At 53.4% G+C, this 55376-nt stretch overlaps 1 protein-coding gene across 1 annotated transcript; it reads right to left on the bottom strand.

Annotated features, from left to right (window-relative positions):
* Window positions 1-17268: 17268 nt before the first annotated feature.
* Window positions 17269-51307, bottom strand: LOC145340295 (receptor-type tyrosine-protein phosphatase alpha-like; the record flags this gene model as incomplete). The annotated part of the gene is made up of 8 exons (XM_080184737.1): window positions 17269-17822; window positions 21718-21853; window positions 28613-28764; window positions 32275-32400; window positions 38137-38379; window positions 43755-43834; window positions 47782-47881; window positions 51170-51307. Coding segments are annotated over 8 exons (1044 nt in total), but the record flags the coding sequence as incomplete, so codon positions are not given.
* Window positions 51308-55376: the final 4069 nt, after the last annotated feature.

Here is a 55376-nt window from a genome sequence, read left to right as displayed (position 1 = left end):
ACCCCTCTCCCCCCCCTCCCCTCCCCCCCCACCCCCCTCCCCCTCCCCTCCCCCCCCTCACCCCCCTCACCCTCACCCTCCCTCACCCCCCTCACCCTCACCCTCCTCCCCCCCCCTCACCCTCACCCTCCTCCCCCCCCCCTCACCCTCACCCTCACCCTCGCTCCCCCCCCCTCACCCTCGCTCCCCCCCCCCTCACCCTCGCTCCCCCCCCCCTCACCCTCGCTCCCCCCCCCCCCTCACCCTCGCTCCCCCCCCCCCTCACCCTCGCTCCCTCACCCTCTCCTCCAGTCTCTCGGACTCTCTCCCCTCTCTCTCTCCGCTCCGCTCTGTCTCGAACTCCAGGCGGGGTGGTTTTACTCAGCACCGCCACCCGGTTGGGTTGGAAAGGGGCGGGAGGGCGGGACAGCGCCCGCCGGTTCCCCCGGGACAGCAGCGCGGCCGCGGGGCCCCAGCGGAGCCGAGTCAGCGCCATGGGCCCGGGGCCGCGGGCGGAGCCTCACCAACCAAACCCGGGGCCTGAGCTAGGCCGCAGGCCGACAGCGCGCATGCGCGCACCCCCCCCTTAAAGGGACAGTCCCCTCACTGGTCTCTTAAAGGGACAGGCCTCCACAGTGAAGTGTCAGATGTGTTATTCCCCATTCCCTTCCCGGGACAATTCCTGTTGACCAACCAGTGAGGTTTGTCCAATCTTTCCATTTGATGGGTCACTTTTCCATACCTTCTCCCCAAGTGAGAGCACAGTACGACATGGGAACAGGCCCTTCAGCCCACTGTGGTGAAGAAAGCGTACGGCATGCTCGCCTTTACTGGGCGGGACATTAAGTATAAAAGTTGACAAATTATGTTACACTTATACAAACATTGGTTAGGCCACATTTGAAATAATGTGGACAATTTCAAATTGGACTCAGTATCAAAAGAACGTGGAGGCTTTAGAGAGGGAACAGAAAAGGTTTACCGGGATGTTGCCTGGTATGGAGAGTATTATCTATGAGGAGAGATTGAATAAACTGGGATTATTCTCCTTGGAAAGACAGAGGCTGAGGGACGACCTGATAGAAGTTTATAAAATTATGAGGGGTATGGATAGGGTGAACAGTTGGAAGCTTTCTCCCAAGGCAGAAATGACAATCACAAAGGGACACAAGTTCAAGATAAGGGGGAAAGGATCAGTGGAGATGTGCGAGGGAAGTTTTTGTTTTTACACAGAGGGTGGTGGGGACCTAGAATGCACTGCCAAGTGAGGTTGTTGAGCGACATTTAAGACTTATCTGGTTAGACACATGAACAGATGGGGAATAGAGGGATGTAAGAGCAATTGGTCTAAATAGGACAACGACTGGTTCAGGCTTGGAGGGCCAAAAGGCCTGTTCCTGTGCTGTACTGTTCTTTGTTCAAGTTCACAATTACAAGATAATGGTTGGAATGTGAGTCTTTTCAGTGGCCGACAATGTGTGTGGAAGGAGCACTGATCACAGGTTAAAGAGATGTGTATTGTCTCCAGACAGTACAGTAAGTGAGGTTTTGCAAACTCAGGCAAGTCACGGGGGTTACAGATAGTGCGACATGAACCCAAGATCCCTGTTGAGACCGTCCTCATGTGTGCGGAACTTGGCTATCAGTCTCTGCTCAGTGACTCTGCGCTGTCGTGTGTCGTGAAGGCCGCCTTGGAGAACGCTTACCCAAAGGTCAGAGGCTGAATGCCCGTGACCACTGAAGTGTTCGCCAACAGGAAGGGAACAGTCTTGCCTGGTGATTGTCGAGCGATGTTCATTCATCCGTTGTCGTAGCGTCTGCATGGTCTCCCCAATGTACCATGCTTCGGGACATCCTTTCTTGCAACGTATCAGGTAGACAATGTTGGCCGAGTTGCAAGAGTATTTACCATGTACCTGGTGGATGGTATTCTCACGTGTGATGATGGTATCCGTGTCGATGATCCGGCATGTCTTGCAGAGGCTGCTGTGGCAGGGTTGTGATTGTGGCAGGGTTGTGGCAGGGTCAGAATTTGATTTGTAGACGTGGTGGAGGCTGCCTCGCTAAATATTTTTAAGACGCAGGTTGAGAGGTTTTTGATAGGCAAGGGGATTAAGGGTTATGGGGAGAGGGCGGGAATGTGGGAACTGAGCCACTTCAGATCAGCCATGATCTTATTGAATGGCGGGGCAGGCTCGAAGGGCCAGATGGCCGACTCCTGCTCCTATTTCTTATGTGTGGAATTGTGGTCACTGTTCTCCTGAAGACTGGGTAGTTTGCTGCGAACAATGGTCTGTTTGAGGTTGTGTGGTTGTCTGAAGGCAAGAAGTGGGGGTGTGGGGATGGCCCTGGCGAGATGTTCGTCTTCATCAATATGTTGAAGACTCCGGAGAAGATGTCGTAGCTTCTCCGCTCCGGGGAAGTACTGGACGACGAAGGGTACTCTGTCCACTGTGCCCCGTGTTTGTCTTCTGAGGAGATCGGTGCGGTTTTTTGCTGTGGTGCATCGGAACTGTCGATCTATGAGTCGAGCACCATATCCTGTTCTTATGAGGGCATCTTTCAGGGTCTGGAGGTGTCTGTCACGATCCTCCTCATCTGAGCAAATCCTGTGTATACGGAGGGCTTGTCCATAGGGAATGGCTTCTTTGACATGTTTACCAACACCTTTACTTTCTCAGAAGGCTAAGGAAATTTGGCATGTCCGCTACGACTCTCACCAACTTTTACAGATGCCCCATAGAAAGCATTCTTTCTGGTTGGATCACAGCTCAGTCTGGGCTCCTGCTCTGCCTAAGACCACAAGGAACTACAAAAGGTGGTGAAAGTAGCCCAATCCATCACACAAACCAGCCTCCCATCCACTGATTCCGTCTACACTTCCCGCTGCCTCGGGGAAAAGCAGCCGGGATAATCAAGGACCCGATGCACCCCGGACATTCTCTCTTCCACCTTCTTCCTTTGGGATAAAGATACAAAAGTCTGAGGTCATGTACCAACTGACTCAAGAACAGCTTCTTCCCTGCTGCTGTCAGACATTTGAATGGATCTACCTCACATTAAGTTGCTCTTTCTCTACACCGTAGCTATGACTGTAACACTACATTCTGCACTCTCTCCTTTCCTTCTCTATGAATGGTATGCTTTGTCTGTATAGTGTGCAAGAAACAATACTTTTCACTGTATGTTAGTACATGTGACTATAATCAAATCAAATCAAATGTGTTTAGGGTAGAAGCTGGAGAAGTGGAGCATTGTGAGATTGTCTGTGGGCTTGCGGTACAGTGAGGTGCTGAGGTGACCGTCCTTAATGGAGATGCGCGTGTCCAAGAATGCAACTGATTCTGGGGAATAGTCCATGGTGAGTCTGATGGTGGGGTGGAATTTGTTGATATCATCATATAGTTGTTTCAGTGATTGTTCACCATGAGGCCAAAGGAAGAAAATGTCATCGATGTATCTAGTGTATAGCATCGGTTATTATTTTATAGACCTCTATAAGATCCCCCCTCAGCCTCCTACGCTCCAGGGAAAAAAGTCCCAGTCTATCCAGCCTCTCCGTATAACTCAATCCATTAAGTCCCGGTAGCATCCGAGTAAATCTTTTCTGTACTCTTTCTAGTTTAATAATATTGTTTCTGTAATAGGGTGACCAGAACTGTACACAGTGGGGCCCGATTTTACCAATTGGAGGCTAAGGGCCGGATCCGGATGTAAAATGGATCCGAGCCTGGAATCCCCGTTCCAGCGCGCCCATACACTTTTTGCCAGCTCCGGTCCAGTCCACGCTGTGGGCGGGGCTTAGCGCTGCCGGAATGATCAGAGCTCTGAACTGCGCATGTGCAGTTCGAAGTAAATCTGAAACAGCGCGCCCGGGCGCGAGAAACAAAACAGAGAAAGAGCCGGGGCGGGGGGGAGGAGGATGAACCACAATCAGACCCCCCTGGGAGGCAGGCCCCTCCAGCAGATCATCCACCCCCATGGTCAGACCCCCCTGGGAGGCAGACCTGCCCCCCCCGCTCCGTGATCAGACCCCCCCGGGAAGGCAGGCTCCCCACCCCCCACCCCTGGTGGAGAACACCCCCAATCTACCTGGATTGCTGCTCTCCTTCCACCATCCTTCTGACCTGCACTAGTTGATGTGGAGATGCCGGTGTTGGACTGGGGTAAACACAGTAAGAAGTCTCACAACACCAGGTTAAAGTACCTGTTGGAAAGTCCTGTTGGAGTTTAACCTGGTGTTGTGAGATTTCTTACTGCACTCGTTGGACAGCCTGCAGCACCTTCCTGGCCTTCCGCTGGAGTCTGCCGGAGGAGGAGGGGGGCTCAGATGGATCTCTGGTTGGGGGGGGAGAGTGGAGATTCTCCCAAGTCCATTCCCACCCCCGCCCCCCCAACCATCAAGAGTATAGAAACACAGAGGGATCTGGGTGTGCAAGTCCACAAATCCCTGAAGGTGGCAGCACAGGTGGAGAAGGTGGTGAAGAAGGTATATGGCATGATTGCCTTTATAGGACAGGGTATGGAGTACAAAAGCTGGAGTCTGATGTTACAGCTATATAGAACGCTGGTTAGGCCACATTTGGAGTACTGTGTCCAGTTCTGGTCGCCACACTACCAGAAGGACGTGGAGGCTTTAGAGAGAGTACAGAAAAGGTTTACCAGGATGTTGCCTGGTATGGAGGGTCTTAGCTATGAGGAGAGATTGGGTAAACTGGGGTTGTTCTCCCTGGAAAGATGGAGAATGAGGGGAGACCGAATAGAGGTGTATAAAATTATGAAGGGTATAGATAGGGTGGACAGTGGGAAGCTTTTTCCCAGGAGGGAGGTGACGATCATGAGGGGTCACAGGTTCAAGGTGAGGGGGGCGAGGTATAACTCTGATATCAGAGGGATGTTTTTTACGCAGAGGGTGGTGGGGGCCTGGAATGCGCTGCCAAGTAGGGTGGTGGAGGCAAACACGCTGGCATCGTTTAAGAATTACCTGGATAGACACATAAGCAGCCTGGGAATGGAGGGATACAAACAAATGATCTAGTTGGACCAATGCACAGCATAGGCTTGGAGGGCCGAAGGGCCTGTTCCTGTGCTGTACTGTTCTTTGAATTAAGGGTTATGATGAGCGGGTGGGTAAGTGGAGCTGAGTCCATGAAAAGATCAACCATGATCTTATTGAATGGGGGAGCAGGATCGAGGGGCCGAATGGCCAACTCCTGCTCCTAGTTCTTATATTTAATACTACTTGTGGTTTGATGCTGACTCCTGCACATTCCAGAAACATTGAATGAAATCACAAACCAGATAAACCATGAGAAATATTTCAATACATTTATTTACAGACATTTATTCTCATTGACATTCTGTGGAGAGAGGTTGGTTTTGAAAGATTCACTGGGAAATGTGCAGTAAAGAGATCAGTGTGTACTGGGGCCAATGGCTCAGAATCCATGGACTGGGCCCAATGTACATTTCACTATCTGAACACTTTAAATTACACAGTGATTACAATTCAAAATTACATCATTAACTGTGAACCTCTTTCGCAATCCTGAAGCTATGAAAGGTGCTATATAAATGCAAGGCTTCCTTTTTCTGTTCTCCAACAATAATGGACAGGCTACTTTCGAAAAGGACCTGTAAGAACTTCACTATTTCTACAGGGTCTCTGGTTCGAGACTGATGGGGGCTGACCTTGAACCCTGCCGTCCCAGGGACAGTCAGTGGGGCTGATGATGAACAAGTCGTGAATCTGGTCACTGATAACAATGATTTTAACAACAACAACATGAGCTTTGGAAAGCAATGGTGTAACTGAGAGAAGCATGCTGGGAGTTTTGGTCAGGATGTAATTAGAAACAAGTGGAGCCCCTGTAAGGTTGCTGCGACCTGTGACCTGGCCTGTGAATGGTGACCTGTGACCTGGCCTGTGAACGGTGACCTGTGACCTGGCCTGTGAACGGTGACCTGTGACCTGGCCTGTGAACGGTGACCTGTGACCTGGCCTGTGAACGGTGACCTGTGACCTGGCCTGTGAACGGTGACCTGTGACCTGGCCTGTGAACGGTGACCTGTGACCTGGCCTGTGAACGGTGACCTGTGACCTGGCCTGTGAACGGTGACCTGTGACCTGGCCTGTGAACGGTGACCTGTGACCTGGCCTGTGAACGGTGACCTGTGACCTGGCCTGTGAACGGTGACCTGTGACCTGGCCTGTGAACGGTGACCTGTGACCTGGCCTGTGAACGGTGACCTGTGACCTGGCCTGTGAACGGTGACCTGTGACCTGGCCTGTGAACGGTGACCTGTGACCTGGCCTGTGAATGGTGACCTGTGACCTGGCCTGTGAACGGTGACCTGTGACCTGGCCTGTGAACGGTGACCTGTGACCTGTGACCTGGTCTGTGACCCAATGCTTCCAAATCTGGGAAGTTGTTTACTTTGAGTTTGGCCCAATGGCAGCGGAGAGAGAGAGTGGGGGTAAAACAGTGTGAGCTCCTGGATTACAGGATCATTTACCAGTAACTCCATTGGCTGTTCAAGCAATGTGAATGGTCTCCGGTTACCAGTGAACCTTCCAAAAAACTGAAATCATTTATGGATAAAAGAGGTGTTCCAGTCTTTTATCTCCAGGAATAATTACAGAGATCAACCGTCGCACGAAAAGTGCCCTGAAGAACATCAGAAACTCTGAGGATAGATTCGAAATCAGAAACAAACCTGGTATTTCATTCTGAACCAGGCAGTAGCTATTTTCAGTTAAAGAATTAACGAGCAGTTCAGAGTCAAAGTTCAGTGAAAGAGTTAAACTGTTAGGATTGCTGTAAGTTTGAGTTCGGTAAATAAAGTGTTAAATCGAGGAAAGATTGTTAAGAGAATGAAGAATCCATTTGGGATATTAGTTATCACGTTAAATTCTGGAAGGGGTGTGAATGAACTAAACAATAGCAGAGTGTAACCCACACCTATACCGGGTATCTCCCGAGGGTGTAACTCCAGGGGAAAGGGACATGGGGATTGTCCCCTGGCACAGATTAATACCATCACCATACCACCCTGTACTGGAGGAACAGGTCCCAATGGGAACCTCATGAAGGCTGGCTGGGGGGGGGGGGTGGGGGGGAGTTATTTAGATTACGCTGTGGGTCGGAGGAACAGAGATACCGGCCGCTGTGGGAATGGGGAGGTGGGGGATTTAGTACCCCCCTGACTATCGATGATTGGGGTGGGGGGGATGGAGGGGGGAGGGACAGCTCCCAGCTGGGCTGGGGCACAGTTCATTCCTGTTCTATCTGTAACAGGCGTCCGGGTGCTGCAATCCCATTCCCTGGATAACAATCTGACACTCCGATTATTCTCCAGCTGCATGGCAAGAAACAGAGAGAAGATGGATCGGATTCTCCGGAGAGAATCATGCCGGTTTCCTCAGTGGAAACACTTCCCATTCTTTGGTAACATTTCGCCCAATTGAAGAAAAGGAGGGGAACTTGTAGAGGGTTTGTCCTTTATCTGACTGAGAGAAACTGGCTCGCTCGCACATCCCCCTCCGACAGGATCTGTCACCATCACTAACAAACCCTGTAACAAGGTCCCGCATGGTAGGTTGTTGCGTAAGGTTAAATCTCCCAGGATCCAGGGTGAGGGATCTAAATGGAGACAAAATTGATTTCTTGACAGAAGCCAGAGGGTGGTTGTAGAGAGTTGTTTTTCAAACTCCCCTCTGCAGTGCAGGCAACAAACAGCAATTGGGGAAGTTCAGAACTGTTCCGGTACAGTCACCGTGTGTGTGTGTGTGTCAGCTCCTGTACGGTCCGTGTGTGTCTCACTGTCAGCTCCTGTACGGTCCGTGTGTGTCAGTGTCAGCTCCTGTACGGTCCGTGTGTGTCTCAGTGTCAGCTCCTGTACGGTCCGTGTGTGTCTCAGTGTCAGCTCCTGTACGGTCCGTGTGTGTCTCAGTGTCAGTTCCTGTACGGTCCGTGTGTGTGTCTCAGTGTCAGCTCCTGTACAGTCCGTGTGTGTGTGTCAGTGTCAGCTCCTGTACGGTCCGTGTGTGTGTCTCAGTGTCAGCTCCTGTACGGTCCGTGTGTGTGTGTCAGTGTCAGCTCCTGTACGGTCCGTGTGTGTGTCTCAGTGTCAGCTCCTGTACGGTCCGTGTGTGTGTCTCAGTGTCAGCTCCTGTACGGTCCGTGTGTGTGTGTCAGTGTCAGCTCCTGTACGGTCCGTGTGTGTGTCTCAGTGTCAGCTCCTGTACGGTCCGTGTGTGTGTGTCAGTGTCAGCTCCTGTACGGTCCGTGTGTGTCTCAGTGTCAGCTCCTGTACGGTCCGTGTGTGTGTCAGTGTCAGCTCCTGTACGGTCCGTGTGTGTGTCAGTGTCAGCTCCTGTACGGTCCGTGTGTGTGTCTCAGTGTCAGCTCCTGTACGGTCCGTGTGTGTCTCAGTGTCAGCTCCTGTACGGTCCGTGTGTGTCTCAGTGTCAGCTCCTGTACGGTCCGTGTGTGTGTCAGTGTCAGCTCCTGTACGGTCCGTGTGTGTGTCTCAGTGTCAGCTCCTGTACAGTCCGTGTGTGTGTCTCAGTGTCAGCTCCTGTATGGTCCGTGTGTGTGTCTCAGTGTCAGCTCCTGTACGGTCCGTGTGTGTGTCTCAGTGTCAGCTCCTGTACGGTCCGTGTGTGTCAGTGTCAGCTCCTGTACGGTCCGTGTGTGTCTCAGTGTCAGCTCCTGTATGGTCCGTGTGTGTGTCAGTGTCAGCTCCTGTACGGTCCGTGTGTGTGTCTCAGTGTCAGCTCCTGTACGGTCCGTGTGTGTCTCAGTGTCAGCTCCTGTACGGTCCGTGTGTGTCTCAGTGTCAGCTCCTGTACGGTCCGTGTGTGTCTCAGTGTCAGCTCCTGTACGGTCCGTGTGTGTGTGTCAGTGTCAGCTCCTGTACGGTCTGTGTGTGTCTCAGTGTCAGCTCCTGTACGGTCCGTGTGTGTCTCAGTGTCAGCTCCTGTACGGTCCGTGTGTGTGTGTCAGTGTCAGCTCCTGTACGGTCCGTGTGTGTCTCAGTGTCAGCTCCTGTACGGTCCGTGTGTGTGTGTCAGTGTCAGCTCCTGTACGGTCTGTGTGTGTCTCAGTGTCAGCTCCTGTACGGTCCGTGTGTGTGTGTCAGTGTCAGCTCCTGTACGGTCCGTGTGTGTGTGTCTCAGTGTCAGCTCCTGTATGGTCCGTGTGTGTCTCAGTGTCAGCTCCTGTACGGTCCGTGTGTGTGTCTCAGTGTCAGCTCCTGTACGGTCCGTGTGTGTGTCAGTGTCAGCTCCTGTACGGTCCGTGTGTGTGTCTCAGTGTCAGCTCCTGTACGGTCCGTGTGTGTGTCTCAGTGTCAGCTCCTGTACGGTCCGTGTGTGTGTCAGTGTCAGCTCCTGTACGGTCCGTGTGTGTGTCAGTGTCAGCTCCTGTACGGTCCGTGTGTGTGTCTCAGTGTCAGTTCCTGTACGGTCCGTGTGTGTGTGTCTCAGTGTCAGCTCCTGTACGGTCCGTGTGTGTGTGTCAGCGTCAGCTCCTGTACGGTCCGTGTGTGTCTCAGTGTCAGCTCCTGTACGGTCTGTGTGTGTGTGTCAGTGTCAGCTCCTGTACGGTCCGTGTGTGTCAGTGTCAGCTCCTGTACGGTCCGTGTGTGTCTCAGTGTCAGCTCCTGTACGGTCCGTGTGTGTGTCTCAGTGTCAGCTCCTGTACGGTCCGTGTGTGTCAGTGTCAGCTCCTGTACGGTCCGTGTGTGTCTCAGTGTCAGCTCCTGTACAGTCCGTGTGTGTCTCAGTGTCAGCTCCTGTACGGTCCGTGTGTGTGTGTCAGTGTCAGCTCCTGTACGGTCCGTGTGTGTGTCTCAGTGTCAGCTCCTGTACAGTCCGTGTGTGTGTCTCAGTGTCAGCTCCTGTACAGTCCGTGTGTGTCTCAGTGTCAGCTCCTGTACGGTCCGTGTGTGTGTCAGTGTCAGCTCCTGTACGGTCCGTGTGTGTCAGTGTCAGCTCCTGTACGGTCCGTGTGTGTGTCTCAGTGTCAGCTCCTGTACGGTCCGTGTGTCTCAGTGTCAGCTCCTGTACGGTCCGTGTGTGTGTGTCAGTGTCAGCTCCTGTACAGTCCGTGTGTGTGTCTCAGTGTCAGCTCCTGTACGGTCCGTGTGTGTCAGTGTCAGCTCCTGTACGGTCCGTGTGTGTCAGTGTCAGCTCCTGTACAGTCCGTGTGTGTGTCTCAGTGTCAGCTCCTGTACGGTCCGTGTGTGTGTCAGTGTCAGCTCCTGTACGGTCCGTGTGTGTGTCAGTGTCAGCTCCTGTACGGTCCGTGTGTGTGTCTCAGTGTCAGTTCCTGTACGGTCCGTGTGTGTGTGTCTCAGTGTCAGCTCCTGTACGGTCCGTGTGTGTGTGTCAGCGTCAGCTCCTGTACGGTCCGTGTGTGTCTCAGTGTCAGCTCCTGTACGGTCCGTGTGTGTGTGTCAGTGTCAGCTCCTGTACGGTCCGTGTGTGTCAGTGTCAGCTCCTGTACGGTCCGTGTGTGTGTCTCAGTGTCAGCTCCTGTACGGTCCGTGTGTGTCAGTGTCAGCTCCTGTACGGTCCGTGTGTGTCTCAGTGTCAGCTCCTGTACAGTCCGTGTGTGTGTCTCAGTGTCAGCTCCTGTACGGTCCGTGTGTGTCTCAGTGTCAGCTCCTGTACAGTCCGCGTGTGTGTCTCAGTGTCAGCTCCTGTACAGTCCGTGTGTGTGTCTCAGTGTCAGCTCCTGTACAGTCCGTGTGTGTCTCAGTGTCAGCTCCTGTACGGTCCGTGTGTGTGTCAGTGTCAGCTCCTGTACGGTCCGTGTGTGTCAGTGTCAGCTCCTGTACGGTCCGTGTGTGTCTCAGTGTCAGCTCCTGTACGGTCCGTGTGTGTCAGTGTCAGCTCCTGTACGGTCCGTGTGTGTGTGTCTCAGTGTCAGCTCCTGTACGGTCCGTGTGTGTGTCTCAGTGTCAGCTCCTGTACGGTCCGTGTGTCTCAGTGTCAGCTCCTGTACGGTCCGTGTGTGTGTGTCAGTGTCAGCTCCTGTACAGTCCGTGTGTGTGTCTCAGTGTCAGCTCCTGTACGGTCCGTGTGTGTCAGTGTCAGCTCCTGTACGGTCCGTGTGTGTCAGTGTCAGCTCCTGTACAGTCCGTGTGTGTGTCTCAGTGTCAGCTCCTGTACGGTCCGTGTGTGTGTCTCAGTGTCAGCTCCTGTACGGTCCGTGTGTGTGTCTCAGTGTCAGCTCCTGTACGGTCCGTGTGTGTGTCTCAGTGTCAGCTCCTGTACGGTCCGTGTGTGTCTCAGTGTCAGCTCCTGTACAGTCTGTGTGTGTCTCAGTGTCAGCTCCTGTACGGTCCGTGTGTGTGTCTCAGTGTCAGCTCCTGTATGGTCCGTGTGTGTCTCAGTGTCAGCTCCTGTACGGTCCGTGTGTGTCAGTGTCAGCTCCTGTACGGTCCGTGTGTGTCTCAGTGTCAGCTCCTGTACGGTCCGTGTGTGTCTCAGTGTCAGCTCCTGTACGGTCTGTGTGTGTCTCAGTGTCAGCTCCTGTACGGTCCGTGTGTGTGTCAGTGTCAGCTCCTGTACGGTCCGTGTGTGTCAGTGTCAGCTCCTGTACGGTCCGTGTGTGTGTCAGTGTCAGCTCCTGTACGGTCCGTGTGTGTCAGTGTCAGCTCCTGTACGGTCCGTGTGTGTCTCAGTGTCAGCTCCTGTACGGTCCGTGTGTGTGTGTCAGTGTCAGCTCCTGTACGGTCCGTGTGTGTGTGTCAGTGTCAGCTCCTGTACAGTCCGTGTGTGTCAGTGTCAGCTCCTGTACGGTCCGTGTGTGTCTCAGTGTCAGCTCCTGTACAGTCCGTGTGTGTCAGTGTCAGCTCCTGTACGGTCCGTGTGTGTGTCAGTGTCAGCTCCTGTACGGTCTGTGTGTGTCTCAGTGTCAGCTCCTGTACGGTCCGTGTGTGTGTCAGTGTCAGCTCCTGTACGGTCCGTGTGTGTCAGTGTCAGCTCCTGTACGGTCCGTGTGTGTGTCAGTGTCAGCTCCTGTACGGTCCGTGTGTGTCAGTGTCAGCTCCTGTACGGTCCGTGTGTGTCTCAGTGTCAGCTCCTGTACGGTCCGTGTGTGTGTGTCAGTGTCAGCTCCTGTACGGTCCGTGTGTGTGTGTCAGTGTCAGCTCCTGTACAGTCCGTGTGTGTCAGTGTCAGCTCCTGTACGGTCCGTGTGTGTCTCAGTGTCAGCTCCTGTACAGTCCGTGTGTGTCAGTGTCAGCTCCTGGACGGTCCGTGTGTGTGTCTCAGTGTCAGCTCCTGTACGGTCCGTGTGTGTGTCTCAGTGTCAGCTCCTGTACGGTCCGTGTGTGTCAGTGTCAGCTCCTGTACGGTCCGTGTGTGTGTCTCAGTGTCAGCTCCTGTACGGTCCGTGTGTGTGTCTCAGTGTCAGTTCCTGTACGGTCCGTGTGTGTGTCTCAGTGTCAGCTCCTGTACGGTCCGTGTGTGTGTCTCAGTGTCAGTTCCTGTACGGTCCGTGTGTGTGTGTCAGTGTCAGCTCCTGTACAGTCCATGTGTGTCAGTGTCAGCTCCTGTACGGTCCGTGTGTGTCTCAGTGTCAGCTCCTGTACAGTCCGTGTGTGTCAGTGTCAGCTCCTGTACGGTCCGTGTGTGTCTCAGTGTCAGCTCCTGTACAGTCCGTGTGTGTCAGTGTCAGCTCCTGTACGGTCCGTGTGTGTGTCTCAGTGTCAGCTCCTGTACGGTCCGTGTGTGTGTCTCAGTGTCAGCTCCTGTACGGTCCGTGTGTGTCAGTGTCAGCTCCTGTACGGTCCGTGTGTGTGTCTCAGTGTCAGCTCCTGTACGGTCCGTGTGTGTGTCTCAGTGTCAGCTCCTGTACGGTCCGTGTGTGTCAGTGTCAGCTCCTGTACGGTCCGTGTGTGTGTCAGTGTCAGCTCCTGTACGGTCCGTGTGTGTGTCAGTGTCAGCTCCTGTACGGTCCGTGTGTGTCTCAGTGTCAGCTCCTGTACGGTCCGTGTGTGTGTCTCAGTGTCAGCTCCTGTACGGTCCGTGTGTGTCAGTGTCAGCTCCTGTACGGTCCGTGTGTGTGTCAGTGTCAGCTCCTGTACGGTCCGTGTGTGTCAGTGTCAGCTCCTGTACGGTCCGTGTGTGTCAGTGTCAGCTCCTGTACGGTCCGTGTGTGTCTCAGTGTCAGCTCCTGTACGGTCCGTGTGTGTCAGTGTCAGCTCCTGTACGGTCCGTGTGTGTCAGTGTCAGCTCCTGTACGGTCCGTGTGTGTCTCAGTGTCAGCTCCTGTACGGTCCGTGTGTGTCAGTGTCAGCAGCTCCTGTACGGTCCGTGTGTGTCTCAGTGTCAGCTCCTGTACGGTCCGTGTGTGTCAGTGTCAGCTCCTGTACGGTCCGTGTGTGTGTCAGTGTCAGCTCCTGTACGGTCCGTGTGTGTCTCAGTGTCAGCTCCTGTACGGTCCGTGTGTGTGTCTCAGTGTCAGTTCCTGTACGGTCCGTGTGTGTGTCTCAGTGTCAGCTCCTGTACGGTCCGTGTGTGTCAGTGTCAGCTCCTGTACGGTCCGTGTGTGTGTCAGTGTCAGCTCCTGTACGGTCCGTGTGTGTCTCAGTGTCAGCTCCTGTACGGTCCGTGTGTGTGTCTCAGTGTCAGCTCCTGTACGGTCCGTGTGTGTGTCTCAGTGTCAGCTCCTGTACGGTCCGTGTGTGTCAGTGTCAGCTCCTGTACGGTCCGTGTGTGTCAGTGTCAGCTCCTGTACAGTCCGTGTGTGTCTCAGTGTCAGCTCCTGTACGGTCCGTGTGTGTGTCTCAGTGTCAGCTCCTGTACGGTCCGTGTGTGTGTGTCAGTGTCAGCTCCTGTACGGTCCGTGTGTGTCTCAGTGTCAGCTCCTGTACAGTCCGTGTGTGTGTCAGTGTCAGCTCCTGTACGGTCCGTGTGTGTCAGTGTCAGCTCCTGTACGGTCCGTGTGTGTCTCAGTGTCAGCTCCTGTACGGTCCGTGTGTGTCAGTGTCAGCTCCTGTACGGTCCGTGTGTCTCAGTGTCAGCTCCTGTACGGTCCGTGTGTGTGTCAGTGTCAGCTCCTGTACGGTCCGTGTGTGTGTCTCAGTGTCAGCTCCTGTACGGTCCGTGTGTGTCTCAGTGTCAGCTCCTGTACGGTCCGTGTGTGTGTCTCAGTGTCAGCTCCTGTACGGTCCGTGTGTGTGTCTCAGTGTCAGCTCCTGTACGGTCCGTGTGTGTCTCAGTGTCAGCTCCTGTACGGTCCGTGTGTGTGTGTCAGTGTCAGCTCCTGTACAGTCTGTGTGTGTGTCTCAGTGTCAGCTCCTGTACGGTCCGTGTGTGTCTCAGTGTCAGCTCCTGTACGGTCCGTGTGTGTGTCTCAGTGTCAGCTCCTGTACGGTCCGTGTGTGTGTCAGTGTCAGCTCCTGTACGGTCCGTGTGTGTGTCAGTGTCAGCTCCTGTACGGTCCGTGTGTGTGTGTCAGTGTCAGCTCCTGTACGGTCCGTGTGTGTGTCTCAGTGTCAGCTCCTGTACGGTCCGTGTGTGTGTGTCAGTGTCAGCTCCTGTACGGTCTGTGTGTGTCTCAGTGTCAGCTCCTGTACGGTCCGTGTGTGTGTCTCAGTGTCAGCTCCTGTACGGTCCGTGTGTGTGTGTGTCAGTGTCAGCTCCTGTACGGTCCGTGTGTGTCTCAGTGTCAGCTCCTGTACGGTCTGTGTGTGTCTCAGTGTCAGCTCCTGTACGGTCCGTGTGTGTGTCTCAGTGTCAGCTCCTGTACGGTCTGTGTGTGTCTCAGTGTCAGCTCCTGTACGGTCTGTGTGTGTGTCTCAGTGTCAGCTCCTGTACGGTCCGTGTGTGTCAGTGTCAGCTCCTGTACGGTCCGTGTGTGTCTCAGTGTCAGCTCCTGTACGGTCCGTGTGTGTGTGTCAGTGTCAGCTCCTGTACAGTCTGTGTGTGTGTCTCAGTGTCAGCTCCTGTACGGTCCGTGTGTGTGTGTCAGTGTCAGCTCCTGTACGGTCCGTGTGTGTGTGTCAGTGTCAGCTCCTGTACGGTCCATGTGTGTCTCAGTGTCAGCTCCTGTACGGTCTGTGTGTGTCTCAGTGTCAGCTCCTGTACAGTCCGTGTGTGTGTCTCAGTGTCAGCTCCTGTACGGTCCGTGTGTGTCAGTGTCAGCTCCTGTACGGTCCGTGTGTGTGTGTCAGTGTCAGCTCCTGTACGATCCGTGTGTGTGTCTCAGTGTCAGCTCCTGTACGGTCCGTGTGTGTCTCAGTGTCAGCTCCTGTACGGTCCGTGTGTGTCTCAGTGTCAGCTCCTGTACGGTCCGTGTGTGTCAGTGTCAGCTCCTGTACGGTCCGTGTGTGTGTGTCAGTGTCAGCTCCTGTACAGTCCGTGTGTGTGTCAGTGTCAGCTCCTGTACGGTCCGTGTGTGTCTCAGTGTCAGCTCCTGTACGGTCCGTGTGTGTCAGTGTCAGCTCCTGTACGGTCCGTGTGTGTGTGTCAGTGTCAGCTCCTGTACAGTCCGTGTGTGTGTCAGTGTCAGCTCCTGTACGGTCCGTGTGTGTGTCTCAGTGTCAGCTCCTGTACAGTCCGTGTGTGTGTGTCAGTGTCAGCTCCTGTACGGTCCGTGTGTGTGTCTCAGTGTCAGCTCCTGTACGGTCCGTGTGTGTCTCAGTGTCAGCTCCTGTACGGTCCGTGTGTGTGTCTCAGTGTCAGCTCCTGTACGGTCCGTGTGTGTCTCAGTGTCAGTCCCTGGATGATTACATTACACTCTGGGTAAAGGGGGGGGTATTCCCTCCTCTCCAGCCTTCTGTTTTATATTTGTGTGTGTGAGCTATCACTGAGTGAATGGGATTGGGCATTTCCTGACAGGAATAGTTGGATTGGAACAATATCAATTTGACCGTCCCCCTCCTGAGAAAACAGTTTTCTGGAGTTGTCTAACACCGGCTGCAGACACGACTGGCGTCTGCACAATAACAGTAACAATCTGCATTGAGATAGCGCCGCTAACATCCTCCGTCAGTCTGAGCCGCTGCATCAGAGCAAAGTCAACATGACGGCAAGAATTAAATGGTGACATTTGGTTGATGGGGGGGGGAGGAAGTACATTTGGAACGGGATCTATAAGGAATGTGATATTTATAGTGGGAATTCCTGAGGTTAAGGTTTAAACAGCTGAAGACACAGCCATTATATTGAATGTGCTGAGTGAGGGGGATTTGGTCAGAGAGCCTGTAGTTCTGGAGGTTTCAGAGGTGCAGACGAGCGCACAGGGCCACGGGTCAGGGGGCACAGGGCCACGGGTCAGGGGGCACAGGGCCACGGGTCAGGGGGCACAGGGCCACGGGTCAGGGGGCGCAGGGCGATGACGGGTCAGGGGGCGCAGGGCCACGGGTCACAGGGCGCAGGGCGACGACGGGTCAGGGGGCGCAGGGCCACGGGTCGGGGGCACAGGGCCACGGGTCAGGGGGCGCATGGTGATGACGGGTCAGGGGGCGCAGGGCCACGGGTCATAAGAACATAAGAAATAGGAGCAGGAGTAGGCCATCCAGCCCTTCGAGCCTGCCCCGCCATTCAATAAGATCATGGCTGATCTGTCGTGTCTCAGTTCCACTTTCCCACCCTCTCCCCATAACCCTTAATCCCCTCTGTTATCAAAAACCCATCAACCCGCTTCTTAAAAATATTTAGCGAGGTAGCCTCCACCACTTCAACGGGCAGAGAATTCCAGAGATTCACCACCCTTTGAGTGAAGAAGTTCCTCCTCAACTCCGTTCTAAACCGCCCCCCCCTTTATCTTGAGGCTGTGCCCCCTAGTCCTACTGTCTTTTTTGAGCGGGAAGAGTCTCTCCACCTCTATCCTATCCATCCCATTCATCATCTTATACGTCTCAATGAGATCTCCCCTCATTCTTCTAAACTCTAACGAGTACAAGCCTAGTTTATTCAGCCTCTCCTCATAGCTCAACCCCCTCAACTCCGGTATCAGCCTAGTAAACCTCCTCTGCACTCCCTCCAAGGCCAAAATATCCTTGCGTAAGTGCGGCGCCCAAAACTGCACACAGTACTCCAGCTGCGGTCTCACCAGTGCCCTATACAGCTGCAGCAAGACCTCCCTACTTTTATATTCAATCCCCCTCGCTATGAAGGCCAGCATCCCATTCGCCTTCCTGACCACCTGCTGCACCTGCAAGCTGGGTTTTTGCGACTCATGCACAAGGACCCCGAGGTCCCTCTGCACCGTCGCCTGCTGCAGTTTTTCGCCACGTAAGTAATAGGTCAGGGGGCACAGGGTCAGGGGGCGTAGGGCGATGACGGGTCAGGGGGCGCAGGGCGATGACGGGTCAGGGGGCGCAAGGGGTAACGTGGGAGCTGTAATAGCAATTAGGGACAGGTTTTGGATGACCTGTTTTTTTTTTGAAGGGAGTGTTGAAACAGTTGAGGCTTGAGGTAGTGAAGGTGTGAGTGAGAGTTTGAGGAGCTGAGACAGGGTCAAGGCAGGGAGATGGAGCTGGGTAGATATTGTCATGGAGCAGAGAGGAGGTCAGAGAGACTGGTGAACTGGAGCAGGGTGTCCTGAGCTGGAATACCCACCTCACAAAGTCAACCTCAGCACCAGCTAACAGGGTGAAGCAGCTCACAGTCTGTCCTGTCTCTCACACCATCCAAATCTCAACAAAACATACAAACCACAAAGTTTCAGAGCACACGGAAACTCCTCTCTCACTCTTCATCCAGAAATCAGGAATGTTCTTCGTCCCACCGCGGGGGGGTTATTCCATCTTCACACCTTATTTAAAGTCCTTTTTTCAGAATAAGTCTGTGCCACCTGATAACAGAAGGTGTACTGATCCTGGGGGGGCAAAGAAAACAGAATAAACAACCCAGAAACTACAGCACCCAACCCCCCCCCCCAGAAACTACAGCACCCAACCCCCCCCCCCCAGAAACTACAGCCCCCAACTCCCCCCCCAGAAACTACAGCACCCAACCCCCCCCCAGAAACTACAGCACCCAACCCCCCCCCCAGAAACTACAGCACCCAACCCCCCCCCCAGGAACTACAGCACCCAACCCCCCCCCCCAGAAACTACAGCACCCAACCCCCCCCCCCAGAAACTACAGCACCCAACCCCCCCCCCCCCGGAAACTACAGCACCCAACCCCCCCCCAGAAACTACAGCACCCAACCCCCCCCCCCCCCGGAAACTACAGCACCCAACCCCCCCCCCAGAAACTACAGCACCCAACCCCCCCCAGAAACTACAGCACCCAACCCCCCCCCCCCAGAAACTACAGCACCCAACCCCCCCCCCCAGAAACTACAGCACCCAACCCCCCCCCAGAAACTACAGCACCCAACTCCCCCCCAGAAACTACAGCACCCAACCCCCCCCCCCAGAAACTACAGCACCCAACCCCCCCCCAGAAACTACAGCACCCAACCCCCCCCCAGAAACTACAGCACCCAACCCCCCCCAGAAACTACAGCCCCCAACCCCCCCCCCCAGAAACTACAGCACCCCAACTCCCCCCCCCAGAAACTACAGCACCCAACCCCCCCCCCCAGAAACTACAGCACCCAACCCCCCCCCCAGAAACTACAGCACCCAACCCCCCCCCAGAAACTACAGCACCCAACCCCCCCCCAGAAACTACAGCACCCAACTCCCCCCCCAGAAACTACAGCACCCAACCCCCCCCCAGAAACTACAGCACCCAACCCCCCCCCAGAAACTACAGCCCCCAACCCCCCCCCCCCCAGAAACTACAGCACCCAACACCCCCCCCCCCAGAAACTACAGCACCCAACTCCCCCCCCCAGAAACTACAGCACCCAACCCCCCCCCAGAAACTACAGCACCCAACACCCCGCCCCCCAGAAACTACAGCACCCAACCCCCCCCCCAGAAACTACAGCACCCAACCCCCCCACCAGAAACTACAGCGCCCAACCCCCCCCCAGAAACTACAGCACCCAACACCCCCCCCCCCAGAAACTACAGCACCCAACCCCCCCACCAGAAACTACAGCGCCCAACCCCCCCCCCCAGAAACTACAGCACCCAACCCCCCCCCAGAAACTACAGCACCCAACACCCCGCCCCCCAGAAACTACAGCACCCAACCCCCCCCCCCCAGAAACTACAGCACCCAACCCCCCCCCCCCAGAAACTACAGCACCCAACCCCCCCCCAGAAACTACAGCACCCAACCCCCCCCCCCAGAAACTACAGCACCCAACCCCCCCCAGAAACTACAGCACCCAACCCCCCCCCAGAAACTACAGCACCCAACCCCCCCCCAGAAACTACAGCACCCAACTCCCCCCCCAGAAACTACAGCACCGACCTCTCCCCCCCGCCGAAACGCCAGTACCAGAGGTCAGTGTAATTGGTGGAAGGTCAGACTGTTTTTGGAGGTTTGAGGAATGCCGTACAGAGATATCCCATCACAGGGAAGGTGATTGGGTTTCACTGTCCATCTCTGAGGTTTGATTGTCCCACCAACTGTCCAGTACATGGACATCGCAGCGAAACTGGGTCTGTAGCAGGTGGTGAAGGAACCACCAAGAGGCATAAATATCCTTGATCCCATCCTTACCAATTTGCCGGCTGCAGGTGCATCTGTCCCTGACAATATCGGTAAGAGTGACCACTGCACAGTCCTTGTGGAGACAAAGTCCCACCTTCACATTGAGAATAACCTCCATCGTGTTGTGTGGCACTATCACCCATGCTAAATGGGACAGACTTCAAACTGATCCAGCAACTCAACACTGGCCATCCATGAGGCGCTGTGGGCCATCAACAGCAGCGGGACTGTACTCCAGCACAATCTGTAACCTCACGGCCCAGCACATCCCCTACTCAACCATTACTATCAAGCCAGGGGATCAACCCTGGTTCAATGGAGAGTGCAGGAGGGCATGTCAGGAGCAGCACCAGGCAGACCTAAACATGAGGTGTCAAACTGGTGAAGCTACTAAACAGGTCTATTTGTATCAAACAGCAAAAACAGCAAGTGATAGACAGAGCTAAATGATCCCACAACCAACGGATCAGATCTAAGCTCTGAAGTCCTTTCACATCCAGTTGGGAACAGTGGTGGGCAATTAACCAACTCACTGGGGGAGGAAGTTCCACAAAAATCCCCATCCTCAATTATGAAACCTTTGTACATTGAATATTACACTCAATATTTCTGTTTCTAGCTGAGAACAGTTAGGTTTAGCACTGGCCAGCTTACGTGAAGCAGAAGCTACTGGTTGCTCTCTTCCTGAAGGTTTAAGATGTGAAACTACTGCCCCTGCTCCATAAGGTGAAGCATCGCAAAGAAGCAGAACTGGTCACTTTGGATTCAAATGAACCAATACTTCAGACATCTGCAAAGTATCTTTGACATTCTCATATTCTTTCTCACATTCTATTGTCCTATTTCACACACAGTAAATTATACAATGGCTTCAATAATATAGAACATAGAACATTACAGCGCAGAACAGGCCCTTCGGCCCACGATGTTGCGCCGACCAATTAAAAAGCAATTAAAAATATAGCAAAGTTCGCAATGAATTTGCCGGAATAATTTACTAATCTTTGAAAGGATTTATATTGTGTCACATTCATCAGACGCGATGCTTCTAAAGTAACATCCATCTTTTTAAGTGCTTAATGTCAGCTTTTACTCTCAATAATGTGACCCAAACACTGGAGTGGTGTCTGTTTGGAAACAATACACTTTCCTTTCTCGATACACAGACCATGTGCTTGTTGTTACTAATTTATTCTGCTGCTCCTATCCACTGGACCCATTCGAATATCATCCAGGGAATATTGAAATCATTACAGCCCTGTTGTACAATCAGGCCATTCTGATTGGCCTATTGGAATATGAACTCCCCGATTAAGGCGTCAATGGATGGGCCAATCAGAGAGATCTTTCCTTGGATTTAACCAGGACTGTCAGTTCCTCTGGCACTCCTGAGGGTAGACTGCTGACTGCGAGTACTCAGTGTACTGCTGTTGGAATTGTAAATAAAGAGATTTTGGTGAAGGGATATCTGCCTCTGGAGGTTTAGTACAAGGGCGACTGCTTAAAATCTGACCCATCATTATTTGGAATAGAGCTGGTGTGGATGTTATTCCGAAAGGCAATCTTTTATAATGAAAAAGACCTTTATGAGTAATGATGGTTAGCAATGGCTGAGATTGAATGACTATATTCATCTAAATTGCTCGTGAAAAATTAATCTTGCTGAATTTCTGTAACCCAGCAAACAAATCCTCAATTAAAGGAAGTGGATACTGATCGGAACACAACAGTGGATTTATGGCTGTTTTAAAATCACCACAAATACAAACAGAACCATCTGGCTTCACAACAGGTACGATGGGAGGAACCCAGCCACAGCTTCAGAATAATGGGCAAAATGGTTAACAGTGATTGGGGAAAATATTTTTTCACCCAGTGGGTGATTGGAGTCTGGAATGAGCTGAGAGGGTGGTGGAGGCAGGTTCGATTGAGGTATTCAAAGGGAAATTGGATTGTTATCTGAAAAGAGAGAATGTGTAACGGTTACAGGGATAATGGAGGAGAATGGGATTGGACAGAACGTTCTCTCAGAGAGCTGTGTTTGTGACCTGGAACCAGTGACCCACTCATTCTCAGTGAGTGATCAACTCACTGCCACGTTGGTGATCAGGAATCAGTAATCCACCGGAATCAGTGATGGGTGATCCACTTACCAGGGTGCTGAGGGTTTGGGGCCGGCTGCTCCGAATGGTTTTTGCTGCTTGGAACACATCGACCGATCCCTCCGATTGGATTTGCTGACAGATGAAACTGGCAGCACAGAGGAGTCCACAGCGACTGGCTCCATCCCTATTGGGAATCCACCAATCAGACAGCATGTTCACTCGATCCTGCTGCTATCCTTGCTGCGTTCTCCCATCCCTCACTCCCCTCTCAAAGCGACCCCAATCTCCCCCTCCTCCATGCCCCTGTCCCAACCTCCCCTTCTCATTTCTCTCCCAGAGAATTCCATAGGTTCACTACCCTCTCAGTGAAGAATTTGTCCTCATCCCAGTCCTAAAAAGATCTACTCTGTATCCTGAGACTATGTGCCCTGGGAGATGCCGGTGTTGGACTGGGGTAAACACAGTAAGAAGTCTCACAAACACCAGCTTAAAGTCCAACAGGTTTATTTGGCAGCAAACGCCACTAACTTTCAGGGCTTTGCCCCTTCGTCAGGTGAATACCAGTCAACACCGCGTGAGCACGGGGGCGGGGGGGGGGGGGGGGGAGCTCCAGTGTGAGCGCGGTGGGGGGGGGGGGAGCTCCAGTGTGAGCACGGTGGGGGGGAGGGGGGGGGGTCCAGTGTGAGCGCGGTGGGTGGTGGGGGGGAGCTCCAGCGTGAATGCGGTGTGGGGGTGGGGGAGGGGGCCAGCATGAGTGTGGGGTGTGGGGTGCTCATGCTGGAAACAGGCCCTTCGGCCCAACTTGTCCATGCTGCCCATTTTTTAAAAACCCCTAAGCTAAATTCCAATTGCCCGTGTTTGCCCCATATCCCTCTATACCCATTGTACCCGTGTAACTGTCCAAACGCTTTTTAAAAGATAAAATTGTACCCACCTCTACTACTGCCTCTGGCAGCTTGTTCCAGACACTCACCACCCTCTGTGTGAAAAAATTGCCCCTCTGGACACTTTTGTACCTCTCCCCTCTCACCTTAAACCTGTGCCCTCTAGTTTTAGACTCCCCTACCTTTGGGAAAAGATATTGACTATCTCGCTGTGTGGCCTTACCAATGTCTTATACAACTTCAACAAGACGTCCCAACTCCTGTATTCAATGTTCTGATCAATGAAACCAAGCATGCTGAATGCCTTCTTCACCACTCTGTCCACCTGTGACTCCACTTTCCAGGAGCTATGAACCTGTACCCCGAGATCTCTTTGTTCTGTAACTCGCCCCAATGCCCTACTATTAACTGAGTAAGTCCTACCCTGGTTCAATCTACCAAAATGCATCACCTCACATTTGTCTAAATTAAACTCCATCTGCCATTCGTCAGCCCACTGGCCCAATTGATCAAGATCCTGTTGCAATTGGAGATAACTTTCTTCACTGTCCACTATGCCACCAATCTTGGTGTCATCTGCAAACTTACTAACCATGCCTCCTATATTCACATCCAAATCATTAATATAAATGATAAATAACAGTGGACCCAGCACTGATCCCTGAGGCACACCGCTGGTCACAGGCCTCCAGTTTGAAAAACAACTCTCTACAACCAACCCTCTGGCTTCTGTCAAGAAGCCAGTTTTCTATCCATTTAGATACCTCACCCTGGATCCCGTGAGATTTAACCTGATGCAACAACCTACCATGTGGTACCTTTGTCAAAGGCCTTGCTAAAGTCCATGTAGACAACATCAACTGCACTGCCCTCATCTACCTTCTTGGTTACCCCTTCAAAAAACTCAATCAAATTTGTGAGACGTGATTTTCCACTCACAAAGCCATGCTGACTGTCCCTAATCAGTCCTTGTGTCTCTAAATGCCTGTAGATCTGATATGAGTAGGTGAGCAGGGGGGTGGGGGTTGTGAGTGTGAGTGTGCGTATGTGTGTGAGTGTGAGCAGGTGTGTGAGAGTGTGAGCGGGGACGGGAGTGTGAGTGTGAGCGGGGGCGGGAGTGTGAGTGTGAGCGGGGGCGGGAGTGTGAGTGTGAGCGGGGGCGGGAGTGTGAGTGTGAGCGGGGGCGGGAGTGTGAGTGTGAGCAGGGGGTGTGTGAGCGGGTGTGTGGGTGAGTGTGAGCGGGGTGTGTATGTGTGAGTGTGAGTGGGGGTGTGAGTGTGAGCAGGTGTGTGTGACAGTGTGAGCGGGTGTGAGTGTGAGCAGGTGTGAGTGTGAGCGGGGGTGTGTGTGAGTGTGAGCGGGGGTGTGTGTGAGTGTGAGTGGGGGTTGTGAGTGTGAGTGCGCGGGGGTGTGAGTGTGAGCAGGGGGTGCGTGTGACTGTGAGCGGGGGGTGTGTGTGTGAGAGCGGGTGTGTGAGAGCGTGAGCGGGCGTGTGTGTGATTGTGAGCAGGTGTGTGTGTGAGTGTGAGCGGGGGTTGTGAATGTGAGTGCACGGGGGGTGTGAGTGTGAGCGGGGGTGTGTGTGAGTGTGAGCGGGGGCTGTGTGAGTGTGAGCGGGGGTGTGTGAGTGTGAGCAGGGGGTGTGAGTGTGAGCGGGGGGGTGTGAGTGTGAGCGGGGGGGTGTGAGTGTGAGCAGGGGAGGTGTGAGTGTGAGCGGGGGGTGGGTTGTGAGTGTGAGCGGGGGTGTGTGAGTGTGAGCGGGGGGTGGGTGTGAGGTGTGAAGTGGGTGTGTGTGTGAGTGTGAGCGGGGGCTGTGTGAGTGTGAGCGGGGGTGGGTGTGAGTGTGAGCGGGGGTTGTGAGTGTGAGTGCCGGGGTGTGTGAGTGTGAGCGGGGAGTGGGTGTGAGTGTGAGCGGGGGTGTGTGTGAGTGTGAGCGGGGGGTGGGTGTGAGTGTGAGCGGGTGTGTGTGTGTGTGTGAGCGGGGGATGTGAGTGTGAGCAGGGGTTGTGAGTGTGAGCAGGGGGGTGTGTGAGTGTGAGCGGGGGGTGGGTGTGACTGTGAGCGGGGGTGTGTGAGTGTGAGCGGGGGGTGGGTGTGAGTGTGAGCGGGGGTGTGTGAGTGTGAGCGGGGTGTGTGAGTGTGAGCGGGGGTGTGTGTAAGTGTGAGCGGGGGGTGGGTGTGAGTGTGAGCGGGCGTGTGTGAGTGTGAGCGGGGGGTGGGTGTGAGTGTGAGCGGGGGGTGGGTGTGAGTGTGTGTGTGTGTGAGTGTGAGCGGGGGCTGTGTGTGAGTGTGAGCGGGGGGTGGGTGTGAGTGTGAGCGGGGGGTGGGTGTGAGTGTGAGCGGGGGGTGGGTGTGAGTGTGAGCGGGGGGTGTGTGAGTGTGAGCGGGGGGTGTGTGTGAGTGTGAGCGGGGGGTGGGTGTGAGTGTGAGCGGGGGTGTGTGAGTGTGAGCGGGGGTGGGTGTGAGTGTGAGTGGGTGTGTGTGTGAGTGTGAGCGGGGGCTGTGTGTGAGTGTGAGCGGGGGGTGTGGGAGTGTGAGCGGGGGGTGTGGGAGTGTGAGCGGGGTGTGTGTGAGTGTGAGCGGGGGATGTGTGAGTGTGAGCGGGGGATGTGTGAGTGTGAGCGGGGTGTGTGAGTGTGAGCGGGGGGTGGGTGTGAGTGTGAGCGGGGGGTGTGTGAGTGTGGAGCGGGGGGTGTGTGAGTGTGAGCGGGGGTTGTGAGTGTGAGTGCGCGGGGTGTGTGAGTGTGAGCGGGGAGTGGGTGTGAGTGTGAGCGGGGGTGTGTGTGAGTGTGAACGGGGGGTGGGTGTGAGTGTGAGCGGGTGTGTGTGTGTGTGTGAGCGGGGGGATGTGAGTGTGAGCAGGGGTTGTGAGTGTGAGCGGGGGTGTGTGTGAGTGTGAGCGGGGGGTGGGTGTGAGTGTGAGCGGGGGTGTGTGAGTGTGAGCGGGGGTGTGTGAGTGTGAGCGGGGGGTGGGTGTGAGTGTGAGCGGGGGTGTGTGAGTGTGAGCGGGGGTGTGTGAGTGTGAGCGGGGGTGTGTGTAAGTGTGAGCGGGGGTGGGTGTGAGTGTGAGCGGGCGTGTGTGAGTGTGAGCGGGGGGTGGGTGTGAGTGTGAGCGGGGGGTGGGTGTGAGTGGGTGTGTGTGTAGTGTGAGCGGGGGCTGTGTGTGAGTGTGAGCGGGGGGTGGGTGTGAGTGTGAGCGGGGGGTGGGTGTGAGTGTGAGCGGGGGGTGGGTGTGAGTGTGAGCGGGGGTGTGTGAGTGTGAGCGGGGGGTGTGTGTGAGTGTGAGCGGGGGGTGGGTGTGAGTGTGAGCGGGGGTGTGTGAGTGTGAGCGGGGGTGGGTGTGAGTGTGAGTGGGTGTGTGTGTGAGTGTGAGCGGGGGCTGTGTGTGAGTGTGAGCGGGCGTGTGTGAGTGTGAGCGGGGGGTGTAGGAGTGTGAGCGGGTGTGTGTGAGTGTGAGCGGGGGATGTGTGAGTGTGAGCGGGGGATGTGTGAGTGTGAGCGGGGTGTGTGAGTGTGAGCGGGGGGTGGGTGTGAGTGTGAGCGGGGGGTGTGTGAGTGTGAGCGGGGGTGGGTGTGAGTGTGAGCGGGGGTTGTGAGTGTGAGTGCGCGGGTGTGTGAGTGTGAGCGGGGAGTGGGTGTGAGTGTGAGCGGGGGTGTGTGTGAGTGTGAGCGGGGGATGTGTGAGTGTGAGCGGGGGATGTGTGAGTGTGAGTGGGGGTGGGTGTGAGTGTGAGCGGGGGTTGTGAGTGTGAGTGCGCGGGGTGTGTGAGTGTGAGCGGGGAGTGGGTGTGAGTGTGAGCGGGGGTGTGTGTGAGTGTGAGCGGGGGGTGGGTGTGAGTGTGAGCGGGGGTGTGTGAGTGTGAGCGGGGGGTGGGTGTGAGTGTGAGCGGGTGTGTGTGTGTGTGTGAGCGGGGGATGTGAGTGTGAGCAGGGTTGTGAGTGTGAGCGGGGGGGTGTGTGAGTGTGAGCGGGGGGTGGGTGTGAGTGTGAGCGGGGGTGTGTGAGTGTGAGCGGGGGGTGGGTGTGAGTGTGAGCGGGGGTGTGTGAGTGTGAGTGGGGGGTGGGTGTGAGTGTGAGCGGGGGGTGGGTGTGAGTGGGTGTGTGTGTGAGTGTGAGCGGGGGCTGTGTGTGAGTGTGAGCGGGGGGTGGGTGTGAGTGTGAGCGGGGGGTGGGTGTGAGTGTGAGCGGGGGTGTGTGAGTGTGAGCGGGGGTGGGTGTGAGTGTGAGCGGGGGTTGTGAGTGTGAGTGCGCGGGGTGTGTGAGTGTGAGCGGGGAGTGGTTGTGAGTGTGAGCGGGGGTGTGTGTGAGTGTGAGCGGGGGATGTGTGAGTGTGAGCGGGGGATGTGTGAGTGTGAGTGGGGGTGGGTGTGAGTGTGAGCGGGGGTTGTGAGTGTGAGTGCGCGGGGTGTGTGAGTGTGAGCGGGGAGTGGGTGTGAGTGTGAGCGGGGGGTGGGTGTGAGTGTGAGCGGGGGTGGGTGTGAGTGTGAGCGGGGGTGTGTGAGTGTGAGCGGGGGTGGGTGTGAGTGTGAGCGGGGGTTGTGAGTGTGAGTGCGCGGGGTGTGTGAGTGTGAGCGGGGAGTGGGTGTGAGTGGTGAGCGGGGGTGTGTGTGAGTGTGAGCGGGGGATGTGTGAGTGTGAGCGGGGGATGTGTGAGTGTGAGTGGGGGTGGGTGTGAGTGTGAGCGGGGGTTGTGAGTGTGAGTGCGTGGGGTGTGTGTGTGAGCGGGGAGTGGGTGTGTGAGTGTGAGCGGGGGTGTGTGTGAGTGTGAGCGGGGGGTGGGTGTGAGTGTGAGCGGGTGTGTGTGTGTGTGTGAGCGGGGGGATGTGAGTGTGAGGGGGTTGTGAGTGTGAGCGGGGGGGTGTGTGAGTGTGAGCGGGGGGTGGGTGTGAGTGTGAGCGGGGGTGTGTGAGTGTGAGCGGGGGGTGGGTGTGAGTGTGAGCGGGGGTGTGTGAGTGTGAGCGGGGGGTGGGTGTGAGTGTGAGCGGGGGCTGTGTGTGAGTGTGAGCGGGGGGTGGGTGTGAGTGTGAGCGGGGGGTGGGTGTGAGTGTGAGCGGGGGGTGGGGTGTGAGTGTGAGCGGGGGGTGGGTGTGAGTGTGAGCGGGGGTGTGTGAGTGTGAGCGGGGGGTGGGTGTGAGTGTGAGTGGGTGTGTGTGTGAGTGTGAGCGGGGGCTGTGTGTGAGTGTGAGCGGGCGTGTGTGAGTGTGAGTGGGGGCTGTGTGTGAGTGTGAGCGGGGGTTGTGAGTGTGAGCGGGGGGTGGGTGTGAGTGTGAGCGGGCGTGTGTGAGTGTGAGCGGGCGTGTGTGAGTGTGAGCGGGGGTGTGTGTGTGAGTGTGAGCGGGGGCTGTGTGAGTGTGAGCGGGTGTGTGTGAGTGTGAGCGGGGGGTGGGTGTGAGTGTGAGCGGGGGGTGGGTGTGAGTGTGAGCGGGGGGTGGGTGTGAGTGTGAGCGGGCGTGTGTGAGTGTGAGCGGGGGGTGGGTGTGAGTGTGAGCGGGGGGGTGGGTGTGAGTGTGAGTGGGTGTGTGTGTGAGTGTGAGCGGGGGCTGTGTGTGAGTGTGAGCGGGGGCTGTGTGTTAGTGTGAGCGGGGGGTGGGTGTGAGTGTGAGCGGGGGTGTGTGTGTGTGTGTGTGAGCGGGGGGATGTGAGTGTGAGCAGGGGTTGTGAGTGTGAGCGGGTGTGTGTGAGTGTGAGCGGGGGGTAGGTGTGAGTGTGAGCGGGTGTGTGTGAGTGTGAGCGGGGTTGTGAGTGTGAGCGGGGGTTGTGAGTGTGAGCGGGGGTGTGTGTGAGTGTGAGCGGGGGTGTGTGTGAGTGGGCGGTGTGTGAGTGTGAGCGGGTGTGTGTGTGTGAGTGTGAGCGGGGGTGGGTGTGAGTGTGTGAGCGGGCGTGTGTGAGTGTGAGCGGGCGTGTGTGAGTGTGAGCGGGTGTGTGTGAGTGTGAGCGGGCGTGTGTGAGTGTGAGCGGGGGGTGGGTGTGAGTGTGAGCCGGGTGTGTGTGAGTGTGAGCGGGTGTGTGTGAGTGTGAGCGGGTGTGTGTGAGTGTGAGCGGAGGGTGTATTCTCTCACCAGCACGTGACGAGAACGGGTTTATTTCCTCTCTCTCGCTGCCACAATTCCAGTTTTTCCAGGACGTTGATGATGGATTTGGGTGATTTAGGAAGGGGTTCGCCCATTGGCCAGTTGTCCATCTGAAGCAGCTGGATTTCCCGGGCAGCGTTCTGGAACAGAATATTTCACCAGAAAAGACTGAGTCACGGGAGGCTGGAGGTCACTGCACCCTCACTACCATCATCACTCAGTGTAACTACTCCCCACATCACAGCACAGCCCACAGGCACAAACTCCATTCATCCAGAATTAACAAGACAGAGATTCCCAACCCACCAGGATAGGGAATGACAGAGATTCCCAACACACCAGGATAGGGAATAACGCAGATTCCCAACCTACCGGGATAGGGAATAATGCAGATTCCCAACCCACTGGAATAGGGAATGACGCAGATTCCCAATCCACCGGAATAGGGAATAATGCAGATTCCCAACCCACCAGGATAGGGAATGACAGAGATTCCCAACGTACCGGGATAGAGAATAACGCAGATTCCCAATCCACCGGAATAAGGAATGACGCAGATTCCCAATCCACCAGGATAGGGAATAACGCAGATTCCCAATCCACCGGGATATAACGCAGATTCCCAACGCACCGGGATAGGGAGTGACGCAGATTCCCAACCCACCGGGATAGGGAATAACACAGATTCCCAACGCACCGGGATAGGGAATAACGCAGATTCCCAATGCACCAGGATAGGAAATAACGCAGATTCCCAACGCACCGGGATAGGGAATAACGCAGATTCCCAACGCACCGGGATAGGGAATAACACAGATTCCCAATCCACCAGGATAGGGAATAACGCAGATTCCCAATCCGCCTGGATAGGAAATAACGCAGATTCCCAATGCACCGGGATAGGGAATAAGGCAGATTCCCAACGCACCAGGACAGGGAATAACACAGATTCCCAACACACCAGGATAGGGAGTGACACAGATTCCCAGCGTACCGGGATAGGGAATAACGCAGATTCCTAATCCACCGTGATAGGGAATAACACAGATTCCAAATCCACTGGGATAGGGAGTGACGCAGATTCCCAATCCACCGAGATAGGGAATAACGCAGATTCCATATCCACCGGGATAGAGAATAACGCAGATACCCAATCCACCGGGATAGGGAATAATGCAGATTCCCAACCCACCGGGATAGGGAATAATGCAGATTCCCAACCTACCGGGATAGGGAATGATGCAGGTTCCCAATCCACTGGGATAGGGAATAACGTAGGATCCCAATCCACCGGGATAGGGAATAACGTAGATTCCCAACGCACCGGGATAGGGAATAACGCAGATTCCCAATCCGACAGGATAGGGAATAACGCAGATTCCCAACGCACCAGGATAGGGAATAACGCAGATGCACAACCCACCGGGATAGGGAATAACACAGATTCCCAATGCACCGGGATAGGGAGTGACGCAGATTCCCAATCCACCGGGATAGGGAATAACGCAGATTCCCAATCCACCGGGATAGGGAATAACGCAGATTCCCAACGCACTGGGATAGGGAATAACGCAGGTTCCCAACGCACCGGGATAGGGAATAACGCAGATTCCCAATCCACCGAGATAGGGAATAATGCAGATTCCCAATCCAATGGGATAGGGAATAACACAGATTCCCAATCCGCCAGGATAGGGGATAACACAGATTCCTAACGCACCAGGATATGGAATAATGCAGATTCCCAACGCACCGGGATAGGGAATAATGCAGATTCCCAACGCACCGGGTTAGGGAATAACATAGATTCCCAATGCACCGGGATAGGGAATAACGCAGATTCCCAACACACCAGGATAGGGAATAACGCAGATTCCCCAATCCACCGGGATATGGAATAACGCAGATTCCAACACACCAGGATAGGTAATAACGCAGATTCCCAACACACCAGGATAGGTAATAACGCAGGTTCCCAACGCACCGGGATAGGGAATAATGCAGGTTCCCAACGCACCGGGATAGGGAATAACACAGATTCCCAATCCGCCAGGATAGGAATAACGCAGATTCCTAATGCACCAGGATATGGAATAATGCAGATTCCCAACGCACCGGGATAGGGAATAATGCAGATTCCCAATGCACCGGGATAGGGAATAACACAGATTCCCAATGCACCGGGATAGGGAATAACGCAGATTCCCAACGCACCGGGATAGGGAATAACGCAGATTCCCAATGCACCAGGATAGGGAATAATGCAGATTCCCAATCCGCCAGGATAGGGAATAATGCAGATTCCCAACCCACCGGGATAGGGAATAACGCAGATCCCAATGCACCGGGATAGGGAATAACGCAGATTCCCAATGCACCGGGATAGGGAATAACGCAGATTCCCAATGCACCGGGATAGGGAATAACGCAGATTCCCAACACACCAGGATAGGTAATAACGCAGATTCCCAACGCACCGGGATAGGGAATAACACAGATTCCCAATCCAACGGATAGGGAATAACGCAGATTCCCAACACACCAGGATAGGTAATAACGCAGATTCCCAACGCACCGGGATAGGGAATAACACAGATTCCCAATCCAACGGGATAGGGAATAACGCAGATACCCAACACACCAGGATAGGTAATAACGCAGATTCCCAACGCACCGGGATAGGGGAATAACACAGATTCCCAATCCAACGGGATAGGAATAACGCAGATTCCCAACACACCAGGATAGGTAATAACGCAGATTCCCAACGCACCGGGATAGGGAATAACGCAGATTCCCAATGTACCAGGATAGGGAATAACGCAGATTCCCAACCCACTGGGATAGGAAATAACGCAGATTCCCAATCCGCCAGGATAGGGAATAACGCAGATTCCCAACACACCGGGATAGGGAATAACGCAGATTCCCAATGCACCAGGATAGGGAATAACGCAGATTCCCAACGCATCGGGATAGGGAATAACGCAGATTCCCAATCCACCGGGATAGGGAATGACGCAGATTCCCAACACACCGGGGTAGGGAATGACGCAGATTGCTGGAGGTGTGCCCATGTGCTGGGTTCCCAATCAGCGGGAATATTCTGTCCGTATCCCTTCGCAATCCTGTCTGCTCAAAGAGATCGTCTCTCATTCTGCATTCCACAGAATATGGAGTCAGGCTCTTGGTTTATCCAGCCTGCCTCACGGGGACACCCCCCTCACACCCCCACCCCCCCCACCCCGTCCCTCCCCCCTCCCCCACCCCGAATCCTCCCAGCCTGCCTCACGGGGACCCCCCCCTCACACCCCCACCCCCTCCCCCTCCCCCACCCCGAATCCACCCAGCCTGCCTCACGGGGGACCCCCCCCTCACACCCCCACCCCCCAACCCCCTCCCTCCCCCACCCCGAATCCACCCAGCCTGCCTCACGGGGACCCCCCCTCACACCCCCTCCCCCACCCCGATCCTCCCAGCCTGCCTCACGGGGACCCCCCCCCTCACACCCCCTCCCCCTCCCCCACCCCGATCCTCCCAGCCTGCTGTCACAGGGGAACCCCCCCCGCCCCCGTGTCTGGTCTCTCCCAGGCGGGGGTTGACCTGGCTCTGAGCTTCCCCTCTGCCCAGCTGTCCAGGCAGTTCCTCACCTGTTTGTGTTTTTGGATATTTAGACATCGCACCGTGATTCCGGATTCTAATCTCTCGGAGATTAGCTTCACCTGGAATGGGCCATAGTGGCTGGAACCATCCTGAGGCCAGAATGCTGTGTATGTCTGGAATTACAGGATAAGAAAATGATTACATTATAAAAGGAGGCCATTCAGCCCATCTTGTGTGTACTATATTCACCCATTACCATTTCATACCATCTCCCCTCTAACCTGGCACATTTTCTCTTATAGAGTCACAGAGTCAGAGAGGTTTACAGCACGGAAACAGGCCCTTCGGCCCAACTTGTCCATGCTGCCTTTTTTCTTTAAACCACTAAGCTAATCCCAATTGCCCACATTTGGCCCATATCCCTCTATACCCATCGTACCCGTGTAACTGTACAAACGCTTTTTAATGGATAAAATTGTACCCGCCTCTACTACTACCTCTGACAGCTTGTTCCAGACACTCACCACCCTCTGTGTGAAAAAATTGCCCCTCTGGACACTTTTGTATCTCTCCCCTCTCACCTTAAACCTCTGCCCTCTAGTTTTACACTCCCCTACCTTTGGGAAAAGATATTGACTATCTAGCTGATCTGTGCCCCTCATTATTTTATAGACCTCTATAAGATCACCCCTCAGCCTCCTACGCTCCAGAGAAAAAAAGTCCCAGTCTATCCAGCCTCTCCTTATAACTCAATCCATCAAGTCCCGGTAGCATCCTAGTAAATCTTTTCTGCACTCTTTCTAGTTTAATACTATCCTTTCTATAATAGGGTGACCAGAATTGTACACAGTATTCCAAGTGTGGCTTTACCAATGTCCTGTATAACTTCAACAAGACGTCCCAACTCCTGTATTCAATGTTCTGATCGATGAAACCAAGCATGCCGAATGCCTTCTTCACCACTCTGTCCACCTGTGACTCCACTTTCAAGGAGCTATGAACCTGTACCCCTAGATCTCTTTGTTCTGTAACTCTCCCTAATGCCCTACCATTAACTGAGTAAGTCCTGCCCTGGTTCAATCGACCAAAATGCATCACCTCACATTTATCTAAATTAAACTCCATCTGCCATTCATCAGCCCACTGGCCCAATTGATCAAGATCCTGTTGCAATTGGAGATAACTTTCTTCACTGTCCACTATGCCACCAATCTTGGTGTCATCTGCAAACTTACTAACCATGCCTCCTATATTCTCATCCAAATCATTAATATAAATGACAAATAACAGTGGACCCAGCACTGATCCCTGAGGCACACCGCTGGTCACAGGCCTCCAGTTTGAAAAACAACTCTCTACAACCAACCCTCTGGCTTCTGTCAAGAAGCCAATTTTGTATCCATTTAGATACCTCACCCTGGATCCCGTGAGATTTAACCTTATGCAACAACCTACCATGCGGTACCTTGTCAAAGGCCTTGCTAAAGTCCATGTAGACAACATCAACTGCACTGCCCTCATCTACCTTCTTGGCCACCCCTTCAAAAAACATTGATTTTACCTCTGTGAACCACACTCTCAGACAGTGCATTCCAGATCCTAACCACTCGCTGTATGAATCTGTCTCCACCACACTCTCAGACAGTACATTCCAGACCCTAACCACTCGCTGTGTGAATCTGTCTCCACCACACTCTCAGACAGTACATTCCAGACCCTAACCACTCGCTGTGTGAATCTGTCTCCACCACACTCTCAGACAGTACATTCCAGACCCTAACCACTCGCTGTGTGAATCTGTCTCCACCACACTCTCAGACAGTACATTCCAGACCCTAACCACTCACTGTGTCAATCTGTCTCCACCACACTCTCAGACAGTACATTTTAGTAACTGCTCTCTCCATCTGTCCTGCCACCTTAGAACATAGAACATTACAGCACAAACAGGCCCTTCGGCCCATAAGTTGCACCGATCACATCGATACCGACCAAGCCATAGAACTATCTGTAACTCCCAATCCCATTAGATCCCATGTACTCATCCAAAGTCTTTTAAAAGACCCCAGTGAGTTCGCCTCTACCACCACTGACGGCAGCCGATTCCACTCACTCACCACCCTCTGAGTGAAAAACTTACCCCTAACATCACTTCTGTACCTGCTTCCCAGCACCTTAAATCTGTGTCCTCTCGTAGCGACCATTTCAACCCTGGGGAAATAGCCTCTGAGAATCCACCCTATCTATTCCTCTCAACATTTTATAAACCTCTATCAGGTCGCCTCTCAACCTTCGTCTCTCCAGGGAGAAGAGTCCCAGCTCCTCAACCTATCTTCATAAGGCATGCCTCCCAGTCCAGGCAACATCCTTGTAAATCTCCTCTGTACCCCTTTCAATAGCTTCCACATCCTTCCTGTAGTGAGGCGACCAGAACTGCGCACAATACTCCAAGTGGGGTCTGACAAGGGTCTTATAAAGTTGCAGCATTACCTCCCGACTCCTAAACTCAATCCCTCGATTAATGAAGGCCAGTACACCATACGCCTTCTTGACCACATCCTCCACCTGCGAGGCTGATTTAAGAGTCCTGTGGACCCGGACCCCAAGATCCTTCTGCTCTTCAACACTGCTAAGACTCCTGCCCTTGATATTGTACTCCTGCATCCCATTGGTCCTGCCAAAATGGACGACTACACAGTTATCCGCGTTGAAGTCCATCTGCCACTTCTCCGCCCAGTCTTGCATCCTATTTATGTCCTGCTGCAACTTCTGACATCCTTCCAGACCATCCACAACACCAGTGACCTTTGTGTCATCGGTGAACTTACTAACCCATCCCTCCACTTCCTCATCTAGGTCATTTATGAAAATGACAAACAGCAAGGGTCCTAGAACAGATCCCTGGGGCACTCCACTGGTGACTGACCTCCATGCCGAAAAAGACCCATCCACAACCACTCTCTGCCTTCTGCAGGCAAGCCAGTTCTGGATCCACAAGGCCAAAGGCCCTCGGATCCCATGCCCTCTCACCTTCTCAAAAAGTCTTGCATGGGGGACCTTATCAATCGCCTTGCTGAAGTCCATGTAAACCACATCCACGGCACTTCCTTCGTCAATGTGTTCAGTCACATTTTCAAAGAACTCAACTAGGCTCGTAAGGCACGACCTGCCCTTGACAAATCCATGCTGACTATTCCTGATCATTCTAAATTTCTCTAAATGCTCATAAATCTTGTCCCTCAGAATCCTCTCCATCAGCTTACCAACCACTGAGGTCAGACTCACCGGTCGGTAATTTCCCGGGCTATCTCTGTTCCCTTTCTTGAAAAAAGGAACCACATCCGCAATCCTCCAATCTTCCGGGAACTTCTCCCGTCTCCATCGACGATGCAAAGATCATCGCCAGAGGCTCTGCAGTCACTTCCCTCACCTCCCACAGTATCCTGGGGTACATCCCATCCGGTCCCGGTGACTTATCTATCTTGATAGAATTTTAAAAGTTCCAACATATCCTCTTCCTTAATATCCACATACTCAATCTTTTCAGTCTGCCGCAAACCTGTAGTACAACCTCCCAGATCACTTTCCACCGTGAATACCGAGGCAAAGTACTCATTACGCACCTCTGCCATTTCTTCCGGTTCCACACAGACTTTTCCCCCTTCACCTTTTATAGGTCCTATCCCTTCTCTTCTCATCCTTTTACTTTTCACATATTTGTAGAAGGCCTTGGGATTCTCCTTAATCTTACCCACCAAGGTCTTCTCATGACCCCTTCTGGCTCTCCTAATTTCCCTTTTAAGCTCCTTTCTACAATCCTTATACTCCTCAAGATCCTTAACATCTCCTAGTTCCCGAACCTTTTGTACACCTTCCCTTTCCTCCTGACTAGGTTCAACACAGCCTTCGTGCACCATGGTTCCCGCGACCTACCAAAACCCCCTTGTCTCATCGGAACGTTGTCGTGCAGAGCTCCAGATAAACATTCCTTGAATATCTGCCATCTTCCTTCAGTACTTTTCCCTAAGAACACCTCCTTCCAGTTTACGTGTCCAATTATCTGCCTGATGTCTTCGTATCTCCCCTTACTCCAGACAAACACCTTCCTAGCCTGCCTGATCCTATCTCTTTCAAATGCAATTGTGAAGGAGATAGAATTATGATCACCATTCCCAAGATGCTCTCCTACCGAGAGATCCCACACCTGTCCTGGTTCATTCGCCAGTACCAGGTCAAGTACAGCCTCTCCTCTCGTAGGCTTATCCACGTACTGTGTCAGGAAACCCTCCTGAACACACCTAACAAACTCCTCCCCATCCAAACCCCTTACCCTAGGGATATTCCAGTCGATGTTTGGGAAATTGAAGTCTCCCATCACGACAACTCTGTTATTACTACATCTCTCCAGGATCTGTTTCCCTATCTGCACCTCAACTTCCCTGTCACTATTGGGTGGCCTGTAGAAAACACCCAGCAAAGTTATCGACCCTTTGCGGTTCGTAACTTCCACCCACAGAGACTCTGTAGATAGTCCCTCCACGGCATCCTCCTTCTCTGCAGCCATGACACTGTCCCTGATCAACAGTGCCACTCCACCACCTCTTCTGCCACCCTTCCCTGTCCTTCCTGAAGCATCTGAATCCTGGCATCTGAAGTACCCAGTCCTGTCCCCTGAGACATCCAAGTCTCCAATGATCTGTGAGCAGATACTCTAACAGGGAGCCGGAGCAGGGGGAGTCGGAGCAGGGGGAGTCGGAGCAGGGGGAGTCGGAGCAGGGGGGAGTCGGAGCAGGGGGAGTCGGAGCAGGGGGAGTCGGAGCAGGGGGAGCCGGAGCAGGGGGAGCCGGAGCAGGGGGAGTCGGAGCAGGGGGAGTCGGAGGAGAGGGAGCCGGAGCAGGGGGAGTCGGAGCAGGGGGAGTCGGAGCAGGGGGAGCCGGAGCAGGGGGAGTCGGAGCAGGGGGAGTCGGAGGAGAGGGACTGGAGGGGGTAGGGGAGAGGGGGTGTGGGGGGGGTGGGGGTGTGAGGGGGTGGGGGGGGTGTGAGGGGGTGGGGGGGTGTGAGGGGGTGGTGGGGTGTGAGGGGGTGGGGGGGTGTGAGGGGGTGGGGGGGTGTGAGGGGGGGGGTGGGGGGTGTGAGGGGTGGTGGGGGGTGTGAGGGGGTTGGGGGGTGTGGGGGGGTGTGAGGGGGTTGGGGGGTGGGGGGGTGTGAGGGGGTTGGGGGTGGGGGGGATGTGAGGGTGTGAGGGGGTGGGGGGGTGTGAGGTGGTGGGGGTGGGGGGGCTGTTGGATTCATAGAACATAGAACATAGAACACTACAGCACAAACAGGCCCTTCGGCCCACGAGTTGCGCCGATCACATCAACACCTATCTATAACCCCCAATCCCATAAAACCCCATATACTCATCCAGAAGTCTTTTAAAAGACCCCAGCAAGTTCGCCTCCACCACCACTGACGGCAGCCGATTCCATTCACTCACCACCCTCTGAGTGAAAAACTTACCCCTAACATCACCTCTGTACTTTCCTCCCTGCACCTTAAATCTGTGTCCTCTCATAGCGACCATTTCAACCCGGGGAATAGCCTCTGAGAATCCACCCTATCTATTCCTCTCAACATTTTATAAACCTCTATCAGGTCGCCTCTCAACCTTCGTCTCTCCAGGGAGAAGAGTCCCAGCTCCCTCAACCTATCTTCATAAGGCATGCCTCCCAATCCAGGCAACATCCTTGTAAATCTCCTCTGTACCCTTTCAATAGCTTCTACGTCCTTCCTGTGGTGAGGCGACCAGAACTGCGCACAGTACTCTAAATGAGGCCTGACAAGGGTCTTATAAAGTCTCATGTTTGTCTATATTCCCGAAGTGACCCGTGTGTGTCCCCCCGTCTCTGTCCTCAGGACTGAGCTACTCTCCCCCGAGTGACCCCTGTCCGAGGTAGTGACCCACACGACCCTGGCACGAGCGGTGCCCGGGGCAGCGGTGGTGTGGGGCTGACGGTCAAATTCTCACCCTCACCTGGGTCAAGATCCTGCAGCCGGTTCATGGTCACCACGGATACACAGCTCAGGTCATAGGCCAATGCCCAGAAATCCACCAGTGTCACAGCCAGGGGTAACTGTGTCATTATAAACCCATCCTTCCTCAGGTACGACTGGGGGGGGGGGAATAAAGATATAAAACACAGAGTAAAACACACCGTAATACACTGGGGCATCCACACCCCCCCCCCCCCCCCCGGCCCCCACTCACCACCCCCCCCCGCACTGTAACACCCACCCCCCCCCCCCCCCGGCCCCCACTCACCACCCCCCCCCCGCACTGTAACACCCACTCACCCCCCCGCACTGTAACACCCACTCACCCCCCCCGCACTGTAACACCCACTCACCCCCCCGCACTGTGACACCCACTCACCCCCCCCCGCACTGTAACACCCACTCACCCCCCCCCGCACTGTAACACCCACTCACCCCCCCCGCACTGTAACACCCACTCACCCCCCCCGCACTGTGACACCCACTCACCCCCCCGCACTGTGACACCCACCACCCCCCCCGCACTGTAACACCCACTCACCCCCCCCGCACTGTGACACCCACTCACCCCCCCCCGCACTGTGACACCCACTCACCCCCCCCACACTGTGACACCCACTCACCCCCCCCCGCACTGTAACACCCACTCACCCCCCCCCGCACTGTGACACCCACTCACCCCCCCCGCACTGTAACACCCACTCACCCCCCCCGCACTGTGACACCCACTCACCCCCCCCCGCACTGTAACACCCACTCACCCCCCCCCGCACTGTAACACCCACTCACCCCCCCCCGCACTGTGACACCCACTCACCCCCCCACACTGTGACACCCACTCACCCCCCCCGCACTGTAACACCCACTCACCCCCCCCGCACTGTGACACCCACTCACCCCCCCCCGCACTGTAACACCCACTCATCCCCCCGCACTGTAACACCCACTCACCCCCCCCGCACTGTGACACCCACTCACCCCCCCCGCACTGTAACACCCACTCACCCCCCCCGCACTGTGACACCCACTCACCCCCCCCACACTGTGACACCCACTCACCCCCCCCGCACTGTGACACCCACTCACCCTCCCCACCACAATGTGACACCCACTCACTCCTGCACTGTGACACCCATCCCTCCCACACTGTAACACCCACTCACCCTCCCCGCACTGTGACACCTGCCCCCTCCCTCGCCTCCCCTGCCGCACTGGTGTCCCCCCCATCCAGCAGAGATGGCAGAGAGATGTCAATGAGATACATTCTGGGAGAGGTCAGGGGCATCACATCTACTGGATACAAAACTGGCCCAGTCATAGGAGACAGAGAGTAGCAGTGGAAGGGTGTGTTTCTGAATGGAGGGCTGTGACAAGTGGTGTTCCTCAGGGATCAGCGCTGGGACCTTTGCTGTTTGTAATATATATAAATGATTTGGAGGAAAATGTAACTGGATTGGTTAGGAAGTTTGCGGACGACACAAAGATTGGTGGATTTGTGGATAGTGATGAGGACCATCAGAGGATACAGCAGGATATAGATCAGTTGGAGACTTGGGCGGAGAGATGGCAGATGGAGTTTAATCCGGACAAATGTGAGGTAATGTATTTTGGAAGGTCTAATACAGATAGGAAATATATAGTAAATGGCAGAACCCTTAAGAGTATTGGATAGGCAGAGGGATCTGGGTGTACAGGTACACAGGTCACTGAAAGTGGCAATGCAGGTGGAGAAGATAGTCAAGAAGGCATACGGCATGCTTGCCTTCATCGGCCGGGGCACTGAGTTTAAAAATTGGCAAATCATGTTGCAGCTTTATAGAACCTTAGTGAGGCCACACTTGGAATATAGTGTTCAATTCTGGTCACCACACTACCAGAAGGATGTGGAGGCTTTGGAGGGGGTACAGAAAAGATTTACCAGGATGTTGCCTGGTATGGAGGACATTAGCAATGAGGAGAGGTTGGAGAAACTTGGTTTGTTCTCACTGGAGTGATGGAGGTTGAGGGGAGACCTGATAGAAGTTCTATAAAATTATGAGAGGCATGGACAGAGTGGATAGTCAGAAGCTTTTTCCCAGGGTGGAAGAGTCAATTACTGGGGGGGCACAGGTTTAAGGTGTGAGGACAAGGTTTAAAGGAGATGTATGAGGCAGATTTTTTACACAGAGGGTGGTGGGTGTCTGGAACTCGCTGCCGGGGGAGGGAGTGGAAGCGGATACGATAGTGAGTTTTAAGGAGCATCTTGACAAATCCATGAATAGGATGGGAATAGAGGGATATGGTCCCCGGAAGGGTAGGGGTTTTAGTTCAGTCAGGGGCAGCATAGTCGGTGCAGACTTGGAGGGCCGAAGGGCCTGTTCCTGTGCTGGAATTTTCTTTGCTGTTTGAAAAGTGGGAAGCGGAAGATCTTGTGTTGAGGGAGCGGTTAAACCCAAAACTCTCCATGACTGTTTCCTTCCTTCCCTCCTCCTCTGATCAAGGTACAGACTACAGGTCAGAAAAGGACATGAGTTAGTCCTGGCTGGTATTTATAAAATGTTGAGAGGAATAGATAGGGTGAATTCTCAGAGGCTATTTCCCAAGGCTGAAATGGTCGCTACGAGAGGACACAGGTTTAAGGTGCTGGGGAGCAAGTACAGAGGAGATGTTAGGGATAAGTTTTTCACTCAGAGGGTGGTGGGTGAGTGGAATCGGCTGCCGGCAACAGTGGTGGAGGCGGATTCAATAGGGTCTTTTAAGAGACTTTTGGATAAGTACATGGAACTTAGTAAGATAGAGGGTTATAGATAGGCCTGGTAGGTATGGATACGATCGGCGCAACTTGTGGCTGAAAGGCCTGTTTGTGCTGTAGTGTTCTATGTTTTTCTATTTCCAAACCATATTAATTTGCACTCACTGTTTAGGGAAAGGTAGAGAATTATTGACTTTATTTCTTTTTAAAAAATATATCTAAATTTCAAGGGTTTAGTCATGGCAGGAGAGCTCAAAGCTGTGGTCTGCTCTTCTTGCTCCATGTGGGAGCCCAGGCACATTTCCAGTGCCTGGGGCCCTGTATGTGTGCAGGAAGTGTGTCCAGCTACAGCTCCTGGAAGCATGAGTTTCGGAGCTGGAATGGCAGCTGCTGACACTGTGCAGCATTCACGAGTCTGAGAGCATTGTTGATAGCACATTTAGGGAGGCAGTCACACCACAGCTGAAAGATTTGAGGAAGGAAGGGAATGGGTGACCACCAGGCGGTCCGAGAGATGTAGGCAGCAGTTCAGGAATCCCCTGGAGTCTCGTTCACAAATCAATATTCCATTTGGGAGGCTGAGGAGGGCACTGGTTCCTCCAGGGAATGCAGACAGAGACAAGCTACTGGCATCAGCCTGTCCATCATTGCGGGATGTTTTGCCCTGCTGTTGGGAGGGGTTTAAATTAATTTAGCAGGGGGAGGGACACAGACCGTGAGCAGAATAAGGGCACGGAATCATAGAGTAAAACAAACCAGTCTGAGGAGTGCGGCTGGATGGAGTTCAGGGGAGTGAGGCCAGGCTGGATAATCTGTACCTTAACACCCGGAGAATTCCAGGGAAAACGGATGAGTTAAGGACAATGATCGACAGGTGGAAATGTGATATTGTAACCATCAGAGAGACATGGTTAAAGGACACAATTAACAAGTTAATATTCCGGGATATAGAATCCTCAGGTGAGACAGAGGAGAGGGTAAAAGAGGAGGAGGCGTTACATTATTAGGTAAGGAGACAGTTTACTGCAGGAAGGAGAGATGATATATTGGAGAAGGCATCAAATGAAGCTGTGTGGGTAGAGCTTAGAAATAATTATTAGGAGTTTATTATAGACCCCCACCCCCACCCCCAGACAGTCAGCAGGATATTGAGGAGTAAATCTGTGCTCAGTTTGTGGAGGTGTAAAAACAATAACTATCGGTGATTTCAACTTTCCCAACATTAACTGGGATATACACAGTGTTAAGGTGTTGGATGGAGTAGATTTTGTGAAAATCAGTATGTGGAGGGTCCACAGGGAGGGAGCTGTGCTGGACCTGGATCTGGGGAATGAAGCCAGACAGGTGGTTGAGGTGGTGATGGGGGAGCATTTTACTGATAGCGATCACAACACGGTACAATTTAAGCTTGTTATGGACAAGGAAATAGACACATTGGAAGAAAGGTTTTGGATTGGGGGAGAGTGGATTTTAATAAAATAAGACAGGATCTGGCCAAGGTAGACTGGGAACAGTTATTAATGGGAAAATCTACAGAAGAGCAGTGGGGGGCATTCAAAAAGAAATGGGGAGGGTGCAAGCCCAACATGTTCCTTCTGGCGGGGGGGGGGATAGGAAGGAATAACAAGTCCAGAGAACCACGGATGACCAGAGATGTTCAGGATCCAATGAGAAGGAAAAGAAAGACTTTTAAAAAGTACAAGGTGAGCAAATCAATGGAGGCATTAGTGAAATGTGGAATGTGCAGGGTGGAACTTCAGAAAGCAATTAGGAATGCAAAGAGGGGATATGAGAAAGCTCAGGCTGGTAAGAGTAGGGAAAATCCCAGATATATCTCAGTATATCAATGGGAAGAGGATAACCAGGGAAAGAGTGGGGCCCATTAGGAGCAAGGGGACAATGTGTGGGTGGAGCCAGAGGGCATTAATAGAGTGTTAAATGAATACTTCACATCCACCTTCACCCAAGGGAATGAGGACGATGGTGTGGAATTCAGGGAGGTTCTTGAGCAAATTGACGTGGGGAAGGACAAGGTATTTGGAGGTGTGTATCGTAGATCATAGAATCATACAGTGCAGAAGGAGGTCATTCAGCCCATCTGTTGGCAGCCTTGAAAGTGGATAGATCTCCAGATCCAGATGAATTGTGTCCCACACTGCTGTGGGAGGGAAGGGAGGAGATTGCAGGAGCCCTGACCCAAATTTTCAATTCCTCTTGGGTCACGGGGAAGGTTCCAGGATGACTGGAGAACAGCAAATGTGGTTCCGCTATTTAAGAAAGGTTGTAGGGAAACTAATAGAGAAACTTTTGAAGAAGAGCATCTATCTCCACTTGGAGAGACAAAGCTTGATCAGGGAGAGTCAGCATTGGCTTCGTCAGAGGGAGGAGGTGACTGGGTGTGTAGCCGAGGGGGAAACAGAGAGTGATGAGAGGAACGGGACCCGCTGTGAGGGGGGGGGGGACCCGCCGTGGGGTAGGGTGGGGGGGGGGGGGTGCGCGGTGCGGACCTGCCGTGCAGAGTGGGGGTCCAGACCCGCCGTGGGGTAGGGTGGGGTAGGGTTGGGGGGGGGGGGGTGGTGGCGGCCGGACCTTCTCAAGCAGCAAAGTGTCAAAGCCTCCCAGCTGTCTGGGTGGAGAATGGGCAGCAATGAATGTGGAAATTATTGAATGGAGAACAGTAATCTCAGAGCGATTACGGGAAAGGAGGGGGAGGACACTGGACAGTAAATAAATTCAGCACAAAAAGATTTTTGATCTTACATCAACAAAGACAGCATTGATATATCCACAGGAACCCTCGATATTCCGCACCGACATCAGGCTGGGCCGTACATGTTCCGCTGACAGGGGTAAAGACACACAGTACAGCTCACTAAACAGACTGGGTATGGAGACACACCGCTGGACACTCACTCCTCAGCGAGGGAACCTGAGACCAGAGAGTCCGGGATCAGAGCACCCCCCCCCCCCAACTCACCCTCTCAGGGAGGCTGGACAGAGCCCCCCCCACCCCACCCTCTCAGGGAGGCTGGACAGAGCCCCCCCCCCGCCCCCCCCAACTCACCCTCTCAGGGAGGCTGGACAGAGCCCCCCCCCAACCCTCTCAGGGAGGCTGGACAGAGCCCCCCCCCCGCCCCCCCCAACTCACCCTCTCAGGGAGGCTGGACAGAGCCCCCCCCCAACCCTCTCAGGGAGGCTGGACAGAGCCCCCCCCCACCCCACCGTCTCAGGGAGGCTGGACAGAGCGCCCCCCCCGCACCCTCTCAGGGAGGCTGGACAGAGCCCCCCCCCACCCCACTGTCTCAGGGAGGCTGGACAGAGCCCCCCCCCACCGTCTCAGGGAGGCTGGACAGACCCCCCCCCCCCCCCCCCCCACCGTCTCAGGGAGGCTGGACAGAGCCCCCCCCCCACCCCTCAGGGACGCAGGTTGCAGCCCCTCCCTCCTTCCCAGGGAGCAGGATGGAGCTGGGGCTCCTCCCAGGCGCTGCTGGGGCTGGGGGTGGGGGGGGTTGGGGGGACCTGGTTCATCGGCCCAGTTCCTCTTATTCCTCAATATGAGAGCTGGGAACTGGACTTCCTCCTGCTGTGGGATCTCCTTTTAATAGTTCTCAATCTGTGATCACCTTCACTGTTGGAGCTGGTGTTATATTTCCGAACTCTGTGGTCCTGACACCTTCCCCTGTGTTCTGTACATCAGGGAGAGGGGAACCCCAAAAGCTCGTGAGTTTATTATCAAATAAATCAGTTGGACTTAAACCTGGTGTTGTCAGACTTCTAATTCTGTACATTTGACCAGTGTTTCTACTTTCCAGTGGCTCTACTAATAACTCTTACATTCTTCCATCAACTGGACCCTTCCAGCAACTAAATCACTTTTGTACCAACATTTGTCCTTTTGGAAATTTGCCTGTTCTGGTTCAGATGTATTGTGTTCCTGTACAGATACTCTGTCAAGTCAGCTCATTGGTCCTGATAATTCTGTAACATGTGAGTATCAGATGACCCTAGAGTTCCTCACCATGTCTCTAACAGTCTGATTACCGTGTTACCATCTCTGCCTATAACTCTCCCTGGGGCATTCCATTATTCCATTGTCTCTCTGATAGAATACTATAACCCCTTGCTGGAAAACAGTGTTTGTTGTCTGTACATAAAGAACTGTAAATTCTTTCAGAGAATTCTATTTATAAGCAAAGGCAGAGTGAATTGTAGTCCTTTCCCAAGCTGGAGGCTGGATTTTAGCGTTTCTATCAGATAATAATTGATACAGACTATAGCCCCCCAGTCATCTGTAATGAGTTCTTTGCACATACTATCCATTCTAGGGCTTTATTTAACTGATCTGCTAAACTTTCCCCCAGCATGTCAGCTATCACTGTGTGATTTCTCTCACACACCCCATTACTAACTGGGCTTTCTGCAGCGTATTCCTGCCTACGATATCCCTGTTTTCACACATATCCTAAACTCATCACCCCCATTGTCTGTCAGGAACTTTGCCGATAGCCTCAATCCCGATCCATTTTTCCGGATCTGATCCAGGATTACTCTCTTTTCTATGGACAACGGTTGATTGTAGATTTAGTGACCAGATTTAGTCAAAGTGTAAAATGAATATATTGTTTGCTTTATCCCAGACCTTCAGGTCCATGGTCACATGGTCAAGGGTAGAGTTATTATTGGCCGTGATGGTGTCCCTTTCTGTACTTCCTATAAACCTCACAGCGATCACTCAGCTGTTCCAGCAGTTTAATATAGTCTTCTTCTCTTACACCTGCTCCTTTAAGAACATTTCCAGCCTGGGAGGAGATGGATGTGCAAATTGCAGAAGCAGCTTCAACACAATGAGGTTTTTATCAGCTGAAGTCCCATTTCCAGGTGCGAATAACACTTCCTTAATCTCTTTACCCAAAAAAAAAATTTCTCATTAACGAAATACAATCCTGTCTTGACTGTGTAAATTGTCATTCCCCCCCCTATTTTTCAAAAAAACTGTTGCCTAATCATTTTCTATATCCTGCTTCATGTGTGCTTTCTTCACCGATCTACTCAGAAGCAAAGATATCTCACTCGACATAACATCCGTGTTAATGAAATGATTCGCTCTGGCAATATTGCAAGAGATCACCGCTCTTTTCAGTGACTTCAGGGTAATATCATCCCCAAATCTAAAACTTATGGAACTTTCAAATTCTTTAACCTTGTTCCGATTTTCAGCATTTAAAGAGTCCAGGTAACATTTTAACCGGTCAGTTCCACACACAGTAGATGCGCAGCCACTGTCTAATACAGCACAGTTAAAGGAATCTTCAACCAAAACTTTCATTACAAACCTTCTTGTTAATAAGACAATGCCTTCTTTCTGGTCACTATCTCTTTCCTCTTTCGATTCTTCTGTGTCATGTTAGTTTTAAATATTCTATTAGATCATTCGGGAAGTATCATGAAATTTAAGTCACATCGAAAACACCAGTTAATCATACCCTGGGCATTTCTGGGGTTCATTTTCCTGTTGCCATTCTCCATATCCTTCCTCTTGCTGCTATAAAGAGGTTTCTATTCTCGTCATTTCTAGGTCCCTATCTTCTGCCATATTCCTGTAGCCAGCTTGTACCTGTACAATCTCACCATCCCATTAACATCTGCTTCACTCTGTTTTAACGCTGCTGTCACTGTTGTGTTGTAAAAGCCGTGGGGATGGAATGTTTTCCTGGAAAGTTTTTTAAGGCCTCGAGCATTTGATCATATCAGCTGTCTGTAATTTAATTTCTGTCAAAACCAGGAGCCTATCCAGATTGGTCACTTTAGCACAGTCCAGTAACTTAAACACCAACACGGACTGTGGATTTGAGAGGTGGTGTTTTTTATATAGTCTATTAAATTTACTAAATTCCATCACAAACTCTTCAATAGAAATATCCTCTGATTTCCAAAATCTATCGAAATCTGATCAGGCTTCAGACACACATCCTTTTGATAAATCTTATCCATAAAGCTCAGTAAGTGATCCAGACCAAACGTTCCAGCTCCAATTCAGAAAATACTTTTTACTTCTTTATGGTAAAGAAAAGAGCCAAAGACATTCCTTGTTTTCCTCTACTCAAACCGGTTACTATAGTCCACATGAAGACTTCACTTCTCCAGTGGTCAGAAGGTTCAGTCTCTGAGATAGTCGGATCCTGATACTTTTACTCTGGGTTCAGCCGTTTTGCTGTTGCTAATCTCTCTTTTGTTGATTTGAGTGAAGTTTTCTCCCTTTTGTTTTGCGTTGTAACTTGTAGCCCTTTACTGAGAACCAACAACCATCGTCTGCTGTCTCTGTTTCAGCCTCCAGCTTATTGTTCAGTTCAGCTTCTTTATAAACTCCCTGTATTCCTTCGATCTAACTCCACATCTAATTCTCCAGCAGTAACCCAGTGCTACCTGTCACCCCTTATCAGTGACTTTGATTGGATAATTGAAATTGGGATTTAATGGGAAGGATTGTTAACCCATTCCTACCACCTTCCATCCAGCACCCAAACCTTTCACTTTGGCCCAAAGGAGAGATCAGGAGGGACCATACAGACAGGATCTGAAGATTTTCACACCGCTCCACACACAACAACAGGAGTCGCTCCAGTGGTTCAGGAACCAGCGTCTCAGAACGAGACGGAGGTTTATGTTTCCCAATTTTCCAGGGAGGGTAAAGGTCAGACAAAGCAGTCAGTAGAAAAGCCATGACTCGTGTCGCAGGTGTTTCAGTGGCTGATGCCACGTGTGTGAGGGATGTGATCGGGGTTCTTACCTGGAAGAATATCAGGAAACCTGTTCTTTATGTGATTGCTGCTTTTCAGAGCTTCTCTGTGTTGGTGGAACTTGAATAGCTGACAGAATGTCTGCAGCATCTAGACAGAAACACAATAAAGAGGATCAGTCCTGTGGGACTCCTGGCACAGATGGAAAGGCTGCAACTCCCAGATTCCAACATCTGGCCTCCCCAGTCAGTATCACCTCCGTAATGTGTGATGCCTAAAACTGCACCCCACTCAGTTCAGGAGCGGGAGGGTCTAACCGGGGCTCTGTGTATTTTAACATTTATATCCCACAATTACAGCCGCAATTTCCCACTGCACCACCCCAGAGGATCTCACAGCAGGGCAATGTGCAGGATTCGGGGGGGGCGGGGGGGGAGGTTCATGCTGCCACTCTTGGTGGGGGAAGGGGGAAGGCCAGCGATCAGGGAGGGCTGGGAGGGAGGACAGTCAGCTTGCTGGGGGGTTGGCACTGACGGGGGGGTTGGCACTGACGGGGGGGGGGGGGTTGGCACTGACGGGGGGTTGGCACTGACGGGGGGGTTGGCACTGATGGGGGGGTTGGCACTGTGAGGATGCAGGTCAGGACAACAGGGGGATTGGAGAGCGGGACACGCCGTGGGGCTGGGGTCAGGGCTGGGCTGGGGGCCGGGGTCAGGGACAGGCCGGGGGCCGGGGTCAGGGACAGGCCGGGGGCTGGGGGCCGGGGTCAGGGACAGGCCGGGGGCTGGGGTCAGGGACAGGCCGGGGGCCGGGGTCAGGGCTGGGCCGGGGGCCGGGGTCAGGGCTGGGCCGGGGGCCGGGGTCAGGGACAGGCCGGGGGCCGGGGTCAGGGACAGGCCGGGGGCCGGGGTCAGGGACAGGCCGGGGGCCGGGGTCAGGGCTGGGCCGGGGGCCGGGGTCAGGGACAGGCCGGGGGCCGGGGTCAGGGACAGGCCGGGGGCCGGGGACCGGGGTCAGGGACAGGCCGGGGGCTGGGGGCCGGGGTCAGGGACAGGCCGGGGGCCGGGGTCAGGGACAGGCCGGGGGCCGGGGTCAGGGACAGGCCGGGGGCCGGGGGCTGGGGTCAGGGACAGGCCGGGGGCTGGGGGCCGGGGTCAGGGACAGGCCGGGGGCTGGGGGCCGGGGTCAGGGACAGGCCGGGGGCCGGGGTCAGGGCTGGGGTCAGGGACAGGCCGGGGGCCGGGGTCAGGGACAGGCCGGGGGCCGGGGGCCGGGGTCAGGGACAGGCTGGGGGCCGGGGTCAGGGCTGGGCCTGGGAATATTTGGGGGGCCAGCAATGAAAGCTGGAATTGTGGGGGTCACAGGGCTGGCAAGTGATCGGGAGCCCATCAGAGCGAGGCCACTACACACGTGCTGATCTCGGCACCGGCGGATCGGCACCGGCGGATCGGCACGGACGGATCGGCACCGACGGATCGGCATTGACGGATCGGCACCGGCGGATCGGCACCGGCGGATCGGCACGCGACGGATCGGCACCGGCGGATCGGCACGCGACGGATCGGCACCGACGGATCGGCACCGACGGATCGGCACCGGCGGATCGGCACCGACGGATCGGCACGCGACGGATCGGCACCGACGGATCGGCACCGACGGATCGGCACGCGACGGATCGGCACCGGCGGATCGGCACCGGCGGATCGGCACGGACGGATCGGCACCGACGGATCGGCACCGGCGGATCGGCACTGGCGGATCGGCACCGGCGGATCGGCACCGACGGATCGGCACCGGCGGATCGGCACCGACGGATCGGCACCGACGGATCGGCACCGACGGATCTTGGCGTTGATGTACAAAGACACCCAGATCCCCCTGCAAACTCCCCTCTTCCAATTCACAGCCATTCAGGTAGTGAGCTGCCTTCTTGTTTTTGCTTCGAAAGTGAAGAACTTCACATTTATCCAAATTATACTGCATCTGCCATTGATTTGCCCATTCACCCAGCCTGTCCAGAACATTCTGAAAAATCTCTGCACCCTCATCACAGTTCATCCTCCCACCCAACTTGGTGTCATCTGCAGACTTTGAGATGTTACATTTTGTTCCCTCATCCAAATCATTAATACATATTGTGAATAGCTGGGGTCCCAGCACCGATCCCTGTGGCGCCCGACTAGTTACTGTCTGCCAGTTTGAGAAGCACCCATTAATTCCTACTTTTTGTTTCCTCTCTGCCAACCAGTTTTCTCTCTATCTTAATACATTTCCCCATATCCCATGTGCTTTAATCTTGCATGATAATCTCTTCCATGGGACTTCCCTGGAACTTCTCTGTATCGATATCTCTGGAATTGATGGTATCAGGTAGAAACTTTCAAAAGTTAATTGGGGGAGTCTGTGGGAAGGAAAAGGGACGTCTGGTAAGTGGGAAGCTTTCAAAAGTGTGTTAACCAGGGTTCAGGGTAAACACATTCCTCTTAGACTGAAGGACAAGGCTGGCAGAGGTCGGGAATCCTGGATGACTCAGGATATTGAGGCCCTGGTCAAGAAGAAGAAAGAGACACATAACATGCAGAGGCAGCTGGGGTGAAGTGAATCCCTTGAAGAGTATAGGGGGTGTAGGAGGGAGCTAAGAGAGTAATCAGGGGGGCTAAAAGGGGACACGAGATTGTTTTGGCAGATACGGCAAAGGAGAATCCAAAGAGCTTCTACAAATACATAAAGGGCAAAAGAGTAACAAGGGAGAGAGTAGGGCCTCTTAAAGATCAACAAGGTCATCTATGTGCAGATCCACAAGAGATGGGTGAGATCCTAAATGAATATTTCTCATCAATGTTCACTGTTGAGAAAAGCATGGATGTTAGGGAACTTGGGGAAATAAATAGTGATGTCTTGAGGAGAGTACATATTACAGAGAAGGTTACTCAATTTACAAAATGATGGTTGAAATGTGAGTCTTTACTGGTAATCAAGTCTTAAAGACAATGTGAGTGGCGAGAGGGTTAAGCACAGGTTACAGAGATGTGTATTGTCTCCAGACAGTACAGTAAGTGAGGTTTTGCAAACCCAGGCAAGTCACGGGGGTTACAGATAGTGCGACATGAACCCAAGATCCCTGTTGAGACCGTCCTCATGTGTGCGGAACTTGGCTATCAGTCTCTGATATTTAAACCTGGTGTTATATGAATTTCTACTGTGTTTACCCCAGTCCAACGCTGGCATCTCCACATCACCTGTACCAGAGGTCAGCAATGGGGTTAAAATAGAGAACGTGAGACACTTAAACACTTTCCCAATCTCACCACAAGCTGTTATAAACAATCCCCACTCACAGAATACCTGTCTCCCAATCACTGTGTCAGCAGCACCTCAAAGCAAACACAACCACCAATAAAATTCATAAAACAGCAGAGACTGTGGTTCGAGACATACCTCAAACTCCTTGCTGTAACCATTCCTGCAGTTGTTTGCCATGGCCTTCATACATTGTCCAATCTCTGCCAGTGAAATCGAGGTGTCTCCAAACATCAGCGCCTCCAACAACACAAGATAAATAAATTTATACTGTTCCTGGGACAGAGAGAGAGAAGGAGAATGTGTCAGACCTGGGACAGGGGTCAGGGGGACAGGGAGAGTGAAAGGGAGAGAGGGAGTGTGTGTCAGACCTGGGACAGGGGTCAGGGGGATAGTGGGAGTGAAAGGGAGAGAGGGAGTGTGTGTCAGACCTGGGACAGGGGTCAGGGGGACAGGGAGAGTGAAAGGGAGAGAGGGAGTGTGTGTCAGACCTGGGACAGGGGTCAGGGGGACAGGGAGAGTGAAAGGGAGAGAGGGAGTGTGTGTCAGACCTGGGACAGGGGTCAGGGGGACAGGGAGAGTGAAAGGGAGAGAGGGAGTGTGTGTCAGACCTGGGACAGGGGTCAGGGGGATAGTGGGAGTGAAAGGGAGAGAGGGAGTGTGTGTCAGACCTGGGACAGGGGTCAGGGGGATAGAGAGAGTGAAAGGGAGAGAGGGAGAGTGTGTCAGACCTGGGACAGGGGTCAGGGGGATAGAGAGAGTGAAAGGGAGAGAGGGAGAGTGTGTCAGACCTGGGACAGGGGTCAGGGGGATAGAGAGAGTGAAAGGGAGAGAGGGAGTGTGTGTCAGACCTGGGACAGGGGTCAGGGGGATAGAGAGAGTGAAAGGGAGAGAGGGAGTGTGTGTCAGACCTGGGACAGGGGTCAGGGGGATAGAGAGAGTGAAAGGGAGAGAGGGAGTGTGTGTCAGACCTGGGACAGGGGTCAGGGGGACAGGGAGAGTGAAAGGGAGAGAGGGAGTGTGTGTCAGACCTGGGACAGGGGTCAGGGGGACAGGGAGAGTGAAAGGGAGAGAGGGAGTGTGTGTCAGACCTGGGACAGGGGTCAGGGGGATAGTGGGAGTGAAAGGGAGAGAGGGAGTGTGTGTCAGACCTGGGACAGGGGTCAGGGGGATAGTGGGAGTGAAAGGGAGAAAGGGAGTGTGTGTCAGACCTGGGACAGGGGTCAGGGGGATAGAGAGAATGAAAGGGAGAGAGGGAGTGTGTGTCAGACCTTCAGAAGGAAAAAACTAAACAAAAAATCACCGTAAGCATCAGGAATATTGGTGCTGAGAACCCCACCACCTGCAGGTTCCCCTCCAAACCAATCATCCTGACTGGGAAATATATCATCGTTCCTTCGCAGTCACTGGGTCAAAATCCTGGAGCTGTCTCCCTGATGGGACAATCCACAGAACATGGACTGCAGCAATTCAAGAAAGCAGCTCACCACCACCTTCTCAAGGACAACTAGGGATGGGCAAGAAATACTGGCCAGCCAGAGATGCCCATGTCCCATTAACAAATGGAAGGAGACAGAGAGAGAGTCAGATCTGGAACAGGGAGCAGGACTGCAGCCAAGGTTTCCAAAAGGTGAACTGAGACTTGGACATGGTGGCAGGTGAGGATGGCGTTGGGGGAGAGTCTGTAATATATACCGGAGATAAAACCGGAGACCTGTCTAATATTCCAGAAAATCCAGGATAGTTGGTTACCATCATCTGTGAGGACAACATGGGGCTGGGAATAAATGGTGGTTTAGCCAGAAATTTTCATTATTCTGGGAAAGAATGTTTAAAAATGGGCTGAGAGCTGGAATGTGCTGTGTGTAGGACAGAGGGAGAAGTGACAAGGGACAATGAACTAACCATCCGGTTAGTAAAATAACAAGCTTGTTTCTTTGGTGTAAAGGGTGGATGTGAATTAGTAAATGAGCTGTATCATCTTGGGGATGTGATCTAAGATTTCCTATTCTGGACTGAGGGTTGCTCAGTGTGTGTGCTGAAGCTGGGGGGCGCGGTTTGGTGAACTTGGGAATTTTAAAGATGAATCTTTCACTAAAGTCTGATTGGCGCCTGTTATATATTTAAGCGGTTGTATGATGTGATGGTGATGTGATTCGGATGTTTAGTGTTTTACTTTGTGTGGGCAGCAGCTCCAATAACCAGTCTGGCACTGTACAAAACCACATCTCCCACAATCACTCTCACACTGACTGTTTACATTAAACAATTAACTCAAAGTTACTTTTTAAATTAAGAGGTACATTAAGTTTCTTCCAGGCTTAAACAAGGACATTAAAATCTTTCCAGGAAGGTCTTATGAGGAAAGGCTGAGGGACTTGAGGTTGTTTTTGTTAGAGAGAAGGTTAAGAGGTGACCTGATTGAGGCATACAAGATGATCAGAGGGTTAGATAGGGTGGACAGTGAGAGCCTTTTTCCTCGCATGGTGATGGCTAACACGAGGGGACACAGCTTTAAATTGAGGGGTGATAATTATAGGACGGATGTCAGAGGTAGATTCTTTACTCAGAGGGTAGTAAGGGCGTGGAATGCCCTGCCTGCAGCAGTTGTGACTCGCCAACTTTAAGGGCGTTCAAATGGTCAGTGGATAGGCATATGGATAACATTGGAATAGTTTAGGTTAGAGGGTGATTAGATTGGTTCCACTGGTCGGCGCAACATCGAGGGCCGAAGGGCCTGGACTGCGCCTGGAATGTTCTATGTTCTATAACTGGAATGGTAATTCCATAGCTAGCTGAAAGTGCTTTCTTAGCTGAACAGAACTGACTCAGTGAGCAGGGCTGTGTACAGACTGTCGGAGTGGGGAATTAGTGAGTGAGTCAGCAGGAGGGGAACTACAATGATGAGGATTCCCAGGGCAGCTCCTTCCCAACTGTATCCCACTGTGCTGCTGCCATCTCTGCTCACCCCTCTACCAGGGTTGGTAATGGTGGGGTCTGGGACATTATTAAAAGGTATGATTGTGTGAGTGTGACTGTGTCAGGCTATTGTTTGACTGTCTGTGACAGTTCTCCCAATCTTGGTACAAGCTCCCAGATGTTAGTGAGGAGGACTTTGCAGGGTCGACAGGTCTAGGTTTGCTGTTTGTGTTTCTGGTGCCTAGGTCGATGACGGGTGGTCTGTCCAATTTCATTCCTTTTTTTTACTTTGTTGAATATAACTCTCACTCGGCAGTTAACAGATAACCACATTGCTGTGTCTCTGGAGTCACGTGTAGGCCAGAAGGGCTAGATGGCCTACTCCTGCTCCTATTTCCTATTTCTTATTTCCTTCCCTAAAGGACATTAGTGACCCAGTTACTCAGAGGGTAGTAAGGGTGTGGAATGCCCTGCCTGCAGCAGTTGTGGACTCGCCAACTTTAAGGGCATTCAAATGGTCAGTGGATAGGCATATGGATAACATTGGAATAGTTTAGGTTAGAGGGTCATTAGATTGGTTCCACTGGTCGGCGCAACATCGAGGGCCGAAGGCCTGTACTGCGCTGGAATGTTCTACGTTCCAGATGGGTTTTTCAACAATCGACAATGAGTTTCATGGTCATCAGTAGATTCTTCATTCCAGATTTTTATTGAATTCAAATTTCACCATCTGCTGTGGTGGGATTTGAACCCCAGAGCATTAGCTGAGGGATTACTAGGCCGGTGTCTCTCCCCTGGGTCTGGGTTTCACTGAACACTGTCTCTCTCTCTGGGTCTGGGTTACACTGGACACTGGCTCTCTCTGGGTCTGGGTTACACTGGACACTGGCTCTCTTTGGGTCTGAATTTCACTGGGACACTGGCTCTCATACCTGGGTCTGGGTTACACTGGAGACTGGCTCTCTCTGGGTTACACTGGACACTGGCTCTCTCTGGGTTACACTGGACACTGGCTGTCTCTGGGTCTGAGCTTCACTGGACACTGACTGTCACACCTGGGTCTGGGTTTCACTGGACACTGCTCTCTCTGGGTCTGGGTTTCACTGGACACTGGCTCTCTCTGGGTTTCACTGGACACTGGCTCTCTCTGGGTCTGGGTTTCACTGGACACTGGCTCTCTGTGGGTTACACTGGACACTGGCTCTCTCTGGGTCTGGGTTACAGTGGACACTGGCTCTCTCTGGGTCTGGGTTTCACTGGACACTGGCTCTCTCTGGGTTTCACTGGACACTGGCTCTCTCTGGGTCTGGGTTACAGTGGACACTGGCTCTCTCTGGGTCTGGGTTACAGTGGACACTGGCTCTCTCTGGGTCTGGGTTACACTGGACACTGGCGCTCTCTGGGTCTGGGTTACAGTGGACACTGG

Source organism: Carcharhinus amblyrhynchos, unplaced genomic scaffold, assembly GCF_965287045.1.
Source record: "Carcharhinus amblyrhynchos unplaced genomic scaffold, sCarAmb.v2.hapA scaffold_907, whole genome shotgun sequence".
NCBI lineage: Eukaryota > Metazoa > Chordata > Chondrichthyes > Carcharhiniformes > Carcharhinidae > Carcharhinus > Carcharhinus amblyrhynchos.
Note: the sequence above shows the minus strand (reverse complement) of the source record. Positions and strands in the feature narration are given on the sequence as shown.